This window comes from Hyla sarda, chromosome 1 (assembly GCF_029499605.1).
Source record: "Hyla sarda isolate aHylSar1 chromosome 1, aHylSar1.hap1, whole genome shotgun sequence".
In the NCBI taxonomy this organism is placed as follows: domain Eukaryota; kingdom Metazoa; phylum Chordata; class Amphibia; order Anura; family Hylidae; genus Hyla; species Hyla sarda.
The window spans coordinates 224810271-224882359 of record NC_079189.1 but is presented as its reverse complement, the minus strand read 5'-3'; the positions used below and the strand labels follow the sequence as shown (position 1 = coordinate 224882359).

At 44.0% G+C, this 72089-nt stretch overlaps 1 protein-coding gene and 1 long non-coding RNA gene across 6 annotated transcripts; both read right to left on the bottom strand.

Annotated features, from left to right (window-relative positions):
• Positions 1–19523: 19523 nt before the first annotated feature.
• On the bottom strand, positions 19524–24559 carry LOC130365134 (uncharacterized). Its single transcript, XR_008891896.1, has 3 exons — positions 24377–24559; positions 19921–19975; positions 19524–19603 (listed from the first exon to the last, which is right to left on the bottom strand). It is a non-coding gene; the product is annotated as an uncharacterized LOC130365134 (long non-coding RNA).
• A 5828-nt stretch (positions 24560–30387) lies between these two features.
• LOC130365077 (histone H3-like centromeric protein A) lies at positions 30388–63303 on the bottom strand. Of its 5 annotated transcripts, none has more exons than XM_056568835.1 (5): positions 62954–63097; positions 49384–49575; positions 34738–34874; positions 34577–34654; positions 30388–30804 (listed from the first exon to the last, which is right to left on the bottom strand). In XM_056568835.1, the coding sequence occupies exons 1-5, from the start codon at positions 63087–63089 to the stop codon at positions 30670–30672; spliced, it is 678 nt and encodes a 225-aa protein (XP_056424810.1). In that variant the 5' UTR covers positions 63090–63097; the 3' UTR covers positions 30388–30669. The 5 variants fall into 5 exon arrangements, with proteins under 5 accessions (XP_056424810.1, XP_056424814.1, XP_056424813.1 ...); XM_056568839.1 differs by lacking the exon at positions 62954–63097 and adding an exon at positions 63176–63303 and having other exon boundaries at positions 30389–30804; XM_056568838.1 differs by lacking the exon at positions 62954–63097 and adding an exon at positions 63134–63279 and having other exon boundaries at positions 30389–30804.
• Positions 63304–72089: the final 8786 nt, after the last annotated feature.

Sequence of the window (72089 nt, the reverse complement as noted above, 5' to 3'; positions counted from 1 at the left end):
TTTCATTTTCACGGACCACTGTTCCAAAAATCTGTCAGACACCTGTGGGGCGTAAATTCTCACTGCACCCATTTATATATTACATGAGGGGTGTAGTTTCCAAAATGGGGTCACATGTGGGGGGGTCCATTGTTCTGGCACTATGGGGGCTTTGTAAACACATGTGGCCTTCAATTCCGGACAAGTTTTCTCTTCAAAATCCCAATAGCGCTCCTTCTCTTCTGAGCATTGTAGTTCGCCAGCAGAGCACTTTACATTCACATATGGGGTATGTTCTTACTCAGAAGAGATGGGGTTACAAATTTTGGGGGGCTTTTTTCCTATTTAACCTTGTGAAAGTGAAAATTTAGGGTAACACCAGCATTTTTGTGAAAAAAAATATATTTTTTTAATTTTCCCATCCAAATTTAATGAAAATTCGTCAAAGACCTGTGCGGTGTTAAGGCTCACTATACCCCTTGTCACGTTCTGTGAGGGGTGTAGTTTCCAAAATGGGGTCACATGTGGGTATTTATTTTTTTGCGTTTATGTCAGAACCGCTGTAAAATCAGCCACCCCTATGCAAATCACCAATTTAGGCCTCAAATGTACATGGTGCGCTCTCACTCCTGAGCCTTGTTGTGCATCCGCAGAGCATTTTATGCCCCCACATATGGGGTATTTCTGTACTCAGGAGAAATTGCGTTACAAATTTTGGGGGTCTTTTTTTCCTTTTACCGCGTGTGAAAATAAAAAGTATGGGGCAACACCAGCATGTTAGTGTAAAATTATTTTTTTTTTTTTACACTAACATGCTGTTGTAGCTGCCAACTTTTCCTTTTCATAAGGGGTAAAAGGAGAAAAAGCCCCCCCAAAATTTGTAGTGCAATTTCTCCCGAGTATGGAAATACCCCATATGTGGCCCTAAACTGTTTCCTTCAAATACGACGGGGCTCCGAAGTGAGAGAGCGCCATGCGCATTTGAGGACTAAATTAGGGATTGCATAGGGGTGGACATAGGGGTATTCTACGCCAGTGATTCCCAAACAGGGTGCCTCCAGCTGTTGCTAAACTCCCAGCATGCCTGGACAGTCAGTGGCTGTCCAGAAATGCTGGGAGTTGTTGTTTTGCAACAGCTGGAGGCTCCGGTTTGGAAACACTGCCGTACAAGATGTTTTTAATTTTTATTGGGGGAACAGTGAAAGGGGGTGTATATGTAGTGTTTTACCCTTTATTTTGTGTTAGTGTAGTGTTTTTAGGGTACATTTGCACTGGCGTGTTAAGGTGAGTTTCCCGCTAGGAGTTTGCGCTGCGGAGAAAAATTTGCCGCAGCCCAAACTTGAAGCAGGAAATTTACTGTAAACATGCCTGTGTGAATGTACCCTGTACATTCACATGGGGGGGCAAACCTCCAACTGTTTCAAAACTACAACTCCCAGCATGCAATGACAGACCGTGCATGCTGGGAGTTGTACTTTTGCAACAGCTGGAGGCAAACTGGTTGGAAAACCTTCAGTTAGGTTCTGTTACCTAACTCAGTATTTTCCAACCAGTGTGCCTCCAGCTGCAAAACTTCAACTCCCCGCATGTACTAATCACCAAAGGGCATGCTGGTAGATTTAGTTCTGCAACAGCTTGAGGTACGCAACTACAACTCCCAGCATGCTGAGACAGCTGTTTGCTGTTTGGGCATGCTGGGATTTGCAGTTTTGCAACATCTGGAGGGCCACAGATTACAGACCGCTGCACAGTGATCTCCAAACTGTGGACCTCCAGATGTTGCAAAACTACAAATCCCAGCATGCCCAGGCAGCAAACAGCTATGTGGGCATGCTAGGAGTTGTAGTTTTGCAAGATCTGGAGGGATACAGTTTAGAGACCACTGTATAGTGGTCTCAAACTGCAGCCCTCCAGCTGTTGCAAAACTACATATTCCTGCATGCCCAAACAGCTGTCTGGGCATGCTGGTAGTTGAAGTTTTGCAACATCTGGAGGGCTAGAGTGTAGAGACCACAGTCTCTGACTGTAGCCCTCCAGATCAACTTACCGGCTTCCGTAGGATCTCGGGAGCCGTCCTCTTCTGACGCAAGACATGCCGCCCACCGATCACCGTCGCAGCTGCCTCCTGACGGGTAAGTGGACATCGGCGTTCGGTCCCCTTCGTTTCCCCGTTCTGCCCCGCCTATTGTGGGTGGGCAGGACGGGGAAAACGAAGGATAACCTCCACCCCCGATCTGCTATTGGTTGTCGCTTCTGACGATCAATAGCAGACCAATAGCAGGGATAGGAGGGGTGGCACCCTTGCCACCTCACTCCTATCCCTTCAGGGGAATCGTAGGTGTCTTAAACAACTGCGATCCCCCTTATATTTCGGGTCACCGGGTCACCATAGACACGTATGACCCGAAATCGGCGCAAATCGCAAGTGTGAATTCACTTGCGATTTGCACCGATCGCCGACATGGGGGGGTCTGATGACCCCACTGGGCATTTGCGCAGGGTGATTGCTGATAGATATCAGCAGTCACCCGGTCCGGTCCCCACCCAGCACACGGCGGGGACCGAAATTCCCACGGGCGAATGGATACGCCTATGGATATGATACGAATGGATATGCCTAATACTCTATGGGGGCTATAACATTGTTAAAAAAAAAAAGTGAAAAAAAAGTGAATAAAGATCCTTTACCCCCTCCCCTAATAAAAGTTTGAATCACCCCCCTTTTCCCATTTAAAACATGTAAATAAAAATAAACATATGTGGTATCGCCGCGTGCGGAAATGTTCAAATTATAAAAATATATCATTAATTAAACCGCACGCTTAATGGCGTCCGCGCAAAAAAATACAAAATAGTGTATTTTTGGTCGATCAATAAGTCCAATCAGTACAAAAATTACTGATAAAAACTTCAGATCACGGCGCAAAAAATGAGCCCTCACACCACCCCAAATGCAGAAAAAGAAAAAAGTTATAGGGGTCAGAAGATGACAATTTTAAACGTATACATTTTCCTGCAAGTAGTTATGATTTTTTCCAGAAGTGCGACAAAATCAAACCTATATAAGTAGGGTATCATTTTAATTGTATGGACCTACAGAATAAAGATAAGGTGTCATTTGTACCAAAAAAGTACTGTGTAGAAACGGAAGCCCCCAAAATTTACAAAATGGTGGGTTTTTTTCAATTTTGTCTCACAATGATTTTTTTTCCGGTTTCGCCATAGATTTTTTGGCGAAAGTCATTTCAAAGTAGAATTGGTGGCGCAAAAAATAAGCCATCATATTGATTTTTAGGTGCAAAATTGAAAGAGTTATGGTTTTTTAAAGGTAAGGAGGAAAAATGAAAATGCAAAAACGGAAAAACCCCGGGTCCTTAAGGGGTTAAGCTCCCATTGAAGACAATAGGAGCGTTAGTGCTGCCCCCTGTGCTGCCCTCGGCTCGGAGCTACACATAAGTGACACAGTTACAGATAAGGCGTGTGTGCACTGGCATTTAAGGGTTTATCCGCTTTAAAAAAAATACCCTGCTTTTGTCCCTTCCTGTGTAGCATATTATATTTGTTATACACATGTATTACAGCCCCAGTGCCGTTCTACTAGCAGAGTATCGCTAGTCCGGTGTCCACTCCACCTCCAGTTAGCTCGCTTTTTCCTTAGATGTGCCACCAACAAATCTGCAGCAACTAAAATTCCTGACTAATGTTTCCTGCACCTTATAAAAAGTATGTCACAAAGAATAAAGGCAGTTCTGAAGACAAAAGGCAGTAGAACCTGGTAATAGCAAGTGGTACCTAATACATTGGCCAGGCAGTGTATATTTTTATTACAACATTTAGAAACAACGGGGTGTGTTTACAGCGTGATGAACCTTGCCACAGGTGGGAGCAGACAGGAAATAATCAGCAGGTGCTGCAACCCCAACTGATTCGATAGTCTGCTGTGAAATTATTTGTTCTGCAACAGCTCTGGGCAGGAGTGCTATGGCAGGGGAAATAGGTTGGGAGCACACTGATGAAGAGCTGAGGGACAGCAATGCATTTTTGGAACTGTAGTGCTGAGCAACTTCTCAGCAAGAAAGCACAGGACAAAGACCACCCTAGATAAAAAAAAAAAATTGTTGGTTTCACAGCTGAGGCAGACAGGTTAGCAGCGCTATATGCTTCTGCAGCATTTTTATGTTTTTTTACCTGACATCTAAATATCCTCTTGGGTGTATGGCGATACGATATTGACATACAGTACTTAGCCGCCGATCTCGCTTGTGAGCATTGCAATAGGTAAGCCATAAGATTGATGAGGATAGGCTGCACAAAATTGTGAATGGTTTGTATAAGCTTGCAGTTTTCCATTTTGGGCTTTTTCTCCTTGATAACGTCACGTGGTAAAACATGTAGGGCAGGCAAAGTGTATATGTTGTTTTAATAAGCACTTTAAGCAATGTGTGTAATGTGTAAAAAAATTAGACACTGTGTGTACTAAGAGATACGTGCAAGATTGTGGGCTGTAGTTATTGTGGCATTATACAGCTGGCTTGTGACTTCAGTGCATTTAGCTTAAAGGAGTAGTCCAGTGGTGACTCAGTGGTGAACAACTTATCCCCTATCTTAAGGATAGGGGATAAGTTGCAGATCGCGGGGGGTCCGACCGCTGGGGCCCCCTGTGATCTCCTGTACGGAGCCCCGACAGCCCGCGGGAAGGGGGCGTGTCGACCTCCGCACGAGGCAGCGGCCGACACACACCCTCAATACAACTCTATGGCAGAGCCGAAGCGCTGCCTTCGTCAATCTCCGGCTCTGCCATTGAGATGTATTGAGGGGGCGTGTCGGCTGCCGCTTCGTGCGGGGGTCGACACACGCTATCTGGGCGGAGAGCCGGGCCCCGTACAGAGAGATCGCAGGGGGCCCCAGCGGTCGGACCCCCCGCGATCTCAAACTTATCCCCTATCCTTAGGATAGGGGATAAGTTTTTCACCACTGGACTACCCCTTTAACCAAGCTGTACCCTGTATTTACAATAAATATCCTATTATATAGTGAACCTGATCTCTTATATTAATTGAGCCAAGGATCCCTCTAGTGGTTAATAATAATTTTACGTCTGAACTATTATAGGCAGTGTATACTGTGATGGAAAAAGTAACCAGCTAAAACTATCTGATCTGCCCATCTGGTCATATCGTAGACAACAAGGAGCCTAAATTGGGGCAGGATAGTATGAGTGTTTAGCTCCAAGAAAATCGAGTTCTGGTAATATAAAGTTTAAAATGTGATTGGTTCCTATGGGCATATCAGACAGTTTTTGTATCAGACAAACAAATCTGGCCAGTACTTTCTTGCACACACTGGGGGGGGGGGAATGTATGAAAGCCTACACCAGAAAATAAGTGTGAACAAAATGTTGCCTAGTTCTGCACAATGCTCTTTTACACAAAACACAGCAAAAAATTTGGCACAGATAAGCTACTCAAAATGTTTTCACCAAACCAACACAAAAACCATTGATAACTTCTCCCCATATATATTTGAGCATACTTGCCTTAATAGATCTATTGTATTAATATAATACAGGGGCTATAAGCTTTACTGCTCTGTTTTGAAATGCAATACTAATACTAATTTAATACTAATTATTCTTTAGGGACCTCCACCTACCACGTGAGAACCAACAACAAAATACATGGTAGGTGGGAGTCCCTAAAGAAGAACTAGGTGCCAAGCTGAAGGGAAGAACTTCTAAGGTTGCATTCTCTGGAATACTACCTGTGCCATGCACATCGCAGAAAAGAAAATGGGAGCTTCATGGCTTAAAAGGAATGTGTCACCAAATGTGATTTATAATTATTTTTTTTAGTTAAAATATTTTTTCACATTTTTTAAATATTTTTGGAAATAGATTTTTTTTAACTTGTCACAAAATATGAAAAATGTTATAACCTGTCATATCTCCCACTGTTGACCAGCAGAGTGAGCTAACATGAGGAATCTGGTGAAAGCAAGCAACTTGTCTGGCTGCTGCAAATTAGACCTCGCCTGTCTACCTTCCCCCTCTATGTACAAAAGGAGAGGGAGAATTTTGTTGGTGTCTGAAGAGTGGTAAAGAACAGACTAGATGTCTCTTGGTAGGTCACTGCTCCTCAGGGACTTCAAGAAAATTGTGCCAGCTCCCCCTTTCATTTCACATAGCCTGTGCTATGCACATGTGCAGTAAGCAGCCCATGCTTTTCTATGAAGAACCTTAGAAGAATCTTGGAATCCGGGTAGGACACCACAATCCATCAGTCAGGAAACTTTATGCAATAATATTTATTAGCCACAACATTACGCATTACAAGGTATTGGAACCTCTTCCTTAGATGTGTTGCCTACACATCTGAGGAAGAGGTTCCAATACCTCGTAACGCATAATGTTGTGGCTAATAAAAATTACTGCATAAAGTTTCCTGACTGGTGGATTGCGCTGTCCTACCTGGATTGTTTCTACACTTCCAAGGTTCTTCATTATACATCGGACAGAGGTACCTGCTTCTGAAGCCTGGAAGCTGCACCATTATACATTTTCTTGAATGCATTTATTGCTGTTGTGTCATTATACACAACAGAGCAGGGTGAGCAAGACCACCTCTCGTGGCCCTTTATCTTACCTTTTCTGCACAATTGTGGTTTTAAACAATACTGCCCTATGAGGAGCTCTGCTCTCTCTTTTTTTTATAGAGTATCTAATGCTTTTCTATGAGACACTCTCAGTTTTAAAGGGGTATTCCGGCCAAAAACATCTTATCCCCTATCCAAAGGATAGGGGATAAGATGTCTGATTGCTGGGGGCCCGCCGCTGGGACCCCCCGTGATCTCCCTGCAGCAGCCGGCATTCTATGCATGGCTGCATCTGCTTTTTCTGAAAGCTCCGGGCATCCAAGACGGGGACGTGACGTCACGCCATGCCCCCTCCATTCATTTCTATGGGAGGGGGTGTAACGGCCGCAATGCCCTCTCTCATAGAAATGAATGGAGGGGGCATGGCATGACGTCACGTCCCCGTCTCGGAAGCCCAGAGCTTTCAGAAAAAGCAGATGCAACCACGCATAGAATGCGGGCTGCTGCAGGGAGATCACAGGGGGGTCCAAGCGGCGGGCCCCCTGCGATCAGACATCTTATCCCCTATCCTTTGGATAGGGGATAAGATGTTTTTGGCCAGAATACCCCTTTAACTTTCCTATGCCCTATGCCTGCCACACCACATAGAGGCTACAGTAATGACAGTCCCCAGTACACATTTTATTAATAAACAACATTAAAACTACATTGTCCTAACACTAAATACATAAATGAAATGTTTTATCTTGATAGAATCATTTTATTTAATAAAAAATAAAATGATTTAAATAATTAAATGGTGACACATTCCCTTTAAGTCGTGGAGTAAGGGGGAAGGGTTTGGGTTTTTAGAGCACTGGGCTGAATTTTTATTGTGGTACAATCTGTATTCTGCAGATAATTTTCACCTGAATGGAAGGGGGTCTGCTGTGCTGGGGGAGAGAATCCTGGAAACAGTAGCAGAGTATTTAAAATAGGTAAGTGGGGGGGAGGAGAATAAAGAAAATCAAGCAGAGGGGCAGATAGGTTATAGAGGGGTGGGTAAAAACAAATGTACCAACAATGTCTCAATAAACAGGAGAGGTGGTGGAGTATGTCTGTATTTTAGAAGTGGTATGAAAGTCAGTGTGAACGATGCCATAGTGCTTGAGGATTGTGAGGATGTGGAATCCTTGCGGATAGAATTACAAAATGAGGGAAACATTGAAAAGAAGATCTTTGGTGTAATCTATAGACCCCCCAACACCACTGAGGAGATAGAAGTTCAGCTGCGTACATAAATAGAGAGGGCTACCCGGGCAGGTACAGAGGTAATAATAAGAGATTTTAACTATCCAGATATAGATTGTGGTCAGGGTTCAGCTAAAACTGCAAAGGGGAGAAAATTCTTAAATTTATTGCAGGATAATTTTAGAGGGCCAGTTTGTGGAAGTGATGCTTTGCTGAATCTGGTCATTTCTAACGATGCAGAGCTGGTTGGGAATGTAACTGTGTGCGGACACCTTGGTAATAGTGACCACTATATGGTTACTTAGGCTTAAAGTGTAAATAACGAAGATATGTTGGGAGGGCAAAAACATATCATTATAAAAAAGGCAAATTTCCCGGGCAAAGAGCTGCACTTCAGGACATAGACTGGGAGAAACTGTTGTCAATGATACCTGGGAGATTTTCGAATGTACACTGAATAACTATACAGCTAAATTTATCCCTACAGGGAACAAGTAGGCAGGGTCATTGCTCGTAAAACCTGTAATGTACTGAACTGGCTTAATGTAGATTTGGCCCACGGTAAATTAAATAAAGTGAATGTAAGCAAAGCTCCACATGGATTACACCCAAGAGTTCTTAGAAAACTCTGTTCAATTATTTATGTACCCTTGTTCATGATATTTAGAGATTCTCTGGTGTCTGGTATTGTGACGAGGGACTGGCACAAGGCAAATGTGGTACCAATCTTCAAAAAGGGCTCTAGGTCTTCCCCAGGTAATTATAGACTGGTAAGTTTAATGTACATTGTGGGAACATTTTTGAAGGACTTATAAGGGAATAGATACAGGAATACATAGGGGATAATTGTATTATAAGTGATAGCCAGCATGGGTTTACTAAGGATAGAATTTGTCAAACCAACCTAATTTGCTTTTATGAAGATGTGAGCAGAAACCTGGACAGAGGGGTGGCTGTGTGTGTGTGTGTGTATATATATATATGTATGTATATATATATATATATATATATATATATATATATATATATATATGTATATATATATATATACTCAGATTTATCAAACTATGTGCGAGAAAAAGTGGAATGATTTTCCCACAGTAACCAATCACAGTTTCGCTTTTACTTTACCAGAGCTCGTTAGCTGAGCTGTGATTGGTTGCAGTGGGAAAATCTCTCCACGTTTTCTCTCACACAGTTTGATAAATCTGGCCCGTAGTGTTTTTGGATTTTGCAAAAGCATTTGACAATTTCTCTCATAGACATCTGATAGGTAACTTAGTTTGTAACTGGGTTAATAACTGGCTTAAGGACTGAACCCAGAGTGTTGATCACTGATTTGTGCTCAGATTGGTCCCTGGTTATTAGTGGTGTACCCCTAGGTTCAGCACTGGGCCTGCTTTTGTTTAACTTATTCAATAAATATATAGACAATGGGATTAATAGCTTTCTTTCTATCTTTGCAGATGACATCAAGCTTTGTAACATGCTGAAGTTTATGGAAGATGTGTATAAGTTACCAGATGACTTGGACACAGGAGGAGATTTATCAAAACCTGTCCAGAGGAAAAGTTCCCGAGTTTGTTTCAGATCGCTTCTTTCATTTTTTTCAGAGGCCTTTTCAAAAATGAAAGAAGCGATCTGATTGGTTGCTATGGGCAACTTAGCAATTTTTCCTCTGGACAGGTGTTGATAAATCTCCCCCACAGAGTCTGGGCATCCACTTGGCATATGAGTTTAACCCCTTAACTCCTTGGGGATGGAGCCCATTATAACCCTAAGGACGGGAGCATTTTTTTGCAATTCTGACCACTGTCACTTTAAGCATTAATAACTCTGGAATGCTTTTACTTTTCATTCTGATTCCGTGATTGTTTTTCGTGACATATTCTACTTTATGTTAGTGGTAAATTTTTGTCGATACTTGCATCATTTCTTGGTGAAAAATTCCAAAATTTGATGAAAAAATTGAAAATTTAGCATTTTTCTAACTTTGAAGCTCTCTGCTTGTAAGGAAAATAAACATTCTAAATAAATAATATTTTGATTCACATAAACAATATGTCTACTTTATGTTTGCATCATAAGGTTGACATGTTTTTACTTTTGGAAGACATCAGAGGGCTTAAAAGTTCAGAAGCAATTTTCCAATTTTTCACAAAATTTTCTAAATCTGAATTTTTTAGGGGCCAGTTCAGTTTTGAAGTGGATTTGAAGGGCCTTCATATTAGAAATACTCCATAAATTACCCCATTATAAAAATTGCACCCCTCAAAGTATTCAAAATGACATTCAGTAAGTTTGTTAACCCTTTAGGTGTTTCACAGGAATAGCTGCAAAGTGAAGGAGAAAATTAAAAATCTTAATTTTTTACACTCGCATGTTCTTGTAGACCCAGTTTTTGAAATTTTACAAGGGGTAAAAGGAGAAAAAAAAAAACATAATTTGTAACCCAATTTCTCTCGAGTATGGAAATACCTCATATGTGTATGTCAAGTGTTCGGCGGGCGCAGTAGAGGGCTCAGAAGGGCAGGAGCGACAATGGGATTTTGGAGAGTGAGTTTTGCTGAAATGGTTTTTGGGGGCATGTCACATTTAGGAAGCCCCTATGGTGCCAGAACAGCAAAAAAATAACACATGGCATACTATTTTGGAAACTACACCCCTCAAGGCATGTAACAAGGGGTCCGGTGAGCCTTAACACCCCACAGATTGACGACTTTTCGTTAAATTCGGATGTGTAAATGAAAAAAAAAATTTCCCTAAAGTGCAGGTTTTTTCCCCAAATTAACCATTTCTAAAAAGGGTAATGGGAGAAAAATCCCCCCAAAATTTGTAACGCAATTTCTCCCGAGTACGGAGATACCCCATATGTGGCCCTAAACTGTTGCCTTGAAATACGACAGGGCTCTGAAGTGAGAGAGCGCCATGCGCATTTGAGGCCTGAATAAGGAATTTGCAGTAGGGGTGGACCCGTTACAAGGATGGGGCTTGTCTCCACCAAAACCCTACAGCAGTGTTTCCCAAACAGGGTGCCTCCAGCTGTTGCAAGACTCCCAGCCTGCCAGGACAGTCTATGGCTGTCCGGCAACACTGGGAGTTGTGGTTTTGCCACAGCTGGAGGCGCCGTTTAGGAAATACTGCTGTATGAGACGTTTTTCATTTTTATTGGGGGGGGGGGGGCGACATGTAAGGGGGTGTATGTGTAGTGTTTTACTTTTTAGTATTTGTTAGTGTAGTGTAGTGTTTTTAGGGTACATTCACACAGGCAGGGGTTCACAGTAAGTTTCCTTGAAGGAAACCCACTGTAAACCCGCCCGTGTGAATGTACCCTGTAAACCTTCAGCTGTGGCAAAATGACAACTCCCAGAATGCACTGACAGACCGTACATGCTGGGAGTTGTAGTTTTACAACAGCTGTAGGCACACTGGTAGGGAACCACTGAGTTAGAAAACAGACTCTAGCTCAGTGATTCCAACCCATGTGCCTCCAGCTGTTGCAAGACTACAACTCCCAGCATGTACGGTCTGTCAGTGCACTCTGGGAGTTGTCGTTTTGCAACAGCTGGAGGCACACAGGTTGGAATCACTGAGTTAGGAAACAAACTCTAGCTCAGTGTTTCCCAACCAGTGTGCCTACAGCTGTTGCAAAACTACAATTCCCAGCATGCTCGTACAGTCAGGGATGCTAGGAGTTGTAGTTATGCAACAACTGGGGAAGAACAGTGGCCTCCAAACTGTAGCCCTCCAGATGTTGCAAAACTACAACTCCAAGCATGCCCAGACTGTCCAGGCATGCTGGAAGTTGTAGTTCTGCAACATCTGAAGGGACAGATATTGCAGAACTACATGCCCAGCATGCCCAGACAGTCAGTGCATGCTGGGAGTTGTAGTTTTGCAACATCTGGAGGACCACAGTTTAGAGACCACTACACTGTGGTCTCCAAACTGTGACCCTCCAGATGTTGCAAAACTACAACTCCCAGCATGCCAAGACAGCCTTTGGCTGTGTGGGCATGCTGGGAGTTGTAGTTTTGCAGCTTTTAGAAGGCCACAGTGAAGATCACTTATCGCGATCTTCACTGCAGCCTTCTCCGACGCACTTTCCGGCCGCCGCTCTTCCTCCTGCCGCCGCTGCTCCGGGATGCCGCCGCCTCCGCCGCCGCAGGTCCGGGTAAGCCGGGCCATGTCCCCCCTCGCCGCCCGTGTTCCCCCCGCTGCCCGTGTTCCCCCCGCTCTGTACCGACTTCGATCGGTGTGGAGAGCGGGGGGAAATGAACTCTAACCCCCCGCCCCCCTCCTGCCATTGGTGGTCAGCCTGACCAATCAATGGCAGGGGATAGCAACACTGCCACCTCGCTCCTATCCTTTAGGCTGGTCGGAGCTGTCTCTGACAGCTCCGATCAGTCTTATTTTCCGGGAGATCGGGTCACTGGTCACTGGTCTGAATTGGTCACTGGTCTGAATTGACCTGCGATTTGCTGCGATCGCCGATATGGGGGGGTCTCAGGACCCCCCTAGGCATTGCCACGGGATGCCTGCTGATAGATATCAGCAGGCACCCCGGTCCGATCACCGCCCGGCGAGCGGCAGTGATCGGAAATGCCGAAGGCGTATGGATACGCCCTGCGTCTTTAAGTTACGGGACGCGAGGGCGTATGCATACACCCTTTGTCCCCAAGGAGTTAAGAACCAGGGGTTTTTCCGTTTTTGCTTTTTCTTTTTTTCCTCCTTATCATAACTCTTTCAATATGCACCTAAAAATCCATATAATGGCTTATTTTTTGCGCCACCAATTCTACTTTGTAATGACATCAGTCATTTTACTCAAATATTTACAGCAAAATGAAAAAAAAATCATTGTGAGACAAAATTGAAAAAAAACGCTATTTTGTAAATTTTGGGGGCTTCCGTTTCTATACAGTACATTATTCGGTAAAAATGACACCTTCTCTTTATTCTGTAGGTCCATATGATTAAAATTATACCCTACTTATATAGGTTTTATTTTGTCATGACTACATGCAGGAAAATGTATACGTTTAAAATTGTCAGCTTCTTAACCCTTTAAATTTCTTATTTTTCTGCGTATACGGCAGTATGAGGGCTCATTTGTTGCGCCGTGATCTGAAGTTTTTATCGGTTCCATTTTTGTATTGATCGTACTTTATCGATCGCTTTTTATTCATTTTTTCATGATAGAAAAAGTGACCAAAAATACACTGTTTTACTTTGGAATTTTTTTGCGTGTACGCCATTGACCGTGCGGTCTAATTAATGATAGATTGTTATAAATCGGAACTTTTCCGCACGTGGTGATATCACATATGCTTATTTTTATTTACACAGTTTTATTTTTTATTTTTTTTATGGGAAAAGGGGGGGGGGTGATTCAAACTTTTATTAGGGGAGGGGTTAAATGATCTTTATTAACTTTTTTTTGCAGTGTTATAGCTCCCATAGGGGGCTATAACACTGCACACACTGATCTATTACATTGTTCAATGGTTTCTCCTAGGAAACCATTGATCAATGATTCTGACGCTTAACTGCTCTTTGGGGGGGGGTTAAACTGGGAGAATTACTGGTAGAGAAGGATTTGGGTGTACTTGTAGATCATAGACTGCAGAATAGCATGCAATGTCTGGCAGCAGCTTCTAAGGCCAGCAGGATATTGTCATGTATTAAAAGAGGAATGTACTCAAGGGACATGGACATAATACTCCCCCTTTATAAAGCATTGGTACGGCTTCACCTGGAATATGCTGTTTAGTTTTGGGCACCAGTTCATAAAAGGAACGTTGTGGAGCTGGAGAAGGTGCAGAGACGCACGACTAAACTAATAAGGGGCATGGAACATTTTAGCTATGAGGAAAGATTAAAGCAATGATGTTTATTTAGTCTTCAGAAGAGATGTTTAACAGGATATGATCAAGTTATTTAAGTATATAAATGGTCCATACAAAAAATATGGGAAGAAACTGTTTCAAGTAAAACCCCCTTAACCTGTCGGGGACGAAGGGCGTATGCATACGCCCTTGCGTCCTGGTACTTAAGGACGAAGGGCGTATCCATACGCCCGTGGGAATTTCGGTCCCCGCGGCGCGCTGGGTGGGGACCGGACCGGGGTGACTGCTGATATCGCAAATGCCCAGGGGGGGTCATTAGACCCCCCCCCATGTCGGCGATCGGCGAAAATCGCAAGTGAATTCACACTTGCAATTTGTGCCGATTCCAGGTCATACGGGTCTATGGTGACCTGATGACCCGGAATATAAGGGGGATCGTGGTTGTCTAAGACACCTACGATCCCCCTGAAGGGATAGGAGTGAGGTGGCAGGGGTGCCACCCCTCCTATCCCTGCTATTGGTTGTCTAGACGTGACCACCAATAGCAGATCGGGGGCGGGGGGTTAACTTTCGTTTTCCCCATCCTGCCAACCCACAATAGGCGGGGCAGAACAGGGAACCGAAAGGGACCGGCGCCGAAGTCCACTTACCTGTCCGGAGGCTGCGGGCGACGGTGATAGAAGGGGGGCAACGTCGTGCGAAGCCGGCTCCCTGGATCCTACGGAAGCCGGTAAGTTGCCTAGCAACATCTGGAGGGCTACAGTCTGAGACCATTATACAGTGGTCTCTTACCTGTAGCCCTCCAGATGTTGCAAAACTACAACTCCTAGCATGCCCAAACAGCTGTTTGCTGTCTGGGCATGCTGGGATTTGTAGTTTTGCAACATCTGGAGGGTCACAGTTTGGAGATCGCTGCAGTGGTCTATAAACTGTAGCCCTCCAGATGTTGCAAAACTGCAAATCCCAGCATGCCCTTCGGCGATCAGTACATGCTGGGAGTTGTAGTTTGGCAACAGTTGGAGGCACAATGGTTGGAAAATACTGAGTTAGGTAACAGAACCTAACTGAAGGTTTTCCAAACAATGTGCCTCCAGCTGTTGCAAAAGTACAACTCCGAGCATGCACGGTCTGTCAGTACATGCTGGGAGTTGTAGTTTTGAAACAGCTGGAGGTTTGCCCCCCCCCCATGTGAACGTACAGGGTACATTCACACGGGCAGGTTTACAGTAAGTTGCCTGCTTCAAGTTTGAGCTGCGGCAAACTCCTAGCGGGAAACTCTACGTAACACGCCAGTGCGAATGTACCCTAAAAACACTACACTACACTAACACATAATAAAGGGTAAAAACAACATATACACCCCCTTACACTGTCACCCCCCCCCCCCCCCCCCCCAATAAAAATGAAAAATGTATTGTACGGCAGTGTTTCCAAAATGGAGCCTCCAGCTAAACAGAACAAAGCAAAACAACAACTCCCAGCATTTCTGGACAGCCACTGACTGTCCAGGCATGCTGGGAGTTTAGCAACAGCTGGAGGCACCCTGTTTGGGAATCACTGGCGTAGAATACCCCTATGTCTACCCCTATGCAATCCCTAATTTAGTCCTCAAATGCGCATGGCGCTCTCTCATTTTGGAGCCCTGTCTTATTTCAAGGAAACAGAAATTTCACTACAAATTTTGGGGGGCTTTTTCTCCTTTTACCCCTTATGAAAAGGAAAAGTTGGGGGTTACACCAGCCTGTTAGTGTAAAATGTTTTATTTTTTTTACACTAACATGCTGGTGTTGCCCCATACTTTTTATTTTCACAAGCAGTAAAAGGAAAAAACGACCCCCAAAATTTGTAATGCAATTTCTCCTGAGTACGGAAATACTCCATATGTGGGCGTAAAATGCTCTGTGGACGCACAACAAGGCTCAGGAGTGAGAGCGCACCATGTACATTTGAGGCCTAAATTGGTGATTTGCACAGGGGTGGCTGATTTTACAGCGGTTCTGACATAAACGCAAAAAAATACATACCCACATGTGACCCCATTTTTGAAACTACACCCCTCACGGAACGTAACAAGGGGTATAGTGAGCCTTAACACCCCACAGGTGTTTGATGAATTTTCATTAAAATTGGATGGGAAAATGAAAAAAAAAAAATTTCACTAAAATGCTGGTGTTACCCTAAATTTTTCATGTTCACAAGGGAAAATAGGAAAAAAGCCCCCCAAAATTTGTAACCCCATTTCTTCTGAGTAAGAAAATACCACATATGTGGATGTAAAGTGCTCTGTGGGTGCACTACAATGCTCAGAAGAGAAGGAGCGCCATTGGGATTTTGAAGAGAAAATTTGTCCGGAATTGAAGGCCATGTGTGATTACAAACCCCCATAGTGCCAGAACAATGGACCCCCCCCCCCCAAAATGTGACCCCATTTTGGTAACTACACCCCTCACATAATGTATTAAAGGGTGCAGTGAGCATTTACGCCCCACAGGTGTCTGACAGATTTATGGAACAGTGGTCCGTGAAAATGAAAATTTTTGTTTTCATTTGCACGACCCACTGTTCCAAAGATCTGTCAAATGCCAGTGGGGTGTAAATACTCACTGCACCCCTTATTAAATTCTGTGAGGGGTGTAGTTTCCAAAATGGGATCACATGTTGGGGGTCCACTGTTCTGGTACTACGGGGGGCTTTGTAAACGTACATGGCCCCTGACTTCCATTCCAAACAAATTCTCTCTCCAAAAGCTCAATGGCGCTCCTTCTCTTCTGAGCATTGTAGTTCGCCCACAGAGCATTTTAGGTCCTTACATGGGGTATTTCCATACTCAGAAGAGATGAGGTTACAAATTTTGGGGGGCATTTTCTCCCATTATCCTTTGTAAAAATTGTAAATTTGGGGGAAAAACTGCACTTTAGTGAAAAATTTTTTTTTTCATTTACACATCCGATTTTAATGAAAAGTCGTCAAACACCTGTGGGGTGTTAAGGCTAACTGTACCCCTTGTTACGTGCCTTGAGTAGTTTCCAAAATGGTATGCCATGTGGGGTTTTCTGCTGTTCTGGCACCATAGGGGCTTTCTAAATGTGACATGCCCCCCCAAAAACCATTTCAGCAAAATTCCCTTTCCAAAATCCCATTGTCGCTCCTTCCCTTCAGAGCCCTCTACTGCGCCCGCCGAACACTTGACATACACATATGAGGTATTTCCTTACTCGAGAGAAATTGGGTTACACATTTTGGGGGGCTTTTTCTTCTATTACCACTTCAAAAATTCAAAACTGAGTCTACAAGAACATGCGAGTGTAAAAGAGTGTATGAAGATTTTGAATTTTCTCCTTCACTTTGCTGGTATTCCTCTGAAACACCTACAGGGTTAACACACTTACTGAATTTCATTTTGGATACTTTGATGGGTGCAGTTTTCATAATTGGGTCATTTATGGGGTATTTCTAATATGAAGGCCCTTCAAATCCACTTGAAAACTGAACTGGTCCCTGAAAAATTCTGATTTTGAAAATTTTGTGAAAAATTGGAAAATTGCTGCTGAACTTTGAAGCCCTCTGATGTCTTCCAAAAGTAAAAACATGTCAACTTTATGATGCAAATATAAAGTAGACATATTGTATATGCGAATCAATATATAATTTATTTGGAATGTCTATTTTCCTTACAAGCAGAGAGCTTCAAAGTTAGAAAAATGCAACATTTTAAAATTTTTCAGCAAATTTTTGAATTTTTCACCAAGAAATGATGCAAGCATTGACGAAAATTTACCACTACCATAAATCTTGTAATCAAATTTATGACTAAAAGCATCTCAGAGTTATTAATGCTTAAAGTGACAGTGGTCAGAATTGCAAAAAAATGCTCCCGTCCTTAGGGTCATAATGGGCTTTGTCCCCAAGGGGTTAAAAGACACTCACTCCGCCTGAAGAAAAAAAAAAGGTTTAATCTCAAGGGGTGATCAAAAGAACTATGAATGTATATAACATTCTGCCTCAGGAACTGGTCACAGCAGGAAACATGAAGGGCTTCAAAACAGGGTTAGATACATTCTTACAACAAAATAATATTAATGCATATGCAGAAACATAACATCCCCTTCGCATCATCCACCCATTCCTCTGCCCTTCACCTCCTTGGTTGAACTTGATGGACATATGTATTTTTTCAACCATACTAACTATGTAAGTGCAGCCCTGGTGGCTCAGTTTGTAGTATTCTATAGTATTATTACTCTGTTGCTAATTGTAGGTAGTATTGGTTACGTTAGCATTGTGAGCTAATCAGTTGTGTTTTTAATTCACTCACACTTTGTCATTTGAAATACCTAATAAGTTAGTATTAATTCCACAGGGTATTTGTGGAATTTTGTCCCTGGAAATCTTTGGTGCCTCCAGCTGAGAAAGCCAGACCTTAAAAGATCAGGCTATATTAATTTCAGCATTGGGTTTAAAAACAGCAGTACATACTTCTTATATAATCTTATTCTAAAAAATTTTCCTAAGAGCCCAAGAGACTAACAACTTCCTGTCAAGATTTTTCCACCATTACTTCAGATCTTTATTATTCTCTTAGGAAAATAAAGTCCACAATCTTCTGGAAGCTTCCACTTAAAAAAAAAAAAACACACAGACATGAGTTATAGCACAAGACAAGCCCCATAGACTTACAACGGAGCCCATCTCCTGCAGCACCACCAGGTGACGTGGAGCTCAGGGAGGCTGCCATACAGCCTGGAGCAGAGCCCAGTGCAGAAAAGATGAGGAGCGCAGCCTGGAGCTGATGAGTGTAAACTGTACAATTCTTCATGCGCTGCAGCCGTGACATTGTCCCCTGCTCTGTGTGTTCCCTACAAAAAATAAAAAAATGTCTCTAAGACCCCATAACCCCTCCCACTATATAATTCTCAAAAGCTAATTGGGATTAATGCCAAGTCAGAATTCTCCCCAGAAGGGAAGAAAACCCATCTGCAGACAACTGTTTCGGGGTGCTTGCCCCTCGTCAGTACAGAGCATGGTGGTCTGTCTTGGCTTGAGGATGAGAGACCTGTAGCGACTAGCTAAAAGGGACAAGTATTTTCCTCAGGCAGAGGCACCACTCTTACCCAGAAAGCCCGCGGAGTGCTAATGGCCTTTTTGAATCTCTGTTTTACACCAGAAGTGGTGCCTCTCCCTGAGGAAAATACTCGTCCCTTTTAGATAGATATATATATATATATATATATATATGTATGTATGTATGTATAGTAAATTTGAGTAGCCGTATTAGTCCAGTGATGCACATGATTCATCCTTTCGTTGAGTTTCTTGCTGGTTTCACCAATGTAGCATCCCATGTCACACTTGGTGCATTGTAACATGTAGACCACATTTGGGGATGTGCAGGAGTATAGTACCCTAATATGTCTTGTTGTTGTGGGTGGCTTCCATCTTGGTGCTGATATGTTGGTTGGCAGAGTTTACAGTGAGGTTTGGTGCAGGGTTTGGTCCCAATGTCTGTGTCTGTTCTTTCTTTGAAGATTTCTTTTAGCATCTTATCTTCCGCCAATATTGGCTGCAGGTCCTTGACAACTTTGCGTATTTCTTCAAGGGCCGGATTGTATGTGGCTACCAGTGGTACGCGTGGTGATGGTTGTATCTCTCTGTATTGTAGCAGGTGTTTTTTTGTTTAAATTGTGAATTTGTGAAAGTGGAGAAGATGACAAGGAATGAACTCCTCTATGGTGGGTTGGAGAAACCAATAAAGACCATAGGCGGACAACATCACCAAGATCGAAAGTTTGTGTTCTCCTTTAACAATTCACAAATGAATGAAAAAATCCGGGGCGCCATTTTACAGCATTGGCACATCCTACAAAGTGATAGTGACCTGAAGACAGTGACACGACAGTGACCCATCATCACCTATCGTAAGGATCGCACCATAGGTGATCATCTTAAAACTGTAGCTGCAAGGTGAAAAGAAGAGAAGAAGAATAACTGGTTTAGCGAAATTACCCCTGAAGGAAATTACAAGTGCAGGAACTGCAGCCTATGTAAATATAATGAATGCGCTACCATTCTTAATTTAGGAGGAATAAGACATAAGGTCAACCAACTTATTACCTGTAAAACTTCTTATGTCGTCTATTATATTGTCTGCCCTTGCTCCCGCTTCTATATAGGTAAGACGATTAGACCCCTATATATCAGAATACGAGAGCATAGAAATACCCTCAAGAAAGGAACTGGAGTGCCCCGTCTGGCTGAGCACCTAGTTACTCACCCCAATAACGATGTTAATGTCTTACGCTTTGGCGGGCTAGAAGTGGTTAATACACCTAAAAGAGGAGGAAACAAAAATGTCCTATTGTTACAAAGAGAAGCTAAATGGATCTTGCGCTGTGACGCACAAGGACCAATAGGTTTTAATGACCGGTTGGATCTATCACCCTTTTTATATAACATCTAGATAATACTTTATATCACTTAAGTAATCTTTTCTTACTCATATAGCTCTTACACTAGCATTGAGATAAGATGGCCAGATATGCACTGGTCCATATCGTTTTTTAACACACTTACCAGGTTTTGTTTTTCACCCTATCCATAGTTTAGTTTACTGGTTCCTATGGTTACTCCCACAGAGCACATACGTATAAATAAGGAGATGTAATGACGCAAACTAGAGGCCGGATGAAGTGGGTTAATCCCACGAAACTACCGGTGTAGCCTCCGAGCGCTCCTAGAAGACGCCGACTTCAGCCATGTCCCCGGACTCCATGGATTAACCACCGAAGCCTAGCGGTGAGTACATACTACTTTCCTTCATACACTATTGCTTTTCCTTCTGTCCAAATGATGAAAATATCATCAATGTAACGGTAGTATCTGTAGGGATTGTGAAGTTGTGTGTCTAGAAATCGTTGCTCAAGGTCAGCCATGAATAGGTTGGCATATTGTGGTGCCATCAAGGTCCCCATTGCAGTGCCCATCATTTGTAGCTATATGTCACTGTTGAAACTGAAGTAGTTGTGTGTTAGGATGAATTCTATAGTTTAGTGATGACTCCAGGGCTGTATTTCCGGTTGTGGGTTTGGGATGAGAGGAACAGGGACAAGGCATCAATTCCATCTCTGTGTGGGATGTTGCTGTACAGGGATTCTACATCCATTGTTACTAATATGGAGTTGGCAGGCAAGATTGTAATCTGATTGAGTTTGTTAAGAAAGTCAGTGGTGTCCTGTATGAAGCTGCTGGTGTTTTTGACAAAGGGCTTTAATAGGTTTTCTACTAAGCCAGAGATTTGTTCCGTTAATGTGTCCATACCTGTTATTATTGGTCTGCCTGGGTTCCCAGTTTTGTGGATTTTTGCAAGCATGTAGAATGTCCCTGTTATGGGATTTGTGGGTATGAGTGTCTCTAATCCTTTCTGTGACTCTTTTGGGAAGGATTCGATCAATTTCTTCAATTCCAGAGTGTATTCCTTGGTGGGGTCTTCAGTCAGTTTCTTGTAGTATGTAGTGTCTGACAATTGTCTGTTTCCCTATTTGATGTAATCCTCAGTGTTCATTATCACCACTGCTCCTCCCTTGTCTGCTGGTTTGATTGTTATGGTTTGATTATTCCTTAAGTTTTTGATGGCGTCTGTTTCTAGTTAAGAGAGATTGTAGTTGGTTTAATAATGGTGTTTTTTGACCAAGGATGCTGTTCTTAATCTGAAACTTGCAATTTAGTGGTCCAGTTTGCTGTTGCATCCTGGTGATGGAGTAAAATCAGAATTCTTTTTCTTGATACAGTGGTCCCTCAATATATACGATGGTAATCCATTCCAAATGAACCATCGTTTGTTGAAACCATCGTATGTTGAGGGATCCGTGCAATGTAAAGTATAGGAAGTTGTACTCACCTGTCCCCGCCGGTCCGGACCATGACCACTCGTCACCACTGCCCTGGATGTCGCCCTCCATCGCTGTTGCCGCGTCCCTGACGCTCCGGACGTCTCTACTTCTCCGGGATCGTCACTCTCACGTTGCCGGCATCATGTCACTACGCACGCCGCTCCTATTGGATGACGGGACGGCGTGTGTGGCGATGTGATGACGACGATGGAGAGCGCCGGCGATGCAGGGGATCGTGAAGAAGACAGGTAGGAGACCATCACCGGAGCACATGCTGTACCGTAAACGGCTATCCGGCGGCAGCTGAAGAAGTCAGCGCTGCCGGGAAGCCGTTTATGCGATAGCCCCGACATACAAAAGCATCGTATGTTGATGCTGCCTTCAACATGCGATGGCCTCTGAGAGGCCATCGCATGTTGAAATTATCGTATATCGGGGCCATCATAGGTCGGGGGTCACTGTATTGTAATCCAGGGTTGTTGTAGTACTGTCCTCTTTCTTATGAAAGTACTCTTTTAGTCGTAATCTCCTAAAGAATACTTCCAAGTCTGAGTATAGTTTGAGGTCATCCAGTTTAGTGCTTGGACAGAATGATAGTCCTTTAGAGAGAACAGATCTCTCAGATTTGGATAGTTCATAATCGGAAATATTTATAATCCCTGTGTTGTCTGTATTGTTGTCAGGAGTAGTAGTCATATTGTTGTCAGGAGTAGTGGTCCTATTGTTGTCAGGAGTGGTGGTGCTCATATCGTTGTCAGGAGTAATGGTGAGGTCATCGGTTGTTTCAGGTATTCCATTGCTTGTAATGATCCTGGTTTCTCTCTCTGCCTGGTGTTGGTTGAAATTTTGAGAGAGTTTTTTATTTTTCTTCATGAAGAGTTCTCTTTTCTGTTTTCTATTGAAGTATTGTATATCCTTTTCCACTTGTTCAGCCATATGTTGATGCGTTTCCCATAGATCCTGAAAGAGGGGATGTTTTAAATGTTTGATGTCTTCTCTTTTCTTGTACAGTTGGTGGATTAGATGATTCCTCAGTTTTCCCCTGGTGCGTTTGCAGAGTTCTTCGGCATATTGTGTGTTATGCGTTGTTGCCACTGGATTTTTGATCTTTTTTATCTTGCTGCAAGAGAAGACATCCCTAAAGGACTAATTATCAAAAATCCAGTGGCAACAACGCATAACTCACAATATGCTGAAGACCTCTGCAAACGCACCAGGGAAAAACTGAGGAATCATCTAATCCACCAACTGTACAAGAAAAGATAACGGGAGCTCAGGCCTCTCGCTGCGACTCGCCCCTAGTCTGCTGCGACCTCTGCTTGAAGTATTTAGGACTCTGCCACTCCTCTCTGCATGTCCTGGCACTTCTCTGCCTGACATGCTTAGTGCGTATATGAGGGTATTACAATATGCTTCACTACTCTTTAAACAGCATTTGTCTAGAACAGCAGCAGATTATTACTTTTGGCTGTCCTTTCACAGTATGTAGGTCCTTGACAGATTAACAGGTACAAAATGGTACACTACTTAGATGTACGTATGTGGTATGCACATCTGTTCATCTTTCTGGCACCAGTTGATTTAAAATGCTTTCCACCGAAGTACCCCTTTAAGCCTAATGATCCATAGGGCTTCTATCCAAAGCAAGTACCTATGCCGATCCTCACCTAGAGGAACACTGTCTGTCCCATTCTAGACCTGCAAAATTAAAACCCACCCATTCAGCTATTTGGGAAACGGGGGGGGGGGAACCATTGCCTGTCCAAAGAGAATAGAGATGTTCTCTTATTCGTATGCATAGTTTTCATTTAGTTTTACCAACATAAAAAAAACATGCACAAACAGATTAGACAGTAAATAACATGGGTAGATTTGCATGTAATGAAGTGGTTTAGGAAAATGTTCACTCCTCCCAGGAAAAAAAAATCCTCTTTGCTAAATTATACTGACAATAATTACAGTCACTGCATGGACAGTTAACCATGGGCAGTGGCGTTGCTAGGGTTGGTGTCACCCGGTGCGGTAGAAAATGGTGTCACCCCCATACCTACCCCCTCCCCCCAGTAAGTTTTTAGCCTGTTGTGACAGACACCAGTGGTGTAGCGCATTGTGAGAAATTCCAGTATAATAATCAGATATACCAGTTGCCACAGAATAGGAAAATGTTAAAGAAGTTTTCACCATTTAAATATACAGCTCCCAGAATTACTTAAAGGGGTACTCCACTGAAAAACATTAACTTTTATATCAACTGGTGCCAGAAAGTTAAACAGATTTTTAAATTACTTCTATTTAAAATCTTAATACTTACAGTACTTATAAGTTGGTGTATGCTCCACAGGAAGTTGTGTAGTTCTTTCCAATCTGACCACAGTGCTATTTGCTGACACCTCTGTCCATGTCAGGAACTGTCCAGAGCAGGATAGGTTTGCTATGGGGATTTGCTCCTACTATGGACAGTTCTTGACATGGACAGAGGTGTCAGCAAAGAGCACTGTGGTCAGACAGAAAAGAAATTAAAAAAGAAAATATCTTCCTGTGAATCACTTATACAGCAGCTAATAAGTACTGGAAGGATTAAGATTTTTAAATAGAAGTAATTTACAAATCTGTTTAACTTTGTAGCACCAGTTAATTAAAAAAAAATGTTTTCTAGTAGAGTATCCCTTTGAGCAGTGGTGAGGTTAAGCTGGGAGTTGTAGTTTCACTGACCATAACTGTAGAACTGACAAGCGACTACAGCTCTGATAGGACATAGTGAGGAGAATGTACAATGATATCAGTGACTACAGGTGACGTCTTCTCTATAGTCTTCCCTTATCTAATTCAGATGGTACATACCGCCTGGTCCAGCTAAAACTTCTGTCTGTAGAATGTGACGCCCAGACGTCTCCTCACTATGTCAGCGGATTCTCATCCTCTATATGAAAACAATAATTATTATAAACCTGCCAGACACTGTATCCTCTAAATATAATACTACTATACACTATACTCTTTGATTATAAACCTTCCATACACCGTATCCACTGAATATAATACTACCACACACTGTACATTCTGAATATAATACCAACACATACCGTACACTCTGAATATAAATCTGCCACATACTGTACCCCTGAATATACCGCCACACACTGTACCCACTGAATATAATACTACCACACACTGTACATTCTGAATATAATACCAACACATACTGTACAATCTGAATATAAATCTGCCACATACTGTACCCCTGAATATACCGCCACACACTGTACCCACTGAATATAATACTACCACACACTGTACCCTCTGAATATAATACCAACACATACTGTACACTCTGAATATATCACTACCACCCACTGCGCCCTCTGAATATAATACTTAGAGATGAGCAAACTACAGTAAATTCAACTCGTCACAAACTTCTCGGCTCGGCAGTTGATGGCTTTTCCTGCATAAATTAGTTCAGCTTTCCGGTGCTCCCGTGGGCTGGAAAAGGTAGATATTGTCCTAGGAGAATCTTTCCTATGAATGTATCCACCTTTTCCAGCCCACCGGAGCACCGGAAAGCTGAACTAATTTATGCAGGATAAGTCATCAACTGCCGAGCCGAGAAGTTCATGACGAATCGAATTTACTGTAAGTTCGCTCATCTCTAATAATACTACCACAAACTGCGCCCTCTGAATATAATACTACCACAAACTGCGCCCTCTGAATATAATACTGCCACCCACTGCGCCCTCTGAATATAACGTTGCCATACAGTGCACCCTCTGAATATAATACCACAACCGCAGTAACACCCCTCAACATCCGTTAGCTGATGCTATTACCACGGGAGGGGGGTATTGGTGGTGTTGCTAGTGGATGATCGGGGTGCTACTACTGGGGGGGGGGGGTGTTGCTGAAGGATGATGAGGGTGCTACTGGCCATCCCCCCTGGCAGTATCACCCCCATCATCCATCGGCAGGATCATCCTCCTGGCAGGAGCACCGCCATCATCCACCATCAGGATCTGCTGATGGAGGTGCTGCTGCTGGGGGGGGGGGTAGTTGCTGGCGGATGATGAGGGTGCTACTGCCAGGGGGGGAGCATTAGGTAGGCAGCAGTTCCCCCACATTAGGTAGGTAGCAGTTTCCCCACATTAGGTAGCATCTTTTCCCCACATTAGGCAGCATAGATTCCCCACATTTGGTACCAGTTTCCCCACATTAGATAGGTACCAGTTAGCCCACATTAGGTAGCAATTTCCCCACATTAGGTAGCACAGATTCCCCACATTAGGTAGCATAGACTCCGCACATTAGGTAGCATAGACTCCGCACATTAGGTAGCATAGACTCCCCACATTAGGTAGCATAGACTTCCCACATTAGGTAGCATAGACTCCCCACATTAGGCCGCAGGTTCCCTTGCAGTTTCCCCACAATGCGTCAAAGTCTCCCCACACACACACACACACACACACACACACACACAAAAAAAACACATACAACACAGAGAGACACACACACACACAGTCAGAGAGACACACACTCACAGACAGACACACACTCACACACACACAGTCACACACACACAGTCACACAAACACACAGTCACACACAGACACACAGAGTCACACAAACATAGATAGAGACAGACACACACACACTCACCCATCCAGCGCAGCGATCCTTCTCACCGGGCGCAATGCGAGTGACGTAACTGACGTCCCCCTGCGCGGCCATGCGGTGTGACGTCAGGCCGGCGCAGACGTGGGAGCGGAGGCCGGGCACAGTACTAGTGAAGGTGAGGGGGGGCGTGATGACGGACGGGCGCACTGAAAGGGGGGGGTTGTTAACGGACGGGCTCACGGCACACACAGGCGGGGGCGGGGGGGGGGTGCTGACGGATGGGAGGCCGGTCGGGCACATAGGGGGGTGTCAGTGTAGCTGGGGAGGGGGTGTGGGTGCTGCGGAGCGTCTTGGTGTCACCCCATTAGGTTGGTGTCACCCGGTGCGGGCCGTACCCCCCGCACCCGGGTCGCAACGCCACTGACCATGGGTTCATATTTTTTCCTTTATATTAAAAATAGAATCTCCAATATCTGTAGATTTTTCTCCTAATTAATTATCATGTTCAAAAAAGAACCAATTATAAAAATAAAAAAAATTATTAAGAGAAGCAGCAAAAGAGAAAGTAAAATGACTGTTAGTAGGTGTTATTTATTTTCTTAGGTTTTAATAGTTGGTCTAGTTTTTTTCAGTTTTTTCTTAGCTTTTCTAATAGATGGAGGATAACCACACTTTAGTAAGCGCACAGTAAGAGCATCTGCTTGCTCAAGAAAAGTTTTATGATCACTATTAACCCTTTTTAACCTAAGACACTGGCTATAAGGGTTGTTATCTTTTGTGTGTGGTGGATGAGAGCTGTTGTAGTGCAATAGGGAGTTTTTTTTAGATTTATTTGCAGTAACCTGATGTATGTAAAATATTCTCTCAGGCTAGGTTTCCACTTTTTTTTTTTTCCAAAAACGCCCATTCTGCCGAATGGCTTTTTTTGGTGAAAAAACGCAGCGGCCAGATGTTACCTGCAAGTCAATAGGGAACTGCGAAATGCCAAATCCACTTGGCGTTTTTCAGTTTTTTTTTTTTTTTTTATCCTTTTGGCATTTTTGGGCTCCTTGGCAGTTTTTCAAAAACTTAAAAAAAAAAAAAAAAAAAAATATTTCGGTAGTACTACTACTCCCAGCATGGAACACACTGTTCCATTATAGGAGTAGTAGTTACCTGTACTAATTGAAAGATCGCCGGGGCCCGTTGCGATCCTCCTGTATAATGTATAGATGCGGCCGCCGCTCTTCTATGGTCCCTTGCACTGCCGTATATACACCTATTCATATTTCCTGCACAGAGCTGTGATTGGCCAGATGGTTCCAGATAATCACAACTCTGTGGGAAATATGAATATGTGTATATATACGCCAGTGCAGGGGACCATAGAAAAGCAGCCGCCCGTATCTATACATTATACAGGAGGATCACAGCAGGTGTCAGGAGTTACACTCGCTGCGATCTGTCTATTAATGTAGGTACTACAGCTACAGAGCCGGGAGAACAGCTGATGCTGAGCAGTAAATATACATCGTATATCTACTGCCCAGCAAGAACTTACAGTGAGCCTGCAATGTATATACAGTATACACATTGCTGGCTCACTTAACCCCTTGCTGTGCGTTAAGCTAGCCCGGCAAGGAAAGAATTAACTTACACTGCTGGACAGTGTAGATTAACCCTTTGGGCAGTATACACTAAATACAGATATCTATAGATAGCTGTATATAGTGTATACAGAAGACAAAAGAAGTCTCCTTACCTCCCTCTAGTCCCCACTTTTCCGTGTAGCTCCGCCCCCTAGTGATTACATCATTAGGGGCAGAGCTTCAGACAGGAGCCAGGCTGGTTAGTCTAAGGCTCTGTTGACATTGTCCCTTTTGTATAATGTGAACAGACCCTTCTGGCAGTGTCTACCCAGACGGAGACGCCAGCTGTTGCTAAACTAAAACTCCCAGCATGCCCAGACAGCCAAAGGCTGTCTGGGCATGCTGGGAGTTGTAGTTTTGCACCAATTGGAGGCTCCCTGTTTTGGAAGACATTGCATTATGGGCACTCTTCCCTGCGGAGAGCGCAAAAAATGTCCTAACCCATTTTTTTTTTTCCTCTCGTTTCAGATCCGTGTATGCAGAGGATTACGGCGGATTCGATGGATGAACTTGATTTTTTTTATTTTAATAAAAAAGTCTCATTAAAAACAATAGAAGGCAGCTGCATTGAAATTTCCTAGCAGAATTATTGCACCCGGAAATTCCATAGTGTGAATGGGTCTATCTTTTAGATTCGCCTCCAACCAAAAGTATAGTTCCCCCACATTAGGTTGTAGTTCCCCCCACATTAGGTGCAGTATAGTTCCCCCACATTAGGTGCAATATAGTCCCCCCCCCCCCCATTAGGCTGTCAGTATGTTGCCCCACATTACATTGGCAGTATAGTCCCCCACAGGCATACAGCCTCCAGCCATGCAGTATGGCTGGAGGCTGTATGCCTGTGTACTGCCCCACTTCAGTGTTCCGACAGGACCGGAGGATCGGTGGTCAGAACACCGAAGCTGACGCGCCGCTGGTAAACACTTACCAACTGCCAGCGCGTGTCCTTCTTGCTTCTTCTCCGCTCTCCGTTGCCATGGGCACACGCATGGGACGTCAGTGACGTCGCTGCGTGAGCTTGCTCCCGGCGGTCCCCTCGTTTTTAAAGTAAATGCGGGCCGCAGGGACTTAACAGAGGCATCCCTGTGTTCCGAAAGCATCTTTTGGAACACAGGGATGTCCCGAGGCAAAAAACACCCGGCGGGCCGGGTAAATGCGCTCCGCAGGCCGCATGTGGACCCGTTTGAGGACCCCTGGTGTAAAGCATAGAAGAGAAGCAGAACAAAAGCCTAAAAGGCCTCATACAAATCAGACAGGTTTCTACTGAACCGCAGTTTTGAAGAGAGACTGTCCGACCATCTAATGTGTGTAGGGTCCTCCCGACTCTCGGGGGAAGAAAGGATCAGGTATGTTTTAAATATTAAATACTCAATCCTCTTGTTATTAGAGATAAGCTGCTGCTAAACTCCTCTGTTGGCAGCTGTAAACCTTCCCACATAAACACACTCTATTCTGAACACATGAACTCTCAGGCGAGCCAATCGTTCATATGTATGTTGGTATTGGGACAGATGGTTGTCATGTGTATGGTCACCAAAAACCAGGGAGTTCCTCAGTTTTCACATTGCAGATATGAACTATTAGGGGAGGACAAATACCGTATATACTCGAGTATAAGTAGACCCGAATATAAGCCGAGGCCCCTAATTTTACCCCAAAAACCCAGGAAAAGCTATTGACTCGACTATAAGCCTAGGGTGGGAAATACATCATCCCCCCATGTAATCATCCAGACCCCGGTCATCATCCCTCCCCTTCATCATCACCGCTTGTCAATCCCTTCATCAGTGGTCTTCAACCAGCGGACCTCCAGATGTTGCAAAACTACAACTCCCAGCATGCCCAGACAGCCATCGGCTGTCCAGGCATGCTGGGAGTTGTAGTTTTGAAACCTCTGGAGGTCCGCAGGTTGAAGACTATGCGGCCTTTGTCATCATCCAGCCCCCCACCCCACCCCCTTTTGTTTTGTACTCACCTCCCCTTAGGGTGAGCTGGTCCGGGCCATCTATGCTGCAGGGATCGTCCCTCTCCGCGCTTCGGCCCCGGAGTAGTGACGTTGCCTCGACGACGACGCACAAGGACGTTCATGCGCAACGTCCCTGTGAGTCATAGTCAAGGCAACGTCACACACCGGGCCCGAAGCGCAGAGAAGAGGCCCCCCGGGTGAAAATGGACAGCCTGCAACGACTAACCATCCCTACCGGATGGTCCTTGCAGCATAGATGGCCCGGACCAGCTCACCCTAACTTCCCGCCGAGGGGAGGAGAGTCCAAAACAAAAAGGGGGGGGGGCTGGATAGTGACGAAGGCCGCAGTGGTCTTCAACCTGCGGACCTCCAGAGGTTTCAAAACAACAACACCCAGCATGCCCGGACAGCCGATGGCTGTCCGGGCTTACTGGGAGTTGTAGTTTTGCAACCTCTGGAGGTCCGCAGGTTGAAGACCACTGATGAAGGGATTGACAAGGGGATCGATCACTCGAGTATCGAAATCGGCTTATACTCGAGTATATATGGTAAAATACCTCCTGCTCTAATATGACTATGCAGCTAAGCTGAAGTCACTGTTCACAGATGTATCCTAACCAAACAGAGCTGAAACGGTAAGTATGAAAACCATAAATTCCTTTAATAATATTATATAATACAACAATGTTCAGATAAAATGAAGAGATAAAAAGTATGAATGTTTTAAGACTGAATATTTGGGGTAATAACATGAGGCAAGAAGGCCATTAAATGCTTAGAGAAACGCTGCAAGGTGTCACAGATCTTCAATGTAACTACCTTCCGGAGGAGGCACTAAAGCCAAAATTCCTAACTTTGCAAGAAAACATCCCTGTTAACATTAAAGTCTATAAAATTTTAATAAAACATAACTTGTTCAAAAAGCATTATCCAAGTCCTTCCTGGATGCCCCGGATTCTTCTTGCAAGCTGTATATCCTCCTTATGGAGAGTGACCCTCTTTGCATGGATACTGCAGAGGTAGGAATCTTGAAACAGACGCGTAAGGAAAGCCTCAGATGCCTGTGGATAGAAGGAGACATCAGCACATTAAGTCCTTCTTAAAGCAACAGCATTTCTCCTGTGTAGCCTAATACATCAATAGCCCATTAAATACTATTAGGAGAAAAGCCCACTCCATACACAGCAGGTGTCAGCTGACACACCACCGCCAGCAGCCAAGATCACAGGCTGTTTAATGGGGTTATCCAGGAATAGAAAAACTGGGCTATTATTTTCCAAAACACCTGTCCTTAGTTTGTATTGCGTTATTACAACTTGGCTCCATTTACTTCAATGTAACTGGGTTGCAGTTTTATTAATCCTGGGTAACCCCTATAACACCCTAGAGGATGTAGGTAATAGCAACTGCAGCATATGGGTGGTAACAGACAGGGGAGGGGCCTGCATCACCCAATCACAGGTTGCTGTTGGGTTGTCATCAAAGCAAAGGGACCTAGTAAAGACCTCCAGGTCTGCCATGACTGTACAAAAAATACCCAGCAACAGAATAGCTTTTTTGGTCACCTCTGCTCCAAAATCACTAGGATTAAAAATTGTAAAAACCGCTGTATCGCTGTAATCATACTTACCCACAGAATAAAGTTAGGGCTTGTTCGCATTAATGTCAGTCCCCGTTAATTCATACCGTTCTCTAATCCGTTCAAGCCTTTTGCAAATGGCTGTAAATGAATCCCATTGATGTCAATGGGATTTTTTTTACAGTACTTCACAAGCAGTTTGGCAACAGTTTGGCTCCTAATCCATTATTTTTGAATCCGTTATTTTAAAAAGACATTGCAAGAAGTATTTGTTTACCTGTCAAAAATAACGGAATGGAAACGGATATTATAAATTTAACACTGAAGTCTATGGCAAAAGGATGAGCCTTTAATGTCATGCCTTTGCACCCGTTATTTAATTTCTGTTTTTGAACAGTTATTACTTCTGAACATGCTCAGAAGAGGTGACATTAGCAGACTCCTGCAATGCTGCGGGACTACTACTATTCCCATCATTGAACAGACTTATCCATGATAGGAGTAATAGTTCCCTGGCTGCCGGAGTCTGCAGGCAGCTGGGGAGAATACTGTAGTGCTTATACTACCCCTATCATGGAACAGAGTCTGTTCCATGTTGGGGTTGTAGTACAGGGGCTTAGGGATTGATCGCATCGGGTCTCACTTCTGAGACCCAATGCGATCAAAAGCTATTAACCAGGGGAGCGGGTGGCATGCTCCGCTCCCCTGCGATGTATTTACTGTGTTTTGTACATTCATTTTCAAATTCCCCACCAGGAGCCTTTTCACTACATTGGCACAGAGTGGCCATTCAGGTCTCCCGGCAAGGTTTTTAACCCCTTAAGGACTCAGGGTTTTTCCGTTTTTGCACTTTCGTTTTTTCCTCCTTACCTTTTAAAAATCATAACCCTTTCAATTTTCCACCTAAAAATCCATATTATGGCTTATTTTTTGCGTCGCCAATTCTACTTTGCAGTGACATTAGTCATTTTACCCAAAAATGTACGGCGAAACGGAAAAAAAAATCATTGTGCGACAAAATCGAAAAAAAAACGCCATTTTGTAACTTTTGGGGGCTTCCGTTTCTACGCAGTGCATATTTCGGTAAAAATTACACCTTATCATTATTCTGTAGGTCCATACGGTTAAAATGATACCCTACTTATAAAGGTTTGATTTTGTCGCACTTCTGGAAAAAATCATAACTACATGCAGGAAAATTTATACGTTTAAAAAGGTCATCTTCTGACCCCTATAACTTTTTTATTTTTCCACGTACGGGGCGGTATGAGGGCTCATTTTTTGCGCCGTGATCTGAAGTTTTTATCGGTATGATTTTTGTTTTTATCGGACTTTTTGATCATTTTTTAATGTTATAAAAAATGACCAAAATACGCTTTTTTGGACTTTGGAATTTTTTTGCGCGTACGTCATTGACCGTACGGCTTAATTAATTACATATTTTTAAAGTTCGGACATTTACGCACGCGGCGATACCACATATGTTTTATTTATTTTATTTTTTTACACTTTTATTTTTTTATGGGAAAAGGGGGGTGATTCAAACTTTTATTAGGGAAGGGGTTGAATGACCTTTATTAACACTTTTTTTTTACTTTTTTTTTGCAGTGTTATAGGTCCCATAGGGACCTATAACACTGCACACACTGATCTCCTATGCTGATCACTGGAGTGTATTAACACGCCTGTGATCAGCATTATCGGCGCTTGACTGCTCCTGCCTGGATCTCAGGCACGGAGCAGTCATTCGTCGATCGGACACCGAGGAGGCAGGTAAGAGCCCACCCGGTGTCCGATCAGCTGTTCGGGACGCCGCGATTTCACCGCGGCGGTCCCGAACAGCCCGACTGAGCAGCCGGGATACTTTCAGTTTCACTTTAGAAGCGGCGGTCAGCTTTGACTGCCGCTTCTAAAGGGTTAATACCGCACATCGCCGCGATCGGCGATGTGTGGTATTAGCCGCGGGTCCCGGCCATTGATTAGCGCCGGGACCGACGCGATATGATGCGGGATCGCGGCGTGATCCCGCTTCATATCGCGGGAGCCGGCGCAGGACATAAATATACGTCCTGCGTCGTTAAGGTCAGTCAGTGAGGATCGACATAGCGCTGCAGGGGCCATATGTATACAGAAGCGCAGAGGGGGGGGGGGGGGGGCAAGACATATAGCGCTATATGTCTGGACCCCCGCAGCGCTTCTATATGTCTTGCTTCCTGCTGTGATATATATCTCTATCTATCTATCTCTTGTAGCCACTGCGTTTCTGTAAACATATGGTCCCCCCACCAGCACTGTGTGTCCAAAGGATTGTATCAGCAGCACATCAGGAAGGCCGGGTCTGCGAGAGTCTGTAGGTGGCTGACTTTTCAAACTAACGGATGAAAAACTGATGTAAAAGGATGGCACTAAATGGCATCCCTTTGCATCAGTAGTATCCTCCGTTTAGGAACAGGGGACTATGGCCATGTGAACCTAGCCTTAGCATGTAATTTCTTTTAATGTGGTAAAGTGCCATTTACTCTTTTGCATCCCACAAATACAAATATTTATACTGTGTATATATTTAGTTTCTTATTAAAATATATATTATAGTTCTTGGAAAGAAGTTCTTTAGCAAAAACTAAAACCATAACATTTGCTGGTATCTTATACTTTTTAACCCTTTCAACCATTTAACAAAGCAACTTACTAATATAATGTTATAAGCCATAGTTATCCCTTGTAAGCTGTGCTGTGGCGTCATGTCACAGGCTCCTAATGCAGAGAGCTCCCCCCTACCTACCGGTCAGTTTGACGAGATCAGTAAAGGGGGGGGGGCTGGTATAACTGCTCATTAGACTTAGGACTTTCAGCATTGAAAGCCTGTGGCATGATGTCACAGCTTACAAGGGAGAGGACATGGCTCAAATGGATGATCTTTGCACTATGGCTAATAACATTATATTAGTAAGTTGTTTCACTATACTTTTTCACACCATACACAGGTTTTTCTTGCTGAATAACCCCTTTGAAGATGGTTGGACAGCTTTTTAAATTCTTTAACCTGTCAATAAAAGTGATCATGTGGGAGGTCGGGCTTCCAGGACTTCTACAGTAGAAAGCAATCCAGTAAAGCATATGGATGTAATAAAAGGGGTCTCCTACTCTGCTCCCTCCCTCTATTATCCCATCCACTGCAAAGTGCAGTTCTGCCTCTTGTTGACCCAGCAAGTCGAAGCATTACATAACTCTTGTAAAAGTGCCAGGATACTGACCTCTTGTAAAGCCATAAGTGCCATGCTTTGCCAGAGGAATGGCACACCACGGGTATACTCCAGGCAAATTTCTCTAACCTGCAATAATGAAAAGATTAAACTTTTAACTCATAGATTATTGAAAATTGGGGGGGGGGGGCGCACAGAACACTTCCACTTACCAGCCTGGCAAATGGAGCTTTCCGGATGAGCAGATCGGTGGTTTTTTGGAACTTTCTTATTTCCATCAGTGCTCTGTTACCTGGGCGATAGCGTCTTGTTGCTTGTGTGCTCTCCCTGCGACTGGTTTCTGGTCTTTCTGTAAAGAAAAAAAAAAAAAAACTTTTAATGTATACAGTCATACAAACCATAGGGGTGTGTTAGGTGTGCCTGAACTGCAATGTATTTAGCTCTTAGCGCATCCTCATAACATGCCTATAGCTATATTACAGTGGCAGCTCACAGCTTTCACTAGAGGTCTGGAGCCTGTCCTCCTGTGCACAAAGGAAGACAGGCTGGAGAGCAGTGGAATAGAGAAGAGGAGCCGGACGGGGGAGCCAGTCATGGCCATAAATGTTACAGAAAAGGATTGCAGTAACACATGTTTTGCTATACACATGTTTATTCCCTTTGTGTGTATTTGAACTAAACCAAAAAAGGGAGAAAAAAAAGCAAACTGGACATAATGTCACACCAAACTCCAAAAAATGGTCTGGACAAAATTATTGGCACCCTTTCAAAATTGTGGATAAATAAGATTGTTTCAAGCATGTGATGCTCCTTTAAACTCAACTGGGGCAAGTAACAGGTGTGGGCAGTATAAACAAATCACACCTGAAAGCAGATAAAAAGGAGAGAAGTTCACTTAGTCTTTGCATTGTGTGTCTGTTTGTGCCACACTAAGTATGGACAACAGAAAGAGAAGAAGAGAACTGTCTGAGGACTTAAGAACCAAAATTGTGAAAAAATATCAACAATCTCAAAGTCCATCTCCAGAGATCTAGATTTGCCTTTGTCCACAGTGCGCACCAATATCAAGAAGTTTGCAACCCATGGCACTATAGCTAATCTCCCTGGGAGTGGATGGAAGAGAAAAATTGATGAAAGGTGTCAATGCAGGATAGTCCGGATGGTGGATAAACAGCCCCAAACAAGTTCCAAAGATATTCAAGCTGTCCTGCAGGCTCAGGGAGCATCAGTGTAATTGTGAACTATCCGTCAACATCTAAAATGAAATGAAACGCTATGGCAGGAGACCCAGGAGAACCCCACTGCTGACACAAACATAAAAAAGCATTTTGTCAAAATAAACTTGAGTAAGCCAAAATCCGTCTTGTTGACAGAGGAGACCAAGATAGATCTTTTTGGTAAAAGGAGATTTTTTTGTACTCACCGTAAAATCTCTTTATCGTAGTTTTCATCTGAAGTGAGGTAATCAGTTTTGTCACAAAGCAGTAGGAGAAGCCAACAAAGAAATAAGTCCGAAGGACCCTAGAAAGGAATACCGGATAACAACCCAAGAACCGGAAAATATAGTCCGGAAAAAAGATGAAGAAATAAGTGGGTGCAGTGTCTCAGATGAGGCTACGAGAAAGATTTTACGGTGAGTACAGAAAAAAAAAAATCTCCTTTTCTCGGTCGCTCTTCATTGGGGGAAACCTTACTGATGGGACGTACCAAAAGCAGTCCCCTAGGGTGGGAAAAACAACCACCAGAGAAAAGGAATCAGTCCCGAGACTGAACTCCTGTGTCCACAAGGCCCGCGGACGAGCCCCCCAGGTCGGAGACACACTAGGCTCAGAAATTGAGCTCCCAGAAGATCTCCCGTCCAAGGAGATGGACTAGGACGCCAAAAAGAAGGGGCCATCCTCTGTAGAGACCCAAGACAACCAGGTCATATAGAGAGACAAGAAACCACAGGAAAAAAATAAAAGAGATGGAATTCTGCTCTGGAGAGGTCCGGTGCATGAGAGCAAAGACCTGAACAGCCACAAACCCAAAAAACCCTGTCCCAGGGGCCCGCAATGAGCACCCAGAAGGCGACAATAGCCGTACTGGTGTAATGCAGATAACCTGAACGACCTCCAACTTAGGAGGACATGGACCCCACGAAGGAAGAAAGGAGCGGCAAACACCCTGAAAAGGGGTTAATCTCGTATACCGGAGAGACCGACAAGAAAACTGGAGACAAAGAGTAACCCGGAAGACGAACCCCTGAAGAGTAAGGAAGACAGACGTCCGCGAAAACTCTCCAGGCGCCAAACTTCCAGGAAGAAGTGAAGGAGTGCAGAACAGAAAGACCGCCCGACTAATGGGATCGTGGAGGAGACTTGGCCGGTTCACAAATGCCCAAGACCTGAACCATCACCATGAAAAGAAGACTGTGTCAGTGCAGTACAATTGAAACGGACAAAAGGGAAGGAAGAACACACCCCTTCCAGGGAGATTGTACAAACTCCTCCAACAGATTAGAGAGCTAAAGCTGCGTGAGCAGCTTTTAGTAGCTAAACAAAAAATAAATAAATAAAAAGCCAGGCTGTAAAAGGGGACAGTAAGCACACAAGCCTAGACAGTAAAAAAAAAAAAAAAAAAAAAAGCTCTGTTGATTGCACTCAGCAAAAAAAACAAGGCCCTGGCCAGATACTCCACCTATATAGTGGGAACAGCGAGATGGCATCATCTTGGCGGCAGAAAAAAGCGCAACAAAATAGTCCATCCGGGGGAGGGGAAAACAAGGGTTTTTGAGATGAAAACTCAAGTACAGACCCATGCCAAGCACCCTGATCCCCTTACCCCCTGGAAAGGGAATTGGCAAAACACGGTGGGCGCAGTAGGAGCAAGGAAATGGTGTCCCACCACCACGGGACAAGTACTGGGTGGACGGAGCCCCCAGCTGCAACCATCGCTGTCTTTAGGAGCCACCTGTGTTCCAAGAGGGATCGGAATCCTGTACACTGGAGCTGGGCAAAAAATACAAGATGTGTTGAGAGCCATTCCAGACAGTAACGAGTAGGTGCCTGAGCCACCCCGGACAGAAACCCCGGAAAAAAAAATAAAAAAAAAAAACACACACATGGAGGAATAAGGAGTGGCTGAACTGACTCCTAATGGTGCCAGACACCAAGGCTGCAGACGCAGACTCAGGAGATGAAGAATGAATGTAGAGCAGGAAAAATGCAGACACAGTGTGACTTACAGGTAGAAAGGGTCCCAAGAACCCACAGGTACACACTCTGAGGAACTGCACCTGGAAAGAGAGACAGCGGACTGCAGCATCAACGGGGGAGGCAACAAGGTGGATTAGAACACCATGCAGACAGAGTCTGGCTATGTGGCAAAGGGACTGTGGTCACGCCGGGTCCCGCATACGGAAACACAGTGGAGTGAGATACCAGTCTGTAGACAGAGCAGCAGGCATGCAGAGAGGGACCTGGCCAAGTAGGCAACCCTGTAAACCAGTATATGGTGCATTGTATAAGGCCCATGGGTAAACTCACTCGAAACTACATCATGGCAGTGGGTAACCTGAACTACAGACCACGGGGTGAAAGTGTATGGTAGAGGACCCGACGTAGTAGTAGTAGTAAGGCATGCAGAAAACGGTCTGGCCGGCAGGTATAGGATTCCTGAGCACCCAGGGTCACCCCATTCAACCTTCCACAGAAAGCGGGGTACTAGAGTGTGGCCTATCCAACGGGCGACCTGGTGCTGTAGAAAACCCAAAAGACGAAGGATTGTCCGACTACAGGTATACGGGATTGATGCTAGTGACCCTACTCCAGATCCCTCACCCAGCAGTGAGGTACGGGAAACCTGGCTATGTCCGCGGCAGCCCAGAGGTCAGAGACAGATGGCGGCGAAAACAGTGTAGACAACAGTCTGGCTGAACAAGAACACCCCCAGGTGGTTCACAAAAAAGGAACAGGCAGACAGACCATAACTGTGCCCTTTTGTCATAGGTGGAAGGGCGGGGAGGCAGAGAAACCCCACCCCCTGGGAGATAGAAGGAGGCAGAGGAGCTGTTGAATGCATCCTTGACATCCCGTATAGTGTCCATGGGACATGCTGGGTCAGTTCTACGTATACAGCGCACAGCAGTGGGGTACCGGAACTCCAGCCGCAAAAACATCAGTCGTGCGATGTGTGACAGGCGGCAGAAGAAAACATTCAGACAACTGTCTGGCTTACCGTATGGATCCATAGTGGACAGCAAGTCATTCTGTCAAGCACATCACACAGGCGCGAGGTACCGGAAGTCCAGTCGCAGATACACCAGCCATGTGATGTGTGACAGGTGGTGTAGGAAACCATGCAGACCACTGTCTGGCTAACAGGTATGGGTCCATAGAAAACAACAAGTTATTTGGTCAGCACCTCGCACAGTAGTGAGGTACCGGAACTCCAGCCGCAGATACATCAGCCTTTTGCTGTATAACAGGCGGTGTAGGCAACCATGCAGACCACTGTCTGGCTTAATGGTATGGATCCATAGTAGACAACGGGTCACTCCGTCGGACACCTCGCCCAGTAGCAAGGTACCGGAACTCCAGACGCAGATACATCAGCTGTGTGTTGTGTGACAAACTGTGTATGTACCATGCAGACCACTGTCTGGCTTACTGGTATGGGTCCATAGTAGACAATGTGTCATTCCGTCGGTCACCTCCCACCGTAGTGAGGTACCAGAACTCGAGCAGTAGACACCTCAGCTGTGTGATGTGACAGGCGGCGTAGTAAACCATGTAGACCACTGTCTGGCTTACTGGTATGGGTCCATAGTAGACAATGAGTTATTCCATCAGTCACCTCACACAGTAGTGAGGTACCGGAATCCAGCCGCAGGTGCATCAGCTGTGTTGTGTGACAGGCGGTGTAGGAAACCATGCAGACCACGGTCTGGTTTACTGGTATGGGTCAATATTGTACAACGGGTCAATCCTTCGGACTCCACACCCCAGCAGTGGGGTATCGGAGTGTCCGCCGCAGACACAGCAGCTAAGAAATGAGTGACTGGCGAGACTACGGTCTTGCAAAATGATATAAGGTCCCATCCATGCCCATGCAGGAATATCCTCATGGAGACTTTGCGCTGGATGTGGGAATCCGGAGCACTAGCTACGGATGTGGTAGCCTGTGGAGAAGGGAATCACATAGCATGACATGCCAAGAACACCTCCAGGATGGGTGGCCGGCAGACCTGATAGATGAGGAATCGCAAAAGAAACCTGAGCGTCTGCCAGGATTACACAACAAAAATTGCCCATTGTATGGCACTCAGTGGTAGGAGAGACAGACTGCTGGAATATATCTCTCAGAAATTCCCAAGAGAAAACCTGGACACAACCCGCCATTGCCATTTACATATGCTCAAGGATAGGGAGCAAAAAAATGCAGGATTAGGAATGCAGAGGGATACCTCAAGCAGCTCATGTCTTGTGTATAGCAGGTCACCTTCCAGGGAGACAAACAAATAAAGCAGCTCCCAAAACAGATCCTCAGAAAGTACCCTGTAGATATTGCCGTCCGAGGCTGCCGAAGATTTCTTCAGACAGCTTTTTAGTCACCTGCATCAAGTCATGCTGAGACAGACAGGACGAGCAAGGAAATAGGGGGACCCGGACCCTAGGTACAACCCGAGAAGATGGCTGTTGGCGGGAAGGGGTTAACGGTGCATACTCTTATGACCCGTGCCCCTTAACCGCAATTGGGGGGGGGGGGGGGGGGGGGGGGGACAGGTAGCACCATACTCCTGAACCCCCACCTGGGAAAAAAAAATAAAGGAAAACAAAAAGGGAGTAAGAATCTAACTAAACAGCCCTTACTAGAAAATAATAAAAAGACAAGGTCTGGGGAGCTCCCAGACCTGTGTCTTGCTTTCTGCTGACACTAGCTAAAACTGATTACCTCACTGCAGGTGGGCTGGTAAATCCTGCCGAGGAGCAGACTATTTTTTCCTAGTGTCAGGGCCTACTAGTGGCAAGAGCATATACCCATCAGTAGGGATGTCCCGATACAGATACTGGTATCGGGGCCGATACTAGCCATTTGCATGGTATCGGGTCGTTTAATGTCCCCGATACCTGGTGCCGCCCTGCTGCCCCGTTCTTCCATCCTCCTGTCCGCATCATAGTGTTCCATTGAGGAGCATGCGACACACACGTCACTCGGCCTCCTCCCCTGCGTCCAGCGTAATGCTACGCAGGAAGCAGAGTGACGTGTATGTCACATGCTTCTCCAAAGGACGACACGATGCGGACCGGAGGACGGGAGAACGGGGCAGCAGAGCGGCAGCACCAGCACCCGACAGAGGAGGTGAGCCGCCTTCAAGGAGGGGGCTGCTACTAATGTCTAAATGGAGGGGCCCTGCTGCTGTCTAAAAGGGGGGGGGGGGGCTGCTGCTGTCTAAAAGGGGGGGGGCCCTGCTGCTGTCTAATGAGGGGGGGGCCTGCTGCTGTCAGATTCCCTTTAAAATATAAGTACTCGTACTTGGTATCGGCGAGTACTAGAATTAAAGTGTCGGTACTCGTACTCGGTCTTAAATAAAAAAAAAATAAAAAATAAATAAAAAATGGTATTGGGACATCCCTACCCATCAGTAAGGTGTCCACCAATGGAGAGCGACCGAGAAAGTACATCATTCTACTGTTTACCGAAAACGGAATGAGGCCTACAAAGAAAAGAACACAGTACAAACAGTGAAATATGGTGGAGGTTCAATTATGATTTGGGGTTGTTCTGCTGCCTACCATGAATGTGTGCAAGGCATCATGGATTACCAACGGATTTTGGGTCGCACTGTACAGCCCAGTGTCAGAAAGCTGGGTTTGCGTCCGAGATCTTGGGTCTTCCAGCATAAATGACCCCAAAATACATAAAAAAGCACCCAGAAATGGATGGCAAAGCGCTGGAGAGTTCTGAAGTGGCCAGCAATGAGTCCAGATCTAAATCCCATTGAACACCTGTACAGAGGTATTAAATTTGCTGTTAGTAAAATTTGCCCTTCCAATAAGAGAGACCTGGAGCAGTTTGCAAAGAAAGAGTGGTCCAACATTCCGACTGAGAGGTGTAAGAAGCTTATTGATGGTTATAGGAAGTGACTGATTTCAGTTATTTTTTCCAAACAGTGTGCAACCAAATATTAAGTTAAGGGTGCCAATAATTTTGTCCAGCCCATTTTTGGAGTTTGGTGTGACATTATGTCCAATTTGCATGTGTATAGCAAAACATGTGTTACTGCAATCCTTTTCTGTGAGAAATACTTAATTTTCTTGAAAAATTTCAGGGGGCCAACATTTACGGCCATGACTGTATATGGAGGTCTAATGTTATGCTATTTGAATTGATAAAATCAGAGGTGCTGTTAGGAGAGGTGCAAAATAGTGTCAAGCTTCCATATTAAATAAAAATATTTTAATTTAATTCTACATAATATTTGGTAGGCACTTGATGCGTTTTTTTTTAGGCCATAGATTGTGGACAATGGAATGTCAGAGGTAAACAAGTGGTGGTTTAGAAAGCACACAATGAGGGACATTTATCAATGTTTGCTTATGTATTCTTTTTTTTTTAGTAATTTTTTCCTTACATTTTTTTTGCTTATGTCTGACTTATTTATCAACTGGTTTCAGCCTGTTGATAATTTTCTTTCACGTAAGCAATTTTTCCTTTTTTACTTTGGTAGTAGCTTTTTCTGCTCCATGTTTGAGCTGGAGTAAATTTTGTCAATTTTTAACCCTGTTGCGACTTTTTTTGCGCAGTTGCGACTGTCGCAGTTAATAAATACCTGACTACCCGTAGTCCATTTTAAAATTATTACTACGTAGTTAATTTTTGGAAGACTTGCTTTTCTCGCTTTCCAGTCAAAATGTCGCACGAAAAAGCACGTAGTCGCAGTTGCGACAATTTTGCGGAAATTATAGTAAAGAAAACCTGACTAAACCCGTTGATAAATGTCCATAAATGTTTTTGTTTTTTTATTAGAAATGTTAGTCGCTGTGTTAACTTAAGCCACTATGTTTAAGGGAGCCTCTAGTACCTAAATGAATGAATAAGTGTTCTCTTATTGTAAAAGTCTTTACCTTTATCAAAGAGAGGTTTATTAAAGCGTACCCGTCAGATTTTTTATTTATTTATTTAGTTATTTTTTTAAATATATCACTCAGTACCTAATCCTGACCATGTACATCTAACTTTGTGTCTAGCACCTTTATTTTTTTATTACACTTGTAATTAAGCTTACTAGTCTGAATTCCTCTCAAATGGAGAGGGCGTGGCCTCACTGTGCAGGTCTCCGCCCCCTCCCTCAGCATGCTGTCTGCTCACATCTCTCCTAGCATTAGCAAAACTACAACTCCCAGCTTGTCCTCACTGACAGTAGCGGACACAAGCTGACAGTGGGAGGATTTTTCCTCTAGCTGTGAGCCCTGCACTCACAGCTGTCAATCAAGGAAGTGTGTCCATGACATAGGTGATGATGCATGGACACAGCAGGACTAGTACGTGTCCAAGCAGGCAGGGGGGGCAGTTGTTTGACTGGCTTTTTCAGTATGAAATACTGAAAATTTTCGAATTAAAGCAATTGCAAAACCTATTGGTTGTACATGCTTTACAATATATCAAAAGTTTTTGTATCTGACAGTAAAATAAGGGGGATCGGGGGTGTCTAAGAAACCCTGATCGCCCTGAAGGGATAGGAGTGAGGTGGCAGGGGTGCCACCCTCCTATCCCTGCTATTGGTTGGTCAGGGATAGATCAGGGGCGGGGTTAAAGTTCGGTTCCCCCGTTCTGCCCACCCACGGTAGTCAGGACAGAACGGGGGAACTGTTGTGTGACCGCCGGCGGCAGCGGAGGTCACTTACCTGTGGTGATCCTGCAGACTATGGAAGCCAGTGAGTTGCCTAGCAACATCGGGGGGGCTACAGTTTGGAGACCACTATACAGTGGTCTCTAAACTGTAGCCCTCCAGCTGTTGCAAAACTACAACTCCCAGCATGCCCAGACAGCTGTTTGGGCATACTGGGATTTGTAGTTTTGCAACAGCTGGAGGGCTACAGTTTGGAGATCACTGTGCAGCGGTCTCTAAACTGTGGCCCTCTAGATCTTGCAAAACTACAACTCCAAGCATGCACGAACAGCAAAAGGCTATCTCGCCATGCTGGGAGTTGTAGTTGCGTACCTCCAGCTGTTGTATAACTACATCTCCCAGCATGCCCTTTGGCGATCAGTACATGCTGGGAGTTGTAGTTTTGCAACAGCTGGAGGCACACTGGTTGGAAAATACTGAGTTGGGTAACAGAACCTAACTGAAGGTTTTCCAACCAGTGTGCCTCCAGCTGTTGCAAAAGTACAACTCCCAGCATGGTTTGTCAGTGCATGTTGGGAGTTGTAGTTTTGCAACAGCTGGAGGTTTTCCCCACACAGTGAGTTTCCTGCTCCAAGTTTGAGCTGAGGAAAAATTTCCGCCAGAGCACAAACTCCTAGCGGGAAACTCACCGTAACCCCCCACAAGTGGGAATGTACCCTAAAAACACTACACTAACACATAATAAAGGGTAAAACACTACATATACACCCCCTTACACTGTCTTCCCCCCCCCCCCCCCCAAAAAAAAAGGAAAACATACCGTACGGTACGGCAGTGTTTCCAAAACAGAGCCTCCAGCTGCTGCAAAACAACTCCCAGCATTTACGGACAGACACTGACTGTCCAGGCATGCTGGGAATTTAGCAAAAGCTGGAGGCACCCTGTTTGGGAATCACTGGCGTAGAATACTCCTATGTTCACCCCTATGCAATCCCTAATTTAGTCCTCAAATGCACATGGCGCGCTCTCGCTTTGGAGCCCTGTCGTATTTCAAGGAAACAGTTTAGGGCCACATAAGGGATATTTCCGTACTCGGGAGCAATATTTTTTGGGGGGGGCTTTTTCTCCTTTTCCCCCTTATGAAAACACTAACATGCTGGTGTTGCCCTTTACTTTTTATTTTCACAAGAGGTAAAAAGGAAAAAAGACCCCAAAAATTTGTAACGCATTTTCGCGGGAGTGAGAGTGAACTATGTACATTTGAGGCCTAAATTGGTGATTTGCACAGGGGTGGCTGATTTTACAGCGGTTCTGACAAACGCAAAAAAAAAAATAAATACCCATGTGTGACCCCATTTTGGAAACTACACCCCTCACGGAACGTAACCAGGGGTATAGTGAGCCTTAACACCCCACAGGTGTTTGACGAATTTTCGTTAAATCTGGATTGGAAAAAAAAAAAAAAAAACACTATTTTTTTTTATTAATTTATTTTTAACTAAAATGCTGGTGTTACCCTAAATGTTTCATTTTTAAAAGGGATAACAGGAAAAAAAAAAAAAAAAAAAAGCCTCCCAAAATTTGTAACCCCCATTTCTTCTGAGTAAGAACATACCCCATATGTGGATGTTAAGTGCTCTACGGGCGAACTACAGTGCTCAGAAGTGAAGGAGCTCCATTGGGCTTGGGGAGAGGGAATTGAAGGCCATGTGTGTTTACAAAGCCCCCATAGTGCCAAAACAGTGGAACCCTCCCACATGTGACCCCATTTTGGAAAAACTACAACCCTCACTTGGCATTTTTCACCAAAAAATTTACCACCAACAAAAAGTAGAATATGTCACGATAAAACAATCTCGGAATCAGAATGAAAAGTAAAAGCATCCCATAGTAATTAACCCGTTAACGACCATGGACGATCCACTGTGGAGGTAGCTGAAGAGCTTACCTCTGCTTCACTGCCGACTCCGGCGCTCAGAATGATAAAGCCTTTCTCAATTGAGAGCAGAGCACACAGATCAATGTGGTTCTATGGAACCACATTGATCTGTATGAGGAATCAAATGATTCCTCCTAAAAGTCCCCTAAAAGTGTAAAAAAAAATTAAATATAATATATTATATATATATATAAATGTAAAAACACACATTAACCCCTTCCTTATTAAAAGTGTCACTCCCTTTTCCCAAATTCCATATAAAAAAAAATATAAACATAATAAAAATAAACATGTGGTATCATCGCGTGTGTAAATGTCTGATCTATTATATATCGTTAATTAAACCATACGGTCAATGGCGTACGCGCAAAAAAAGTCCAAAGTCCAAAATAGCGTATTTTTGGTCCCTTTTTTCATACCATAAAAAAAAAAGGAATAAAAAGTGATCAAGAAGTCCTATTAAAACAAAAATTTTACCGATTAAAACTTGAAATCACAGTGTAAAAAATTAGCCCTCAAACCACCCCGTACACGGAAAAGTAAAAAAGTTATAGGGGTCAGAAGAGAACAATTTTAAATGTATTCATTTAATTAATAAAGAGGTGTAATTTTTTATGAAAAATGCACTGCGTAGAAACGGAAACCCCCTAAATTTACAAAATGGTGTTTTTTCTTCAATTTCTCTGTAAGAGAAATCTAATGGATTCCTCCGCTAGGAGAAGAGCGGAGACCCTCTTACCTTGCTCAGTCGCATCCAAGCTGGGTTTGATTGCTCCAAGCCTGAGCTACAGGATTGAGCAATCGAGCCCCTATCTCGCTGATCCATGCAAAGCTATGGCTTTGCAGGGATCAGGGTAAAAGATTAGTGTGTGCAGTGCTATAGCACTAAAAAAAAAAAAAAAAAAAAAGTGGAAAAAAAATTATATATAAGTTAACAAAGGTCATTTAACCCCCTTCCCTAATAAAAGTTTGAATCACCTCCCTTTTCCCATAAAAAAAAAACCCAAAAAACTAAAACATATGTGGTATCGCCGCGTGCGTAAATGTCTGAACTATAAAAAAAGTCCAACATAGCGTATTTTTGGTCACTTTTTATATCATAAAAAAAAAAGGGATTAAAAACCGATCAAAAAGTCCGATCAATGCAAAAATGGTACCGATAAAAACTTCAGATTACGGCGCAAAAAACATTAGCCCTCATACCGGCCCGTACGCAGAAAAATAAAAAAGTTATAGGGGTCAGAAGATGACAATTTTAACCCCTTAAGGACGCAGGGTTTTTCAGTTTTTTGCACTTTTGTTTTTTCCTCCTTACCTTTTAAAAATCATAACCCTTTAAATTTTCCACCTAAAAATCGATATTATGGCTTATTTTTTGCATCACCAATTCTAATTTGCAGTGACATTAGTCATTATACCCAAAAATTCACGTCGAAACGAAAAAAAAAAAAAAATAGTGCGACAAAATCGAAGAAAAAAAACGCCATTTTGTTACTTTTGGTGGCTTCCGTTTCTACGCAGTGCATATTTCGGTAAAAATGACACATTATTATTCTGTAGGTCCATACGGTTAAAATGATACCCTACTTATATAGGTTTCATTTTTTTCGTACTTCTGGAAAAAATCATTACTACATGCAGGAAAATTTATACGTAAAAAAAAAAAATGTCCTCTTCTGACCCCTATAACTTTTCTATTTTTTCCACGTACAGGGAGGTATGAGGACTCATTATTTGCGCCGTGATCTGAAGTTTTTAATCGGTACCATTTTTGTTTTGATCAGACTTTTTGATCACTTTTTATAAATTTTTTAATGGTATAAAAAGTGACCAAAAATACGCTTTTTTGGACTTTGGAATTTTTTACCTGTACGCCATTGATCATGCGGTTTAATTAACGATATATTTTTATAGTTCGGACATTTACGCACGCGGCGATACAACATGTTTATTTTTATTTACACCGTTTTTTTTTTTTTTTTATGGGTAAAGGGGGGTGATTCAAACTTTTATTAGGGAAGGGGTTAAATTACCATTATTAACACTTTTTTTTTTTTACTCTTTTTTTGCAGTGTTATAGGTCCCATAGGGACCTATAACACTGCACACACTGATCTGTATTAACATGCCTGCGATCAGGGTTATCTGCACTTGACTGCTCCTGCCTGGATCTCAGGCACGGAGCAGTCATTCGTCGATCGGACACCGAGGAGGCAGGTAAGGGCCCTCCCGGTGTCCTGTAAGCTGTTCGGGACGCCGCGATTTCACTGCGGCGGTCCCGAACAGCCCGACTGAGCAGCCGGGTTACTTTCACTTCAGACGCGGCGGTCAGCTTTGATTGCCGCTTACTTTCACTTCAGACGCGGCGGTCAGCTTTGATTGCCGCATTTGAAGGGTTAATACAGGGCATCACTGTGATCGGTGATTTCCTGTATTAGCCGCGAGTCCCGGCCTTTGATAGCCGCCGGGACAGATATCGGGGACATCGCGTGACCGCGGGAGCCGGCAGAGGACGTAAATATACATCCTTCGTCGTTAAGGGGTTAAACGTATAAAATTTTCCTGCATGTAGTTATGATTTTTTCCAGAAGTACGACAAAGTCAAACCTATATAAAAAAGGTATCATTTTCACCGTATGGACCTACAGAATAATGATAAGGTGTCATTTTTACCGAAAAATGCACTGCGTAGAAACGGAAGCCCCGAAAAGTTACAAAATTACATTTTTTTCTTCAATTTTGTCGCACAATAAATTTATTTTTTCCATTTCGCCGTAGATTTTTTGGTAAAATGACAATGTCATTGCAAAGTAGAATTGGTGGCGCAAAAAATAAGCCATCATATGGAATTTTATGTGCAAAATTGAAAGCGTTATGATTTTTAGACGGTGATGATGAAAAAATGAAAATGCAAAAACGGAGTCCTTAAGGGGTTACAACTTTAAATCACTTCCCCTTTCCCCCAATTTCCATATAAAAAATATGTAAACATAATAAACAAACAATTATTGGCATTGTTACGTGCGTAATTGTCCGAACTATTAAAATAAAACATTATTTATCCCGTACACTGAAGGGCGTAAATGTTAAATAATTAAGGTTGTATTAATAATGCAGGTTGTATTATGGGGCGTATGGCTTTATTGCATGTGATACCTTTGAACTATATTCAATTGTCGTATTTGCCTAGCATTATGTGTATTGACTAGCAGTATTTGCCCCTGGGATATCTATGTATGTGAGTTGGTTGGAGGTTTAGGTGGATAGTTACATCTAGAGACAGGAACTCACGGTGGGGTTTCATGGCCCCATGGATGTGGAGTAAGCTTGGTGGAAGCTTTTTAATGTGTTATAAGTCCTTTTTGTCATGTTTAATTATAATTATAGATTTGCAGTATTAGACACTTATCACCTATCCACAGGATAGGTGATAAGTGTCTGAACACTGGGACCCCCCGTGATCTCCTGTAGGATGCCCCGGACAACACGCCCCCTCCATTTATCTCTATGAGAGAGGTGGAAATGCAGCGTTCGTGCATCCCAGCCTCTCCCATAGAGCTGTATGGAGGGGGCATGTCGTCGACCTAAGTGAGGTCAACGACACACTCATTAGCCACGAAAATGCCAGGTCCCTGTATGGGAGATTGCGGGGGGGTCCTGCGGATAGTTGATAAGTGTCTAACACTGCAATACTCCTTTAATAAAGATTTGTCTATTTCTTGTAATTAGGTGTGCGCTTAATATTTGTTGTATGAGTTTTCCTTGGGTTCTTGTTTGAATATGGTTGCATCAAGCAGCACCCTTTGTGTTGTTATTTATTGTACAAAGGCTTGAGCCTACCTTCATGGTGCTTTAGCATGTGTGTCGCTTGAAATTTAGGAGTTAAAGAAGGAAAATAACTTAAGTACCTGTTTCAAAAGATTTTTAAATACCTGCACGGATTAGTTATATTAACCCTTCAGAGAGGTGACTAGGTGATTTTAGTGTTTTCATTCCTGTTAGGACCACTGAGAGTCCCCTCCATGGTGCACAGCTATTTCTCATTCTCTCCATTTCAGGGGTCGGCACCAGGGCCGAGTTGTTTACCAGTAGCACGCGCAAACCGAGGAGACGGTCCAGGATTCTCCCGTGAAGTCGATGCTACAGGTTCCTTTGGTGGCGCTGACGTTCTAGGCTTCTTTGGTGGTGGTGGCGTCGATTCCTCAGTCCTCTTTTGTGGAGTCTTAGTCTTCCTGCGAGAGGAGGGCTTTTGAGTTTGTCTCATGATGAAAAAATAAGCTGTTAAGACACAAGTACAGCAGAGTAAGATTCAGGGACAGTTTAACTAAATCAAGAATAGGTTACATTGAGTGGACACGTGCTCCCAACCTCATGCCTACCGCTACAGCAGCCAGAAACACAGACATGAAATACACCACACATACAGGACGTGATCGAGATGACTGTAACAGAGCACATGAACTGAATGTATACACAAAATAAAGCCATATAACAGATTTTTCTGTATTTGTATGTGGATTTTCATGTGTTAGAGATCTCAGTTTTAGTTGTGGATTAGCCATATAGAATATAAAAGGGCTAATTTATGTCCTGGCTACCCAATGTGGTTTCCATGAGAAAACATGCTAAAAAAGGTATTGAAAGAGCTTTCTTTATTCATCATTCAGTCGTCATTACAAGTCATACAATAAATTTACAAATCACACAAAACATGACAGTACAATATACAGGACGGGTTCCCTAAGCTATACACCGTACCACATGCTACGCTAACCAGGGCTGTGGAGTCAGTAGATAAATGTTCCGACTCCACAGGTTTTGTACTTCCAACTTCGACTCCCCTGTATTAATATGCGAATGTATTTATAAAAACTTACAGTTGAATCCAAGAAGCTGTTCCACCAAGCTCTTCTAGCAGAGAGAGGTAGTTGGGCAGAAGCTGCTGCCTTCTTTTTGTGTGCTGATCTGTTGCTGAAGATAGGGCAGTGGGAGGATCCAGGAAGGGGCATTTATTATAAAACATGATTTCCCTAGTAGAATCCCATAATCATGTTTAAAGTTTAATCTAACAATCAGAGTTTACAAGTTTTTATAGCCTTAGCTGAATGGCAGCAGTTTTTCCAATGGTTTACAGCTTCAGTCTTGAACTATTGACCCTCCATTCCCTTCACTTATACAAGTGTCTCTAGTCCTGCAAAAAACATTTACTTAATCCTTTATCAGTGAGAGGCTAGGTTACCCATGGGTTCCCTGTAACAGCAGAACACAACACTAAGGAAAGTATAAGTATTGCCGCTCCTAATTGTGCGTTGCGTGCCATATAGCGAAGCACGCTTCTTCACGGTCACTTAACATGTTCGTTTTGTGGTTACGTGAGGCATGGTCTTTATTCTTACAGTAGAGAAGTCATTAATTATAACTTTTTGTTAATTGGGACATTTAAACTTGCTTTTTTTATTCCAATCTAAATTTAGTAGGAGTCGGTGCATTGTTTGCCGACGCCGACTCCAGGTACCCAAAATTTCTTCCGACTCCACAGCCATGACGCTAACACTCCGCTCCATCACTCAATATTAAAGTCGAAAAACAACAACACATTACTGTGTGAAACATGCTAAAAGCAAAAAAAAATAAAATGTATGCAAAAAAACTACTCAGTATTCCTCAACTGCAGTGTCATACTCCAGGTGGCTGGGGTTTATCCAGGAAACTGAGATATGAGGAGCTGTGGTTGCATGTAGAGCTACATGCATTGAAGCTAATGGGATGTGATTAAGGAAAATAATGCAGGCAGGAGACAGGTGCAGGGTTTCTGACCTATATACGTACCTGCATTCCGGCACCTGGTCCCTCTGAAGTTCAGCTTCTTCCAGCGCTAAATCGCGTCCTGGAGGTGGGCCCGCCGGCTGCATTTGAATATTTATGGTCACTGGTGACGTGCCTGTGCCTACTGAGTGCTCACGTGACCAACGACCATGAATATTCAAATCCAGTTGGTGGGCCCACCTCCAGCGTGCAATTCGGCCCTGGAAGTAGCCGAACTTCAGAGGGACCGGGCGCCGGACTGCAGGTATGTACTGTATCGGTCTCCTGTTCACCCGCACTATAACCCGGTGTATCGGGTTTAGTGTGGGTGAACGGGTGACAGTTTTCCTTTAAAATTCCCCAATGCAGCCACAGATGCCAGTTACCAATGGGCTACAACTATAAGGTTAGAAGGAGTAAAGGGAACATAGTAAACCTGTCTGCCTAAGGGTAGGGTCACACACAGCGCATCAGCTTCGTATTTGTAGATGCTCTCTGTCTGCAGTACCGGAGTTACTGCAAAGCAATTCACTATGCAAATGTTCTGAAGCCTCCTCAGTCACTAAAACCACAATCTGCAATATTACAGTAAAGGAAGGGGGGAGACGCAGCTGCAGTTTTTCTCTGTGAGAAGAGACAAGGTATTAGATTGCTGTGAGATGCTGAGTATTATTCTAAGATGTAGAGAGGGAAAGAAGGAAAGATGTGTTGAGATATTTGAGGACAAAAGCATAAATAACAGTGACACATGATAGCCAAAGCTTGGATTACTCTAGGTTTATCTGAGGGAGATTTTTAAAACTGATGTGAAGGCAAAGTGGAGCAGTCATCCATAGCAACCAATTAGGATGCAGCAAGTGTAGAGGGGTGATATGGTACAGGCTCAGAAGCAGAGCCCACTCCACAGGTGTCTGCCTGGTGTTTATTATAGATTAACCCCTTAGATGAAATTGTAACCAAGAGGTTATCTGAGGTGTCAGTCCTGTCAAGGCTCTGATCGCTACCATCACAAAGTGGGTGCAACTGAGATCTCCTGCCCTACACAGGCTGGACTGGGAGACTGGAGGTTTAAAACTACACTATTAGAAATAAAAAAAAATACTATTTTTCCCCCTATTTTATATCTGTTATAGAAAAAATAAAATAAAATAAAAATAAAAATAAACATTAAAAATCCCAACCTTTCCACCTTTTTTGAACTAAAACAATAGATGATATTTACATTTCTATCCGATATCTCCTCATGCACAAATGTTTCAAACTCTTCAAATATAATATTATTGATCTTCACATAGTAAATGCCTTAACTGGAGGAAAGTTTAAGGATAATCAAAAAGTCCCATCTACCCCAAAAGAATGGCGGTAAAAACTACGTATCACGGAAAAAAAAAAAAAACTTCCTTATAAATGCAAAAAAAATTAAGTTATTGGGGTCAGAATGCAGCGAGGCAAAGGTTTTTAACATTTTTTTTTTTAATTGCTGTCTCACAACCTCCCTTTGCTCAAAAGGTACATCACATGACTGGGTTTGCGGCAGACCATTAGGCGGTCAGGGGAGTTGAATCACGTGACAACACAAGAGTGGTATTTCTAGTACCAGCTCCCCTCAACGCCACAGTGCATCTTCCCATCCAAGCCTTGTATTGGAAATGTTCACTTACATTAGTAAGAACACTGGAAGAAATTAAACCCTGTGGAGAGGAAGAGTGATGCTGTTGTCCATCGCAACCAGATTGCGGCTTTTTTTGTTTTTTTAAAGGCCTCTGAAAAATAAAAGAAGCAATCTGATACGTTGCTATGGGCAACTGCACCACTCTTACTCTACATGGGTTTTAATAAATCTCTTCCCCTGCTTCTAGCACCTTGTCTCTCTAGTGGTTTGTCCGGGCATGAAGGGAGATACTGGTCATGGTGGTACCATAGCGGAGCAGAGAGCGCAAATAAATGTAAACGGGACCCTGTCACATCAGCCTCACCCACTCCACGTGACACAGACACACACTATGTAAGGGGTTAAAGGAAAACTGTCACATATTTTCTCCCGCACTATTGGTGGATAGTGCGGGAGACGCCGATTAAAACGAGCCCTAGCTTGGTCTGATTCGCACCGCCGTTCGCCCGCACTTGTAGTTTTAATCTCTGTGTATATCCTGCTGTAACTGGCAAAGGCGGGGCTTCTGCGGGCTAACGGACACAGACGTCAGCGCCGCTCATGAATATTCATCCCTCCTGTTCTCCCTCTCTTCACCGCTCCTAACCAGAAGGAGGGATGAATATTCATGAGCGACCCGCAGAAGCCCCGCCTTTGCCAGTTACAGCTGGATATACACAGAGATTAAAACTACAATTGCGGGCGAATGGCGGCGTGGATCAGACCAAGGTAGGGCTCGTTTTAATCAGCGTCTCCCGCACTATCCACCAGTACATGTGGATAGTGTGGGAGAAAATATGTGACAGTTTTCCTTTAACAATTCTGAGGCCAGGGGAGTGGAAATAAAAAATATATAAATAAAAACTACTTGTCCAAGGGACTAAGGCTGCTTTCACACTATGAGGTTCTCCCTTTAATACACGTACATTTGAAACAATTATTAACACACGTTAAAACAACCACATTCAAGTCAATTGGTTTTTTCGTTTACCCTTTGTCACACGTTATGGCCCATCATGACTAACGTACGTTAGTTGTGACAGGAGAAATAACGTGACAAACTAATTTTTCGCACGTCACAAGAAACGAGTAAATTAACGTATGTTATTCTTAACATTGAAGTCTATGGCCAACATACGTTAGTAAATACACCCGTTATTATAACGGACATTATTTTTACCTTGCATGCTCAGAAGAGATGACATCAGTAGACTCCTGCAGTGCTGAGGGACTACTACTACTCCCATCATGGAACAGACTTTTTTCCATGCTGGGAGTAGTAATTCTCTACTGCGGGAGTCTGCCGGTGGCTGGGGAGGTTACATTAGTGTTTGTACTACTAACCCCATCATGGAACAGACTCTGTTCCATGATGGGGGTTATAGTACAGGGGCTGAGGGATTGATTGCACCGGGTTTCACTTCTGACACCCGATGCAATCAGAAGTTATTAACCCCTTAAGGACCAATCCCATTTTGGCCTTAAGGACCAGAGCGTTTTTTGCACATCTGACCACTGTCACTTTAAACGTTAATAACTCTGGAATGCTTTTAGTTATCATTCTGATTCTGAGATTGTTTTTTCGTGACATATTCTACTTTAACATAGTAGTAAATTTTTTTGGTAACTTGCATCCTTTCTTGGTGAAAAATCCCCAAATTTTATGAAAAATTAGAAAATTTAGCATTTTTCTAACTTTGAAGCTTTCCGCTTGTAAGGAAAATGGATATTCCCCAAAAAAATTTTTTTTATTTACATATACAATATGTCTACTTTATGTCTGCATCATAAAATTGATGAGTTTTTACTTTTGGAAGACACCAGAGGGCTTCAAAGTTCAGCAGCAATTATCCAATTTTTCTGAAAATTTTCAAACTCGATATTTTTCGGGGACCAGTTCAGGTTTGAAGTGGATTTGAAGGGTCTTCATATTAGAAATACCCCATAAATGACCCCATTATAAAAACTGCACCCCCCCCCCCCCCCAAAGTATTCAAAATGACATTCAGTCAGTGTTTTAACCCTTTAGGTGTTTCACAGGAATAGCAGCAAAGTGAAGGAGAAAATTCAAAATCTTCATTTTTTACACTCACATGTTCTTGTAGACCCAATTTTTGCAAGTGGTAAAAGGAGAAAATTTTTTATTTGTAATTTGTAGCACATACCTCATATGTCTATGTAAAGTGTTCGGCGGGGGCAGTAGATGGCTCAGAAGGGAGGTAGCGACAAGGGGATTTTGGAGAGAACATTTTTCTGAAATGGTTTTTGGGGGGCATGTCACCTTTAGGAAGCCCTTAGGGTGTCAAAACAGCAAAAAAAAAAACTAAAAAAAAAAACATAGCATACCATTTAGGAAACTAGACCCCTCGGGGAATGTAACAAGGGATAAAGTGAGCCTTAATAGCCCACAGGTGTTTCATGACTTTTGCAAATGTAAAAAAGAAAAAATGCTGGGAGCTGTTGCTAAGCAACAGCAGGAGGCTGTCACTCAGCTCCAACTGCTGCTCCCCAGGTCAGTCCCTCGCCGCCGCTCCTGGGGCCCTGATCCCAACAGGGACGCCGGGGATCGGGGTCCCCAGCTGCCGGGGTCCTCTTCCCGCACCCGATCACGTCCTCTGGAAGAGGGGTGGAGCGGGTTGCGGGAGTGACACCTGCAGCAGGTGCCCTGATTGGTCGGCCAGTAAACCGGCCGACAAATCAGGGCGATCGTGAGGTGGCACCAGTGCCACCTCACCCCTGCTGGCTATGGCTGTTTGGGGCCGTCAGAGACGGCCCCGAACAGCCTGTAATTCCGGGTCACTGGATCATCGGCCGATGATCCTGACAGATACTATTCATTCATATTGCGGCAGCTGCATATGTATATAGAAGCGCTGTGGGGGGCAGATAACGCTATATGTCTGCCCCCCCAGGACATCTATATACATGTACAGCTGCCGGCGCTATGAATGAACAGTATATCTGTCAGGATCATCTGGCCGGGCTGCTGCTGAATACGTTCTGATAGGTATGGTTGTCACATATAGCGCTGCAATAGAAAATTAGGACAAATGCGCTGGCGGGGTCACAGTATGCACTGGCGGGGGGTATAGATATATACTCATGCGCTGGCAGGGGTCATATTTTTATTAATGCGCTGGTGGGGGTTAGATATATAGCGCTCTATGCCCCCCCCCCCCCCCACACACACACACACACACCCCACTTTTATTATACATATGTCCCCTCACATTGTCCATTTTAAAAACCCTGTGGGGATCCCTGAATGGCTCCTCAGTACCGGCCATTCAGGGATCCCCGCGGGGAATTTAAAAATGAAAGTAAAGAATACATCGTGATGGCAGGGTTGCGGAGCATGCCGCCCGCTCCCCTTCTTAATAACTTCTGATCGTGTCGGGTGTAAGAAGTGTGACCCGGTGGGATCAATCCCTCAGCCCCTGTACTACAACCCCCATCATGGAACAGAGTCTGTTCCATGATGGGGGTAGTAGTACAAACATTAATGTAACTTCCCCAGCTATCTGCTCCATGATGGGAGTAGTAGTAGTCCTGGCTGTGAGAGTCTGTAGGCAGAGGTGTAAAAACATCCATACATGGTGGATGTTTTAGACCCCCCCCCCCCCCCATGTTGGCGATCGTGGCAAATCGCAAGTGAATTCACACGCGCGATTCCGGGTCTATGGTGACCTGGAATAGAAGGGGATCGCAGGTGTCCATGACACCCACAATCCCCCTGAAGGCATAGGAGTGCCACCCCCTCCTATCCCTGCTATTGGTGATCTAGACGCGACCACCAATAGCAGATCGGGGGCGGGGGGGGGGGGGGGTTAACTTTAGTTTTCCCCGTCCTGCCCACCCACAATAGGCGGGGCAGGACGGGGAAACCCACTTTCCGATCCAGAGGCTGCGGGCAACGGAGATCGGCGGGCGGCGACGTCGTGCGGCTGGATCCTACGGAAGCCGGTGAGTTGCCTAGCGACATCTGGAGGGTACAGTCTGAGACCACTAGATAGTGGTCTCTAAACTGTATCCCTCCAGATCTTGCAAAACTACAACTCCTAGCATGCCCAAACAGCTGTTTGCTGTCCGGGCATGCTGGGATTTGTAGTTTTGCAACAGCTGGAGGACCACAGTTTGGAGATCACTTTGCAGTGGTCTCTAAAACTGTAGCCCTCCAGAGGTTGCAAAACTGCAAATCCCAGCATGCCCAAACAGCAAACAGCTGTCTCGGCATGCTGGGAGTTGTAGTTGTGTACCTCCAGCTGTTGTAGAACTACATCTCCCAGCATGCCCTTTGGTGATCAGTACATGTTGGGAGTTGTAGTTTTGCAACAGCTGGAGGCACACTGGTTGGAAAATACTGAGTTAGATAACAGAACCTAACTGAAGGTTTTCCAACCAGTGTGCCTCAAGCTGTTGCAAAACTACAACTCCCAGCATGCACGGTCTGTCAGTACATGCTGGGAGTTGTAGTTTTGAAACAGCTGGAGGTTTGCCCCCCCCCCCAGGTGAACGTACAGGGTACATTCACACGGGCAGGTTTACAGTAAGTTTCTTGCTTCAAGTTTGGGCTGCGGCAAATTTTTTGCCGCAGTGCAAACTCCTAGCGGGAAACTCACCGTAACACACCAGTGCGAACGTACCCTAAAAACACTACACTACACTACCACATAATAAAGGGTAAAACACTACATATACACCCCCTTACACTGCCCCCCCCCCCCAATAAAAATTAAAGACGTATTGTACGGCAGTGTTTCCAAAACAGAGCCTACAGCTGTTGCAAAACAACAACTCCCAGCATTTCTGGACAGCCACTGACTACATGCTGGGAGTTTAGCAACAGCTGGAGGCACCCTGTTTGGGAATCACTGGCGTAGAATACCCCAATGTCCACCCCTATGCAATCCCTAATTTAGTCCTCAAATGCGCATGGTGCTCTCTCACTTCAGAGCCCTGTCGCATTTCAAGGAAACAGTTTAGGGCCACATATGGGGTATCTCCGTACTCGGGAGAAATTGCACTACAAATTTTGGAGGGCTTTTTCTCCTTTTAGCCCTTATGAAAAGTTGGGGGCTACACCAGCTTGTTAGTGTAAAAAAATTAAAAATTACACTAACATGCTGGTGTTGCCCCATACTTTTTATTTTCACAAGCGGTAAAAGGAAAAAAAAAGACCCCCAAAATTTGTAACGCAATTTCTCCTGAGTACGGAAATACCCCATATGTGGGCGTAAAATGCTCTGCGGGGCGCACAATAAGGCTCAGGAGTGAGAGCGCACCATGTACATTTGAGGCCTAAATTGGCGATTTGCACAGGGGGGGGGGGCCGATTTTACAGCGGTTCTGACATAAACCCAAAAAAATAAATACCCACATGTGACCCCATTTTGAAAACTACACCCCTCACAGAATGTAATAAGGTGTACAGTGAGCATTTACGCCCCACAGGTGTCTGACAGATTTTTGGAACAGTGGTACGTGAAAATGAAAAATGTAATTTTTCATTTGCACAGCCCACTGCTCCAAAGATCTGTCAAATGCCAGTGGGGTGCAAATACTCACTGCACCCCTTATTAAATTCTGTGAGAGGTGTAGTTTCGAAAATGGGGTCACATGTGGGGGGGTCCACTGTTCTGGCACCACGGGGGGGCTTTGTAAACGCACATGGCTCCTGACTTCCATTCCAAACAATTTTTTCCCAAAAGCTCAATGTGGCTCTTTCTCTTCTGAGCATTGTAGTGCGCAAGCAGAGCAATTGACGTCCACACATGTGGTATTTCCATACTCAGAAGAGATGGGGTTCCAAATTTTGGGGGTCATTTTGTCCTATTATCCCTTGTAAAAATTTAAAATTTGAGGGAAAACTAGCATTTTAGTGGGGGAAAAAAAAAAAAAAAAAAAAAATCATTTACACATCCAACTTTCACGAAAAGTCGTCAAACACCTGCGGGGTGTTAAGGCTCACTGGACCCCTTGTTACGTGCCTTGAGGGGTGTAGTTTCCAAAATAGTATGCCATGTGTTTTGTTTTTGTTTTTTTGCAGTCCTGGCACCATAGGGGATTCCTAAACGTGACATGCCCCTCAAAAACCATTTCAGCAAATTTTGCTTTTCAAAAGCCAAATGTGAGCATTTTCCGTCCTAACATGTGGTATTTCCATACTCAGAAGAGATGGGGTTACAAATTTTGGGGGTCATTTTGTCCTATTATCCCTTGTAAAAAAAAAAATAAAAAAAATGTGAGGGAAAACTAGCATTTAAGTGAAAAAAAATATATATAATTTTCACATCCAACTTTAACAAAAAGTCGCGACCCCTTGTTACGTGCCTTGAGGGGTGTAGTTTCCAAAATAGTATGCCATGTGGGGGATTTTCTGCTGTTCTGGCACCATAGGGGCTTCCTAAATGTGACATGCCCCCCAAAAACCATTTCAGAAAAACTCACTCTCCAAAATCCCATTGTCGCTCCTTCCCTTCTGAGCCCTCTACTGCGCCCGCCGAACACTTGACATACACATATGAGGCAATTCCTTACTCGAGAGAAATTGAGTTACACATTTTAGGAAGATTTCTCTCCTTTTACCCCTTGTAAAAATCCAATAACTGGGTCTACAAGAACATGCAAGTGTAAAAAATTAAGATTTTTAATTTTCTCCTTCAATTTGCTGCTTTTCCTGTGAAACACCTAAAGGGTTAACAAACCTTTTGAATGTCATCTTGAATACTTTGAGGGGTGCAGTTTTTATAATGGGGTCATATATGGGGTATTTCAAATATGAAGGCCCTTCAAATCCCCTTCAAAACAGAACTGGTCCCTGAAAAATGTTGATTTTTAAAATTTTGTGAAAAATTGGAAAATTGCTGCTGAACTTTGAAGCCTCTGATGTCTTCCAAAAGTAAAAACATGTCAACATTATGATGGAAAAATAAAGTAGACATATTGTATATGTGAATCAATGTATATTTTATTGTGAATATCCATTTTCCTTACAAGCAGAGAGCTTCAAAGTTAGAAAAATGCAACATTTTCAATTTTCTCATCAAATTTGGGAATTTTTCACCAAGAAATGATACAAGTATCGACAACATTTTACCACTAACATAAAGTAGAATATGTCACGAAAAAACAAACTCGGAATCAGAATGAAAGAAAAGCATCCCAGAGTTATTAATGCTTAAAGTGACAGTGGTCAGATATGCAAAAAATGTCCGTGTCCTACAGTGACTGGCTGGGTCCTTAAGGGGTTAAAGGGGTATTCCAGGAAAAAAAAAAACTTTTTTTTATATATATCAACTGGCTCCAGAAAGTTAAAGAGTAGCTCCCACCATCACTTTTTTCTTTCCCTGCCTATTACCCATCTATCCCTAACCCCTTCCCTGCCTTTAATTTTTTTTTTTTTTTTTACATATTAAAAATGCCTTTTTGTCTGCCTGGTAGTGTGCTCACTATCGGGCAGACTTCCCCAGCAGGCACCACGTCACTGATGCCTGCTGGGGCCGACACTTCCGCCCGTAGTTCCCCTATACAGGGCGCCTCCAGCTGTTTCCCCACTGCAACTCCCAGCTTGCCTTGAAATCTATTGGCTGTCAGGGCATGCTGGGAGTTGTAGTGGGGAAACAACTGGAGGCATACTGTATAGGTGAACACCGTGATTGCCGCACATCCCGCTCCCGCCGCGCAGTCCGCAACCCCCCTGGCCCAGCTGCGCCGCTAAACCCACTACCCCCCCCCCCCCCTCCGCGCAAAAGCATTGAGTAATTTTACCTGTCGCCGGGAGCCGGGGCCGGCGTGCGAGGCCAGGGAGCCTGCGTGCGTCCTCTTCCTTCAAAGCGCTCGCTCCCGCCTGTCTGATTGACAGGCGGGAGCGAGCACCGCAGTGAATGAATTCCGACTCGTTGCCAGGCTTCAACGACTCGAAATTCATTAGTGATGTCACTGCCGAATGCATTCGGCCACTAAGAGGGAGACCCCTAGTGGCCGAATTTAAAAGTGATTTTAAACTCACTTTTTTTTTATTAAAGTATATTAGAGATATGTTGTAATACTTAAGTACTACAACATATCAATTTTTGATTTCATGACAGTGCCCATTTAAACAGATTTGTAAATTACTTCTATGAAAAAATCTTAATCCTTTCAGTACTTATGAGCTTCTGAAGTTAAGGTTGTTCTTTTTTGTCTAAATCCTCTCTGATGACACCTGTCTCGGGAACCGCCCAGTTTATAAGAGGTTTTCTATGGGGATTTGCTTCTAAACTGGGCGTTTCCTGAGACAGGTGTCATCAGAGAGGATTTAGACAGAAAAGAACAACCTTAACTTCAGAAGCTCATAAGTACTGAAAGGATTAAGATTTTTTAATAGAAGTAATTTACAAATCTGTTTAACTTTCTGGAGCCAGTTGATATATAAAAAAAAGTTTTTCCTGGAATACCCATTTAACCCCTTAAGGACCAATGACGTACAGGTACGTCCTTGGTCCTGCTCCCGTGATATAACGCGGGGTTACACGGTAACCCCGCATCATATCATGGCGGGCCCGGCGTCATAGTGAAGCCGGGACCCGCCACTAATAGCGCGCGGCGCCGCGCGCTATTAACCCTTTAGCCGCGCGCTCAGAGCTGAGCCATGCGGCTAAAAGTGAAAGTAAAAAGTGCCGGTTAACTCAGTGGGCTGTTCGGGATAGCCGCGGCGAAATCGCGGCATCCCGAACAGCTTACAGGACAGCGGGAGGGCCCCTACCTGCCTCCTCGCAGTCCGATCGCCGAATGACTGCTCAGTGCCTGAGATCCAGGCATGAGCAGTCAAGCGGCAGAATCATCGATCACTGGTTTCCTATGAGAAACCAGTGATCAATGATAAAGATCAGTGTGTGCAGTGTTATAGGTCCCTATGGGAGCTATAACACTGCAAAAAAAAAAAAGTGAAAAAAAAAAAGTCAATGATCATCATTTAACCCCTCCCCTATTAAAAGTTTGAATCACCCCCCTTTTCCCATAAAAAAAAACAAAAAAAAAAAAACAGTGTAAATAAAAATATAAAATAAACATATATGGTATCACCGCGTGCGGAAATGTCCGAATTATAAAAATATATCGTTAATTAAACCGCTCGGTCAATGGCGTACGCGCCCAAAAATTCCAAAGTCCAAAATAGTGTATTTTTGGTCACTTTTTATATCATTTAAAAATGAATAAAAAGCTATCAATAAGTCCTATCAATGCAAAAACGGTACCGTTAAAAACTTCAGATCACGGCGCAAAAAATGAGCCCTCATAACGCCCCATACACGGAAAAATAAAAATGTTATAGGGGTCAGATGATGACAATTTTAGAAAGAGTTATGATTTTTTAAAGGCAAGGAGCAAAAAACGAAAATGCAAAAACTGAAAAAACCCCGGTCCTTAAGGGGTTAATAACTGCCGTTATTGTGTGACAGAAGATAGTAACGGGAGAAATAGTGCACGCACTATTTCTTCCATTCATTCACCTGTCACAAAATAACGGCAGTTATTAATAACGGGCTATAAAGGGTTAAAACGGCTATTAGAAAATCCCATTATAGTCTATGGAATTTTTCAAACGGCTGTATAGGATTTTGTAACTGCCGTTTTCAGCTGATTTTCAGACGTAACTTCATACGGATCTTTAAAACTGAGCAATTTTGTAGTGTGAAAGGGGCCTAACAGATCCAAATGGATAACAACGGTTTGCATCAGTTATTGTCTTTTTTTTTTTTTTTTTTTTTGACTGGAGAAGAACTGGACGGGTCTAGACAGCCGTGTGAGCGCAGCCTCAGAAAGAATCAATAGATTCCTCATACAGATCAATGAAGTTCCATAGAACTCCATTAATCAGTGTGATATTTGCTCATTTGGTTGAGCTTGCACCAGGCAGGCTTAATCAAATACAAATCCACAGAGACATGGGATAAGAGGTAAACCCTCCGGCTTTCTACCTCCACTGGACCACCAGGGATGGTTATAAGATCTAAAGGGTTAATAGTTGTCTGCCGACTATGAGCTGGGGGCTGTGGGTATGGAGCGGGCACTTGTCAGGAGCCCGCTCCATACACCCTGAGCGCTGGCGTCTCAAAATTAGAGGTCCGGTGTGAGGTGCGAACTGTGTCCGTTCTGCACCTCACACCGGCCCTGCTTGCCCGATACAGGGCTAAACGCATGAAAAGGTAACAAACAGACCCTTGTAAAGTACGGCGCTCGTCCGGTCCGTGAGTGATGCTGGGAATTGTAGTACCACAATCGCGGAAGACCTGCGAAGCACTGCTGTACAGGGTAGTAAAGTAGGAGGACGGCTTGTCAGTCCGTCACACCGCATACAGGGCTCCCCACCTCCGGTAATACCTTTACCGATCGCCGTACCAGTCTCGTTCTTCACTGTTGGCTGTAACGGCTTATGCTCACTTTAAATCTACACAACCGCTCTCTTTCTCCAGTCCTGATGGCTGCTGAATGGGAGAAGGGGCGGGGCTTACTGTCGGCCAATTGTCGCGGGCAAGTTTGTTTAGATTTTTTTTTTAATTCAATAAACTTTATTGTACGCGCGCAGTTACCTGCTGCTGTTTGCACAGTTCACGGTTTTCCAAACAGTGTGTCTCCAGCTGTTTCGGCTGTCCTCGCATGCTGGGAGGTGTAGTTTTGAAATAGCTGAAGACACACTGTGGGTAGAGTTATCAATACCTGTCTGCATTAATTTGCCCTTCATTTCCACATCTGTCCAGCGTTTGCAAAATTGATGGCGAATTCACAAGGAATTTCCGGATGCTTTATGCATGATTCCGCAGCACAGTTAAAAAGCTGGCCTTTTTTTATTTTATTTTTTTAGCTAAGGATAACTTCTTATGGACGCAGGACGTATCCATACGCCCCGGACGCAGGACATATCCATACGCCCCGGTTCCAAGTCCTTAAGGACTCAGGGAGTATGGGTACGTCCTGCATTCTTCCGGCCCCTGGCGCTCACCGGGCAGGGACCGAACCGTGATTCCTGCTGATATGGTTCAGCAGGCATCCCGCCATATCGCCGAGGGGGTCCTGAGGTCCCCCTATATAGGCGATCGCCGCAAATCGCCGGTCAATTCAGACCGGTGATTTGCTGCGATTCCGTTCCCCGCCAGGCGGGGATCGAAGCCAGGTGCATGCTTAAATCATTCAGCAGGCATCCCGGCAGAGTGCCGAGAGGGATCCTGAGGATCCCCCATATAGGCGATCGCCGTGGTAAATACTACCCGGCGGTCTGCGGTGGTTCTGGGTCACATGTGACCCGATGACTCAGATAATGATGATGATCGGTGGTGTAATATACACCACCAGTCATCATTCGTACAATACTGGGAGGCGGCACTGTTGCCATCCCTACAGTACAGCAGTCATTGGGCGGCCATAGTGACCGCACCAATCACTGCAGTATGGGGAGGGGGAGGTGGGTGCAGGAGCATGTTGCCCTGTTCCGCCCACCATTTCACAGAGATCTGGTGTGCAGGACGGAGCCCGTGCTGCCATCTCCTCCCTCAGAAGAAAAAAAGTGCCCCCTTTCTGTGGCCCCTTGGCACAGAAAGCAGTCAGGGAAAGCATTAGATTAGGTAGGGACAGTTAGGGGTTAAAAAAAAAAAATATATATATATATATATATATATATATATTTTTTTTTTTTTTTTGTGTACCGTCTTTAGGTGTCCTCGGGTCTGTAGCACCTTTAGCTGCGTGACCCTGGCCCTACAGGGTCACTGCGGTCTGCCCCCAGCCTCTTTTTTTGGGGGCGCAGACCCTTTTTTTTTTTTTTTGCTAAACGTGTGGCCGGGCCCTCTTAATTATAAAAGAGCGGTCCACCACCGTTATCTAAAGCCCACCTGCCGCTTGCAGGCACTTTTTCGGGTTATAGCGGCTTTTTTAAAATTAAATATTTTGCACCTATAGGCAGTCCGTGCCACCAGTAGCAGGCCTGTGCTGTGTGGACGGACCGTACCTCTGTGTGTGGCCTGCCCCACCACTGTCAGTGATTTATCACTGATCAGCGCATAATTTTTTTTGGGTTCAGGCAGGAACATTTTTTTTCGGGGTTAAGCATTTTATTTTATTTTTCAGGTTTTTTGTGTGGGGGTCTGTAGGTGCCACCAGCACCTGTTCTGTGCTGAGTGGCCGGACCCCCAACTGACTTCTGCGCCCCCTGCCGCCACCAAGTGCTAATCAGTGCACACACCACTGATTAGGTAAACGCTTTTTTTTTTGGCACAGGGTTTTTTGCGCTTGAAGTCTTTTTTATTTTCTATTTTAAAGTTTATTTTTCTTTGTTTAGTTTTATTTTATATTTTTGTTCTTAGGGCAGGTTAGTTAGTTAGGTTAGGGCGGTAGTCTCGCACCACACCACACAAAGTTTTTCCCCCCCACATATATACACTTCACCCCCACTAGAGTAGGGAAATAGCCCGCAGGGCGTTTTCAGCAGAGGAGGCATATGCCTTACTTGCCTCTGACTCTGAAAACGCCACAGAGGACGAAGAAGACCCCACCTTCCTTATTTCCTCATCATCATCTAGTTCTGATGATGAGCCACCAAGGCGGCGGAGACGCCGCCAAGCAAGCCTCCTCTGCTCCTGACCCTGTGCTCCATGCTAGTATGAGTCCCCCTGGCGCTCATACTGGTCAAGCCCCCCCAGCCAAGTTCACTGGTGCCCAGTACCAGCGAACTTGTCTGGACTGAGCCAGCGGACCACAAGCCTGTGATTCCTGAGTTTGTTGGCGACTCATGAATCAAGATTGACATCGCTGGGTTCACTGAAATGGACTATTTCAGGTTTTTTTTCAGTGACGACTTTGTCATCTGATGGTTGACCAGACGAACCTGTACGCCCAACAGTTCGTTGTTGCAAACTCGGGCTCATTTTTAGCTAGACCCAATGGGTGGTACACCGTTATTGCGGCCAAAATGAGGACCTTATGGGGCCTCGTGCTGCATATGGGTCTAGTTAACAAAACCCAGTGTTAGGTAATACTGGAGTGGGGACGTCCTCTACCAGACCCCGCTCTACAGTATGGCCATGACACATCCCCGGTTCGAGGCCATTTGGAAATGTTTGCATTGTGCTGATAATGTGGCAGGCCGGTCATCAATCACTTCGGAGCCAAATTTTGGGAGGCCTATGTCCCTGGAATGGAGGTCGCTATTGAAGAGTCTCTCATCAGCTTTAAGGGGAGACTCAGCTTTCGGCAATACATCCCAACCAAGCGAGTGCGGTATGGCGTGAAGATGTATAAACTTTACGAGAGTACCTCAGGGTACACTTGCAAGTTTATGGTGTATGAATAAACTTACAAGTGTACCCTGTGTATGAATACCTGTATTGAACCCCTAGAATGTCCATCCACTCTGGGTGTTAGCAGGAAAATCGTTTGGGGCCTTTTGTACCCATCGCTAGATAAAGGTTACCACCTTTACGTGGATAACTTTTATACTAGTATCCTTCTCTTCACATCCCTCGCCGCCAGATCCACGGTTGCTTGTGGGACAGTCCGGAAGAATCAAAGAGTCCTTCCTTCCTATCCCCTTCAAATTCCTATCCCCCGGGTTGTGTCCCATGCCCTTACCCATGAAAACCTGTTGTTGGTCCGGTATAAGTACAAGAGATTAAGATGAATCCCCACCTGTATATAAACCCAACTCCTCCCCTGCTTGTCATGCCTGATGAAGCCGCACCTGCGGTGAAACGCGTTGCATTTTTGAAATAAATATCATGCTTTTACCTACCTGACGTGTCCACTTCTGACCAGCGCCGCTGAATCCCACCACCTCTAGAAGTCCTCTTGTCGCTATTGTCTTGTTTGGATGGGAAGGCTGCAGGCCAGATTCTGTTCCTCACCCACGCTGACCATTGTTGTGTGTGAGTCCACACAACCGCATTCGGTAAGGGCATTCTCCATTTTACCTTTTGGACCCTGTACCTGCGGTATCACGCTATGGAGCACTCTCTCTTGTCTTTTTGTTTTCACTGAATGGAACAGGAGGATGACAAAATTCAGGGGCTGGGGATGTAAAGACTGCAGGAGCTGGGGGATAAATCTCAGTGATGTTAATAGAACATCACTCATTCATATTTCCCTCAGAGCTGTAATTGGCTGCAACCATCTGGCCAATCCCCACTCTGGGCGATGAGTGATGTTCTATTCACATCACTGGCCGGAGTACAGAGCAGAGATGCAAGCGCTGTATAGTGCAGCTCTGCATCTCTGCTATATTATGGACGATCGCATTGGGTGTCAGGACTGACACCTGGGGCGATATGTCTATTAGTACAGGTACTACTACTCCCATCATGGAACAGTCTGATCCATGCTGGGAGTAGTAGTAGAGAAAAAAAAGTAAAACACACACACAAATTTAATTTAATTACATAAATTAAAATTTTGTTATAAACTTTTCGTTATATACAATTTTTTCCATCCCTACTGCATCCCTACTGCATATATTTTTTTTGGTACCCAACAAATTTGGAAAAAAACGCCAAAGGGGCCAAGAAAGGCAAATTCCACGCAAAAGGTAAAATCACCAGATAAAATGCCAAAACGCAGGGAAAAACAGTGGCATTTTTTGGGGGCATTTTTAAGACTAAAAAAACGCAGGGCAAAAACCTCAGTGGAATTCTAGCCTTACATGGTTCGTCCAGTATCAAGGAGAGAGGATTTATTCCAATTTATATTAAGGGGTATTCCAGGAAAAAACTTTATTTTTTTTTTTTAGATCAACTGGCTCCAGAAAGTTAAACAGATTTGTAAATTACTTCTATAAAAAAATCTTAATCCTTCCAATAATTATCAGCTACTGAAGTTGAGTTGTACTTATCTGTCTGGAAACAGTGCTCTCTGCTGACATCTCTGCTTGTCTCAGGAACCGTACAGAGCAGAATAGGTTTGCTATGAGAATTTGCTTCTAGTCTGGACAGCTCCCGAGACACGTGTCATCAGAGAGCACTTAGACAGAAAAGAACAACTCAACTTCAGCAGCTCATAAGTACTGAAAGGATTAAGATTTTAAATTGTAGTAATTTACAAATCTGTTTAACTTTCTGGAGCCAGTTGATATATAAAACAAAGTTTTTTCCTGGATAACCCCTTTAATCCTGAGAAAAATCCAAAGGATTATATTACTGCTATAACCTCTTGAATATGAGACTGTGGGTTATTAATAAAGAGTAAAATGTCATCTGCATATAAAATTATTTTATCTTTTGGACCACTAGGTCCAAAACCCTCAAAATTAAGCCGTTCCCTGATAAAAACCGCAAGAGGTTCTATAAATAATAACAAAAAAGGGGAGAGGGGGCACTCTTGACGGGTGCCCCTTAAGAGCACAAATTGTTCCGTTACCCATCATTTATTTTTATTCTCACCTTTGGGTCATGATATAGGATCTTAACTAAGTTAAGAAAATTTCCCCCGAACCCAAACCTATCTATAATTTTCACCCTGTCAAATGCGTCGAGCGACAGGATGGAGCGGGCCGTACACTCCCCTATTTGCATAGCAGTGAAAACTTTCCTGACGTTATCAAGGCCATTCCTGTTTTTCATAAATCCTGCCTGGTCTTGTCCAATTATCATATTCATACAAGGTTTTATTCGTAAGTTTAATAATTTTGCAAAGATTTTTATGTTGGTATTTAATAAAGAAATAGGCCTTTATGACTATTTCTTTCGGATCCTAATTCTTTTAAGGTATCAGAACTATCAATGCTTCGCCCATTGATGGTGGGAGCTGCCCCTTCTTACAGGATTCATGAATAACCTTGTGCAGTTTTTTTAACCGTGTCGGCCCCAATTTTCGATACACTTCAAAGGGTAACCCATTTCGACTTCCTGGTAATTAATAACATCCCTCTGTCCCTTGTTCAGTTTTGGCAGGTCTATCTTATCTAGAAATCCCTCAATCTCCATTTCTGTACGTTTTGTATCTGAAATACCCCATATGTGGATGCAAAGAGCTCTTTGTGGCCGCACAGCATGGCTCAGAAGTGAGAGAGCACTATGTACATTTGAGGCCTAAATTAGAGCCCTGCATTGGGATCAACCCAAAATGTGTGGGCGGTCAGGCGCTATGCCTGTGGGTCCCGTAAATCCCACAGCAGCCCCACCCTTCGCTTACAGTCACCACTCGCCAGCTTCTGCCTTAGGTCCGGACTCACCAGGGTGGGGTTGCTGCTCCTCGCAATTTGTCTCCTCCCCCGCTGCGGCGCCTTTTTATTTGGATCCCCCGCTCAGTCTACGCTGGAGGAACAGTGACCTTCCATCTTCTTCTGCGTTGCTGCCACCCGGGCCCCGTATGGTAGGTCAGAATGTCCAATCATGTTACAGCACACACTTACTGTGCGCTGTGCTGCGGCCCAGGACGGGTCGGTGATCCTCCCTGGGCCTCTGTGTCTGCAGTGTGCTCTGCTGCTCTGCACTGCAGCACTGCTATACACATGGGGGATATGTGCAGAATAGACTGCAGACAGAGCATTGCACCCTAGTGTCTTCTACAGACCTTAGGGTGCAATGCTCTGAAGTCTGCATATACCCTCCCATGTGTATAGCAGTGTGTGTGTACATTCCAATACAGGTGGGGGTAAGTGCAGAGCATTGCACCCTAGTGTTTGTACATTCCTATGTTAGCGGGAGCGGGATGGGATTGGACAGACATTTTAACAGGAGCAGGCAGGACTGAAGCAAACTCCCTATGGGAGGGGGCAGGATTGGTCAAAAAAAAATCATTGGGAGCGGGTGGGATTGGTAAAAAAAAATCATCAGGAGCGGGATTTAAAAAACAGTCCCAGGCAGGGCTCTACTCTGCACTGCTATTTACTTGGGGGTTAGTGCACTGCAGAGCATTGCACCCTAGGGTCTTCTACAGACACTGGGGTGCAATGCTCTGCATTCTGCAAATACCCCCACCTGTATAGGAATGCACATACACACACTGCTATACACATGGGAGTTTGTGCACTTTTGTATTTTACACCTTACCTTCTAAAAATCATAACGCTTTCAATTTTGCATCTACAGACCCATATGAGGGCTTATTTTTTGTGCCACCAATTTTACTTTGTAATGACATTAATCATTTCACCACAAAATGTACACCTTCTCTATATTCTGTAGCTCCATACGGTTACAAGGATACCTAATTTATATAGGTTTTATTTTATTTTACTACTTAAATTTTTTTTTAACTACATGCACCAAAATTTGTATGTGTAAAATTTTCTTCTGACTCTTACAACCTTTTTATTTCCCATATACAGGAATATATGAGGGCAATTTTTTTTGCGCCATTTTTGCACTTTTGTTTCTTGTTTCCAATTTTGGAAAAAAAAATGTTTACGGGTATGCCATTGACCGTGCAGTTTAATTAACATTATATTTTTATAGTTCTGACATTTACGTACGCAGCGATACCACATATGTTTATATTTATTTTTGTTTACATATTTATCTATTTTTTAGATGGGAAAAGGGTGATTCCAACTTTTATTACTGAAAGGGTTAAATCACATTTATTAAAGAGTGCCTGTCACCAAACTAAAGTTTTAATATATTGTTCTTTATGAAATTATAAGACATTTTGCTATATACTTGTTGTTAAAATTCTCAACCTTTTTATGTTTTTAACACCTTAACGACAATTGACATAAATGTACGTCATGGTGCCGTGGTACTTAACACACCATGACGTACATTTACGCTCTGCCATGGCCGCGAGCACCAGACCGGTGCTTGCATCATGCAGGGCAGGTCCTAGCTGCGGTCAGCAGCCAGGGACCCGCCGGTAATGGCGGACATCCACGATCGCGCGGATGCCCGCCATTAACCCCTCAGATGCCGTGATCAATACAGATTGCGGCAGTGCGGTACTTTAAATGGATGATCGGATCGCCCCCAGCGCTGCCGCGGGAATTCGATCCTCCATAATGGCGGACGGAGGTCCCCTCACCTCCCTCCGTCCGTCTCCAGGGGTCTTCTGCTCTGGCCTGAGATCGAGCAGACCAGAGCAGAACATCACCGATAACACTGATCAGTGCTATGCCCTATGCATAGCACTGCACAGTATTAGCAATCAAATGATTGCTATAAATAGTCCCCTCTGGGACTTATGAAAGTGTAAAAAAAAAAAAAAGTTAAAATTTTTTTTTTAATAAAAAAATTCCCTCCCCAATAAAAATGTAAATCATCTGTTTTTCCCATTTTATCACCAAAAAGCGTCAAAAACAAACATATTTGGTATCACCGCGTGCGTAAAAGTCTGCACTACCCAAATATATTGTTAATTATCCCGTACAGTGAACGGCATAAATGTAAAAAAAATTTAAAGTCCAAAATTGCGGCTTTTTTGTCACATTTTATAAAAAAATTTTAAATAAAAAGTAAAATTTAACCCCTTAAGGACCAAGAACGTACCGGTACTTCCTTGGCCCTGCTCTCCTGATATAACGCGGGGTTACACAGTAACCCCGCATCATATCACGGCGGGCCCGGCGTCATAGTGAAGCCGGGACCCGCCTCTAATAGCGCGCAATGCCGATCGCGGTGCCGCGCGCTATTAACCCTTTAGCCGTGCGCTCAGAGCTGAGCCGCGTGGCTAAAAGCGAAAGTTGCCGGCTAGCTCAGTGGGCTGTTCGGGATAGCCGCGGCGAAATCGCGGCATCCCCGAACAGCTTACAGGACAGCGGGAGGGCCCCTACCTGCCTCCTCGCTGTCCGATCGCCGAATGACTTCTCAGTGCCTGAGATCCAGGCATGAGCAGTCATGCGGCAGAATCGTCGATCACTGGTTTCCTATGAGAAACCAGTGATCAATGATGAATATCAGTGTGTGCAGTGTTATAGGTCCCTATGGGAGCTATGACACTGCAAAAAAAAAAGTGAAAAAAAAGTGAATAAAGATCATTTAACTCCTCCCCTATTAAAAGTTTGAATCACCCCTTTTCCAATAAAGAAAAACACAGTGTAAATAAAAATAAAAATAAACATATACGGTATCACCGCGTGCGGAAATGTCCGAATTATAACAATATATCATTAATTAAACCGCTCGGTCAATGGCATGCACGCAAACAAATTCCAAAGTCCAAAATAGTGCATTTTTGGTCACTTTTTATATCATTTAAAAATGAATAAAAAGCGACAATAAGTCCTATCAATGCAAAAATTGTACCGTTAAAAACTTCAGATCACGGCGCAAAAAATGAGCCCTCATTCCGCCCCATAGATGGAAAAATAAAAAAGTTATAGGGGTCAGAAGATGACAATTTTAAACGTATAAATTTTCCTGCATGTAGTTATGATTTTTTC

Bases quoted from the DNA above. Each gene is read 5' to 3' on its own strand.
- LOC130365077 (XM_056568835.1), bottom strand. From the start codon at position 63,089: ATGCGGTGTGACGGACTGACAAGCCGTCCTCCTACTTTACTACCCTGT. The intron at 49,576-62,953 runs GTCTGTTTGTTA...GTGTCTTAACAG, and splicing joins GAGCGCCGTACTTTACAAGG to CTTATTTTTTCATCATGAGA. The intron at 34,875-49,383 runs GTAAACAACTCG...TTTTCTTTACAG, and splicing joins TCGGTTTGCGCGTGCTACTG to AAAGACCAGAAACCAGTCGC.